This window comes from Myxine glutinosa, chromosome 7 (assembly GCF_964187855.1).
Source record: "Myxine glutinosa chromosome 7, kmMyxGlut1.1, whole genome shotgun sequence".
Taxonomy (NCBI): domain Eukaryota; kingdom Metazoa; phylum Chordata; class Myxini; order Myxiniformes; family Myxinidae; genus Myxine; species Myxine glutinosa.
Genome location: NC_136267.1, coordinates 104,350,307 through 104,409,624, shown reverse-complemented (window position 1 = coordinate 104,409,624; position 59,318 = coordinate 104,350,307). Strand labels below are relative to the sequence as shown.

General features: G+C 48.8%; 1 protein-coding gene and 1 long non-coding RNA gene across 2 annotated transcripts; both read right to left on the bottom strand.

Annotated features, from left to right (window-relative positions):
* Positions 1 to 9,359: 9,359 nt before the first annotated feature.
* On the bottom strand, positions 9,360 to 12,128 carry LOC137431609 (uncharacterized). The gene is made up of 2 exons (XR_010985314.2): positions 10,960 to 12,128; positions 9,360 to 10,789 (listed from the first exon to the last, which is right to left on the bottom strand). It is a non-coding gene; the product is annotated as an uncharacterized LOC137431609 (long non-coding RNA).
* A 7,461-nt stretch (positions 12,129 to 19,589) lies between these two features.
* ARL6IP6 (ARF like GTPase 6 interacting protein 6) lies at positions 19,590 to 39,026 on the bottom strand. Its single transcript, XM_068123127.2, has 4 exons — positions 38,731 to 39,026; positions 30,483 to 30,533; positions 23,998 to 24,130; positions 19,590 to 21,537 (listed from the first exon to the last, which is right to left on the bottom strand). Exons 1-4 carry the CDS (start codon positions 38,930 to 38,932, stop codon positions 21,441 to 21,443), a joined length of 483 nt encoding a protein of 160 aa, XP_067979228.2. The 5' UTR covers positions 38,933 to 39,026; the 3' UTR covers positions 19,590 to 21,440.
* Positions 39,027 to 59,318: the final 20,292 nt, after the last annotated feature.

Below are 59,318 nucleotides of genomic sequence, written 5' to 3'. Positions count from 1 at the left end.
TTACGAATTTCGTCACATACTACTGGCCACTTATATCAACATGTCTTACAACTATTTTGACAATCTTCCAAGCGAAGCTAAAGAGAGATACGAGACCAAATTATCGGCAATTGGCTTTGCGATTTGTCCATACCGGTTACCGGCAAGAGCGTGGATCAACGACCCGACGGCCTGGCCGGATGTTCAGTTCGCGGATGTGTACATGTACCTCACGAGCACACCAGGTATGGAATGTGTTATATTGTCGCGGACACGATGGCTCGCTGGCACAGTGACATAATTCCGCGCACCAGTGGGTGTCGGCCACGCCCCAGGTGAGGCGTGGCTTCCGGATATACATGCGGGCTCGCAGGCCCGAGCACGGCAGTGTGGACGAGTGAGCAATGAATAAATAGCTCGACTTAACCCAAAGCGTTGTGGCCTACCTTTGGTTAACATGTGTGCCCCGCACCACACTGGTGATCTCCGACTGGTTCAGCCGTTGCTGTTCCCCGAATGCGCAATGGCCATCAACGCTGTCGCGATCAAGCTCCCGGAGTTCTGGGAAGCGCAGGCCGACACCTGGTTTCTGCAGGCCGAGGCCCAATTCCAGCTCCGGGGCATCACGGCGGACGACACGAAGTACTTTTACGTGGTCGCTGCCCTTGGATCCGGCACAGCCGCCCGAGTCGTGTCCTTCCTCCGGCACCCGCTGGACAAGGGCAAGTACGCGGCGCTCAAGCAACTTCTCCTCGACACATTTGGCCTCACAGAGGCCGACCGCGCTGACTGTCTTTTGGACCTTCCCATCCTCGACGACACACGACCGTCCACCCGCATGGATTACATGCTGTCCCTGCTCGGCGACGGCCACGCGGATTTCCTCTTTCGTGCTCTCTTCCTCCGCCAACTACCTGTACAGGTACGGCTCGCGCTGGCCGGTTCGACCATTACGGAACCGCGCGCCCTAGCCAGGGAGGCGGACAAGTTTTTCGCAGCCCACGACGCACGGCCGGCATATAGCATGGCCGTCGTGGATCCCGGCGCCACGCACGGCGCATGTGGTTCGGATCGCCACGTGGCATGGCGTTCGGATCCTCCCGAATACGGCGGAGGTTTGGCGGATCGCCACGCGGCATGGCGTTCGGATCCTTCCGAGCACGGCGTAGGTTTGGCGGATCCGTGCGTGGCCGCCGCCACGCCCCGCACACCACCGTCATCACAACCAGCGCGACAACCACCACCGGGCCAGACCTGGTGCCACCTCCATGCCAGGTTCGGCCGCAAGGCCAGGTCCTGTCGCCCGCCTTGTACCTTTGGCAGGTCGGGAAATGGCCAGGCCGGCGCTCGCTTCCTGCCATGAGCGTCGGCCATACTGGCAGCCTTCTGTTCATAACAGACACCTCCTCGGGTCGTCGCTTCCTGTGCGACACGGGAGCGCAGGTGAGCGTCCTTCCTGCCTCCGCGTCCGACAAGCGAGCTGAGGGCCGGGGCCCCGCTTTGCTTGCCGCCAACGGCACGCCCATCCGCACGTTCGGAAAGCGTTGTCTCTCGCTGTGGTTCGGGGGGCAGCGCTTTCAGTGGTCGTTCGTTACCGCTAGTGTCCCCATGGGCCTACTCGGAGCGGACTTCCTCTGTGCGCATGGGCTGTTGGTGGACGTGAGGCACAGACGCCTTGTCCAAGCCGAAACCTTCAGCTCGCTTGCTTGCGCGCTGAGCAGTTCGTTGAGCAGCTCCCTGGGCGGCTCACCGAGCGGCTCGCCAAGCGGCTTGCTGAGCGGTTCGGTCCCGGCAAGGTTGGTCTGCACGCTTCCGGCAGCGGACGAGTTCACCCGCCTCCTCGCCAGTTTCCCGGCCCTCACACGGCCCACTTTCTTGGCGGTGGCCATCAAGCACGGGGTGGAGCATCACATCCCCACCGTCAGGCCACCGGTCTACGCCCGGGCGTGCCACCTCGACCCGGCGAAGCTCGCCGTGGCGCAGGGGGAGTTCGCCACGCTGGAGCGACTGGGCATCGTCCGGCGCTCCAACAGCGCGTGGGCATTGCCGCTGCACATTGTGCCCAAGCCCGGCGGCGGGTGGCGGGCGTGCGGAGACAACTGCCGCCTCAACAATGCTACCACCCCCGACCGCTACCTGGTCCCTCACATCCAGGACTTTTCCGCCCGGTTGGCGAAAATGTCCCTCTTCTCCAAGGTGGACAATTATCCGTGGATACCACCAGGTCCCCGTCAGGCCGGAGGACATACCGAAGACGGCCGTCATTACACCATTCGGCCTCTTCGAGTTTCTGCGGATGCCCTTCGGGTTGAAGAATGCGGCCCAGGCATTCCCGCCGCTTATGGACAGTGTCTGCGCAACGTGGACTTTGCGTACGTCTATCTGGACGACATGCTCGGCGCAAGCGCGTCCCGTGAGGAGCACCTCCGCCATGTCCGCACGCTCTTCGAATGCCTGGGCCGGCATGGCCTGATCGTCAACCCCGCCAAGTGCCGGTTCGGCGTCACCGAAATCGACTTTTTGGGGCACCGCGTCACCAGGCACGGGGCCATCCCCTTACCGGCCAAGGTGGAGGCGGTCAGGGGTTTTCCGCGCCCCCGCACGATCAAGGGACTCCAGGAGTTCCTGGGCATGGTGAACTTTTATCACCGTTTCCTGCCCCGCATCGCCCAGCTCCTGCACCCCCTGCACGAGGCCCTCCGGGGGAAGCCGGGCAAAGGCGACGTTGCCTGGACCGAGCCGATGGACTCGTCGTTCGCGGGCATGAAGCTCGCCTTGGCTAACGCCACCATGCTCGCGCACCCGGCGCCCGATGCACCAATCGCCCTCACCACCGACGCGTCGGACTACGCGGTGGGCGCGGTGCACGAGCAATGGGTGAAGGGAGCTTGGCAGCCGCTGGCGTTTTTAGCCGGCAGCTCCGCCCGCATGAACGGCGGTACAGTACCTTCGACCGCGAGCTGCTCGGGCTCCACCTGGCGGTCCGGCACTTCCGCCATCTGCTCGAGGGCCGCCCGTTCGCGGCCTTCGTCGACCACAAGCCCCTGGTTTTCGCGATGGCCAAGGTCGCCGAGCCGTGGTCGGCCCGGCAGCAGCGTCACCTCTCGGCCGTGTCTGAGTACACGACGGACATCCGGCACGTCGCGGGGAAGGACAACCCAGTGGCGGATTGCCTTTCCCGGTCCGTCGCCCAAGCGGTCCACCTCAGGATCGACTATGCCCGGATGGTGGCGGACCAGTCCACCGACCCCGCCGTCCAGGCTTTTCGGACCGCCGTCACCGAGGTACCGTTCGACGGCGCAGGCGCGGCCCTCTTGTTCGACATCTCCCTCGGCCGGCCTCGCCCCATCGTGCCCGCTGGCTGGCAGCGCCGGGTTTTTGACGCCATCCACGGCCTGTCCCACCCGGGCACGAAGGCCTCCCAAAAGCTGGTCACCGACAAGTTCGTCTGGCATGGCCTCCGGAAGGCCGTCCGCGATTGGGCCAGGACGTGCCTCGCGTGCCAGCGCGCGAAGGTTCACCGCCACACCCAGGCCCCCCTGGCCCCGTTTACGGTGCCTGAACGTCGGTTTGACCACGTTCACGTGGACTTGGTGGGACCTCTGCCCCCCTCGCGGGGTTTCACCCACATCCTCACCATGGTGGACAGCACCACCCAGTGGCCGGAGGCCGTGCCTTTGGCAGCAACGACGGCAGCGGACGTCGCGCAGGCGTTCATCGCCACGTGGGTTTCCCGGTTCGGCGCCCCCTCGGACATCTCGTCCGACCGAGGCCCCCAGTTCACCTCGGAGCTCTGGGGGGCAGTAGCGCAGGGGCTCGGCGTCCAGCTGCACCGCACCACGGCCTACCACCCACAGGCCAACGGCCTGTGTGAACGCTTCCATCGCGCCATGAAGGCCGCGCTCCGGGCCAGCCTCCGCGATGGCGGCTGGGTCGACAGGCTCCCCTGGGTCCTGCTTGGCCTCAGGACGGCGCCCAAGGACGACCTGCACGCATCCGTGGCGGAGTTGGTCTTCGGACAACTGCTGCGGGTGCCGGGCGAGTTCCTCCCCGACTCCACAGCACCATGGTCCGCGGCGCAGCAGCGCTCCGCCCTGCAGGAGACCGCCCGGAGGTTCGCCCCGGTGCCGACGGCGCACCATGGTTGCCCGCCAATGCACGTCGGCCCGGAGCTTCGCACGGCGGAGTACGTGTTCATCCGCCATTACGCCCACCGGACACCGCTGCGGCCCCCGTACGACGGGCCCTTCCACGTGCTGGAGACCGGGGTGAAGCATTTCACCCTGGACATCGGCGGTACTCCTGACCACGTCTCTGTGGACCTCCTCAAGCCGGCCCACCTCGACTTGGACCACCCCCCGCCAGCGGCTCTGCCCCCGCGTCGGGGCCGCCCCCCGGCGGGCGGACCCCCGGCACCGCCCAACCCTGCTGTCACGCCACCCCCCTGCCCTGCACCCATCCCAGATGCCGCCAGAGGCATCCCAGATGGCATACTGGCATCCCAGCCGCCGCCAGCCGCCAGAGGGCGCTTCGGCCGGGTCATCCGGTTTCCCCGCAAACTGACCCTTCACGTGCGCGGGAATTCTAGGGGGGCGCATGTGGTGGACACGATGGCTCGCTGGCGCAGTGACATAATTCCGCGCACCAGTGGGTGTCGGCCACACCCCAGGTGAGGCGTGGCCTCCGGATATACACGCGGGCTCGCAGCCCCGAGCACGGCAGTGCGGACGAGTGAGCAATGAATAAAGAGCTCGACTTAACCCAAAGCGTTGTGGCCTACCTTTGATTAACGTGTGTGCCCCGCACCACAATATGCTAATAATATTTCAATTTATTGCAACAAAGACCTTTACATTCTTTGTAAAGAGTTAAAGTAGTTCAGCTCATACTTGGCAAAAGAAAATCATGATCTAAAAATGAAATTAATTTGTTAATTTTGTGTAACTTTCTGTCATGTTATGTGTGCAGTTTGTTCCTGTGACATGTAATCTATTCGAGACTGAGTCTGTGCAGATCTGTGTGCGAGTATGATTAGGTCTAGTAATGTTGAGAAGATTGTCAAACCGGTACTTGGGGGAGGGGGTGGTTGAGGGGATATAGCTGTCCTACCAAAGGCTAGACTTCATACTCTTTTCCTGAAAGACTTGCCCAAATGCTACTTTAATGTTCTCTCCAATCCAGGCGTGTACACACATCAAGCGATGAAGGCTTATAAGTCACTGGAGGCCCATTGGTACTTCACTGCTGGCTTCGTGCAGACAGTACATCATGTCAAGTCTGCAACAGGGTTGATTATCTTGAAAGCTGATGTACGTCCATCACAGCGGGCTAATGACCCTTCTCATCGCCCATGGCTAGCCACAAACAGTGACGGAGTAGTGCAAGCTGCCCACTGCACTTGCATGGCTGGGTAAGTTTAAATATAAAACTATTACTTTTAACTTCAGTTAGTATTTTCATTACATCACAGCTACTGAAAATATCACTTTCTATCAAGACTATAGTGTTTCATATTCATATAATTTACAATAAATTGGGCCGTGTAAGTACTTAATATAATTTTATTTTGTCTCTCCCCTCCAGGCTTGGCGAGTCCTGTTCACACGTTGCTGCCTCGCTCTTCAAGGTGGAGGCAGCAGTTCGTTTCGGGCTGACATCAGTGGCCTGTACAAGTAAGCCGTGTGAGTGGAATAATTACCACACGGATAAGGTTCAGCCAGCTCCAATCCATAACATTGGTTTCTACAACCAGGATGCTATCAAAAAAGTGGATTTGAAAAAAAGAAAGAGACGGCCCACATCACATATGACTCAGCCTTCTGTAGATGAACAGCAGTGTTTCCTTAAACTACTCAGCACCAATGAATGCCCTCCTGTTGCCCTTTCACTATTCTTGCTAACTTCAGCTGCGTTCGAGTCTCAACGGATTCTACCACCAACACCACATCTGCCGTTGACATTGCGGTCACATTACAAAGAGACTAACAAACAACTACATTCTGCAGAACTGAAAAGAAAATGTGAGAAACTAGCGACATCTTTGGCAGTGAACAGAAGCGAATCTGAATTTTTGGAACAGAAAACTCGACTCCAGGCAAAGACCACCATCTGGCATGAACACCGAGCTGGTCGTATCACTGCCTCTTCTGCTCATACCATCATACACACTAACCAGGACAGCCCAGCTCCATCCACCATCCTCAGATTGACAAAACCGAATCCTTCAGAGATACATTCAGCCCCACTCATTTATGGCCGCAAAAAGGAACCCGAGGTATTCCAGTTAGCGGGTCAACTCCTCGGACAATATCATGAAAACTGTGAACTCACGCACTGCAGGATGGTGATATGCGAGGACAAGCCATGGTTGTCAGCATCGGTTGATGGCATTGTTAAGTGCTCCTGCCATGGGACAAGGATTTTAGAAATCAAGTGCCCGTATTCAGCAAGGGACAAAGAAGCAGAGGAATTTGTTTATGACAAGGCATCCTACATGTATGGTGGACACTTGAAAGAGGAACACCAGTACTACACACAAGTTCAGCTAGAAATAAATTGTTGCGGATTCGGGGGTCGGCGCTCCCCTTATCAAGGGGGGGTTAATCCCCTTGTCTTTTAAGCTGGCCGTCCCACAATCCTGGAAATTATGACACTCCTCCCGGTCGGAATCAGCGAGGGTCATTGGTCAATGGAGTCCCAAATACCTACTTACTAACCCCGACCGCGAGCAGGGAAATAACTCCCGCTCGAACCACGGATAAGATGGAAATTGCCGAGCGGTTTAGCAACCCGCGATTCGAGCTATTAACAAGGACTAACCCAATTATAGCGGTTCCGAAATCGTGCCACAGGTACTCAATTGAGAGAAAGGACGGATGCGATCGGATGGAGAGGAAACCAGAGTAAAGAAAGAACAAGTGAATTTATTAATTATGTACAACCAAACCCGAAGAGGAAACGAAAGGGAAGAATGTACAGGGAGAAGAAGAAGAAGCAGGACACAGGGCAGGCTTAACTACACAGGCTTAACTTAACAAACCCCGGACAAACAAACAGACTCACACGGGATGGTAGCTGGTAGGGGGAGAAGGTCCAGGTAGATGGTTCAGGCATTGAGGTCCGGCTCCAGGTGTCGACTCGTCCCGTGGCGAAATCCTGGGCAGGCAGCTAGCGCGTATCGTTGGCTCGCGACCGGACCTTACATATGGCGGGGGGGGGGGTGGGGGGGGGGAGTCCTTCGCAAGTCCGTATGCGCAGTTCCTATGAATTCTTATGAATTAGGAGTTCCCCAGCGCAGCTCGTTCCAACGCAGCTCTGTCCGTGCCCTCTCTGTTAGTGCGGCTCTCCCACTCACTCTGCTCGTGAACTCCTTACTCTGCTTCTCTCCCTCCTCTCTCTCCTCTGGTGTTCTCTCAACAGCAACGTTCCCCTGCGCAGTCGTTTTTAACAGTCCTCGCGCTTGCGCTTATATAACGCGCTTAGAAATCAATGCGCGCTTCATCGAGCCACGCCTATCAGTGAGCTCACCTCAGCCCTGATTGGGTAGCGAGGGCTCACCGGCTCCGCCCTTGACAGAACGTTGACAGGGCCATGCCTCGTTCTTGGCACTCCGCCCCCTTCTTCTCCAGCTTGACCGCGTGCGTAATGGCAGCCGGGGCGAGCGCTTAAGGCAGCGATGACGGCTCAATGCAGCGAACGCTGCCGGCAAGCGAAGGCGCGTTATAGAATTGGGAGGGACAAGCCCCGACTGTAGGTGGGCATGATGGAGTATCTTGGAGAGAGATAGAGGTTCGAATAGGATGAATGGGGCCTACCTTATTTGATTAATGCAACGCAGATTCGACTATTGGGAACATGGCCTTATTTAAACACATACTAAGGAGATAACTAAAGTCCTATGGTGACCTACGTGTTGCTTATGGACTAGCTATGGGTGCGACCTTATTAAATGCTGGGATATTTACAAGAGTTATTATTTACAAGTATTTACAAGTGAGGGGTTCTCAAAACCGCAACAATATGTTCACAATGTGCACGCCTGTGAGTTTGTTGTGTCTGTGAAAGACTCTCTTCTGCATCAGACAATTGTTCGCAATGATATGTTCCTCAGCAAAATTCTGCCAACGCTTGAAGGATTCTGGAAACGTCACATCACACATGAACTCCTCACTAGATGTGTAGAACATGCAAATGCACAAGTTAAGCGTGATGAACGGATATATTGCTATTGCAGGAAGAAGTGGGATGGAGTTTCTGTTCTAGTTGGATGCGATGGGTGGTCTTGCCCGTTTGAGTGGGTACACTTGAATTGCATACTTCCAGCTAGGAAGACAGCACCGAAAGGCACATGCTACTGTAAGAAATGCTGCCATGAAAAGGAAATTCAAACATGAAATACTTGATATCATGTATTGTACTTTCAATATAATTTACATGTAATACCTATAATGCCTACATTACCTCGTTCATTTCATAAGTTAGAAATGAAGTACAAGTATAATCAAGGTTCTGTGAAGACAAAGTACAAGAAATAATAAATGAAATAAAGTTGACACCATGAAATTCATTGTGTAGAAGTCATTATATTTGTAATTGTTTTCGCATGTGTAAATGTTATGAGACAGTGCAGTATTTTTTTTGAGAAGAAAATGGGAGTGAAGGGGTGGGATGTGAATGAAAATTTTTTTTTCATTGAAAGAGAAACATTGCATGTAGTTGAAATAAATTTATAGAAGAAAATGTATATTCACTGCTCGAACCAAAATAACACCATTGTATTTTTTTATATCACTGCCATTTGAAGTGTTTCATTTACATCACTGATTCAGATAGAAGTTGGTTGTATTTTGTGTGTGGGTGTATTTTATTGCATGTGATTGGAGCAACAGAAATTCAATGCGTTAATTTTAAGTAAGGTTAATTCCAGCTTATTTTCATTATTTTATATGATCCTCCCCCCAAATCATTGATTCATATAAACGGGTTATTGAAATGTTTTCCAACACTTTTAGAAGACACTTTTGTTATAAATGCTTATTTTTAAATTTGTTTGTATTTACCAACATAAAGGTACATTAAGGGTAACTTATAATTTCCAATAGTAAGTGGATAGGTTTGTTGATTGCACTTTAAAAAATGAAAGAAAGAAAAAAACACGTCTTGCCAAACTCGCATACTCGCACAGATATTGCTCATACACAATTTCAAATTACAAACAGAATATGCACGCATTGCATTACTTACAGGTAAAAATAAGCATAAATCACATCTCAACAAAATCAATGACTAAAAATGAAACACTTAAAAGGCAACTCTCATCACATTGTAGTCAGTCGACAACTCCAATAAATTTAAAGAATAATTGCAGCAAACAATGCAAATTACAGTTGCAAATGTTGTTTATTAAGGGGCTGTCCCAAATGTGTACATTGAACAAAATACGAAGCTTAAATGGAGTGAGCTGGAAAGAACCTGAACCAAATAAAGAAAGAACAAATAACATATACATGTGACAGTATCACATCAATCTGTACACAATTTAATATTAGCAAATGAAGCCATCATCCTTTATATACAATGCTTCCACCAAGATTGACTAACACTGCACATACTCAGCAGTCTATCGATGCTTGCCTCCCCCACTTGGTCCGTTTCATCTTTCAGAGTTTTTATCATTTGGATAGGCAAAGTCCCTTGGAGAATTGTGTAGCGTTTCTTTAAAAGTCCTATTACCCTCTCAACATGGATGCGGATGGAGGACATCTGCCTTGATACTTCAACCTCAGATGCCGACAGTTGTTTCTTTCCTTTGGTGAAGGCAGGTATCACTAGTTCCACCCCACATCTTACAGCAAAGTCTTCCTGCAGAGTGAACCCCCTATCTGCCAAAATCTGGTCATGCGGCCAATGAAGTTCAGGAGACATAAACTGAGAACGGCGCACAAGTTCAACATCAGACACTCGACCTCCCCATGAATGAATGATCGTTTTAAGGCCATTTTCCCCGCTAGAGCGGGGGTTAGCCTTGCGGGCCTCATGACAATCATGGTTCCCTGTTTGAGGCAATGTTTTTTTTATGGCCGGATGCCCTTCCTGGCGCCACCCCTTAGCCGCCTCCTACGATGCGCAGGGATACGGTGTACCTATTCTAAACCGGGGTACACACCGGGATCATTCATCCCAGCAAGCTGGTACTCAATTTGCCGACCTCGGAAGGATGACAGGCTGAGTCAACCCCCCTGGTGTTAATTTAGCGATCGACCGGGATTCGAACCCAGGATCCTAGGATCCCAAGCTGGCACCTTAACCGCTAAGCCAACACCAGGCACATGGCTGGCCAAAAAATTGAAAGTCTGAAGAAACACAGCCCATGTCAAACCTGTGTAAAAACGGGACTTCGCATCATTGTCCTTAATGACACAACTCGATAGCTGAACTCCTTTGTATATAACTTTAAGTTCATCTAGATGTTGAATGGCCTCCTTCTTCTCCTGTGTCAAATTTTGAATTTCTTCATGAAGATTTGTGATTAGTGTTTGCTCTCGAGTTTCATGTGTCTGGGTTGATATGTCATTGTCAGTTGCCTGTGCTGTCTGCTCATCAAGAAGGGCAACACCTAAAGCAGTAGCAGTGTTTCTCTCACTTAAAGTCTCCTCAAAGTCCAATCGCTGTTTACATTTTCGCTTGGAAGATGTGTCTTCATGGCGTTGGTATCGCTTCAGGCTGCGCTCTGCTTTCTGTAGGCTGTGAGGAGGACGAGGGAAGATCGACGGCACATAATCAGGATGAAGTGCATCCTTCGAAGGTCGACCTGCAAAAATTAAACAAACAAACACAAAATGAGAAATAGTGACATCTTGACATCTTTAACAATAACAGTAAAATATCACTCATTCAGCCAAGCATTACCCTTAAATTTGCAATAATTTATTTAACTTCACTGTAGCCCAAACATGCAACGGTAATAATCATAAACCTTACCTGAGACAAAATGATCAGAGCAGATCGTCCTTGAATTGACTGGACTCCAGTGGGATCTATCTTCATTCTCACGGCTGATCGCGGCCAACCACCGGTCTCTTCTCTCTGGACTGCGTAGTCGTTTTGGGATTTCAAAGAAAGATCGTTTCTTATCTCTCGACAGACTGTGATTATGGCAGCCAAACGCTATACAGTTTCGAGGCATTTTAACTCTGTAGCAACTGATGAAGACGCATAGGATATGTACAACAAACTGAAATATTCTCCGGAAAAAGAACATGCGAAAAAATAGCAAACCGTTCATAAATTCAGTGAAAGCTGCAACGCAACATAAGTAACTGTTGTGTGTATCGCGCATGTATACACATGTACGCACGCATTGCTACGCGTGTTTGCTTTCATCGGCCCTTCGGTTGTCAGGTGTCAGAGGGTGAATGTACCCGGGTGTACTTTCATACCTGGTGTGCTCGTGAGGTACATGTACACATCCGCGAACTGAACATCCGGCCAGGCCGTCGGGTCGTTGATCCACGCACATGCCGGTAACCGGTACGGACAAATCGCAAGGCCAATTGCCGATAATTTGGTCTCGTATCTCTCTTTAGCTTCGCTTGGAAGATTGTCAAAATAGTTGTCAGACATGTTGATATAAGTGGCCAGTAGTATGTGACGAAATTCGTAAGTTAAACCGTTGAACAACACAAAATCTAGCACTTTCCTGCGCAAGTCTGCAAACACAAAGCACACACACTGCAAGCGCGCGGCGTGATTGTTTTCATCGCTCTAGGGCACGTGACGCCGTTACTAAGCGGAAGTGATCTCATCTCCGCCCCCACCCATAAACCACAAACACATACCATTAGCTTTTTTTTAACAGTCGTTGATGCTGCTTATAACATTAAACAAAGAAATTTGGAGGAATCCTGACATCCGTGAGGTAAGTTTTACGAACAGAACCGAGCGAAGATCGACTGTAATCTATATACCCCACAAGGGTTGGAGGTGTGCTCATTTACCAAGCAGCTAACTAGCGCTTGCCAAGCCAGCCGTTCCTTAAGGGTTTTGAATGGAGTTCTTGCTTGAATGCTTTAACCACTTGGCGATCTCTCCACAAGAAACTTGGTAGGCCTAAAACGAAATGAACACACATCCAATGTTCTTGAGACCCAACCTTAATCTATATACCAAAGATCGAAAAGCGGAGCAAGATAGGCCACTCGTGCGCAAACGCGTTCAATTCGGTGAAGTACGCAATGGAGCAGAACGGCGGCCATTTTAGCAAGCAAGCGGAATTCGGGCTGCTTCACTGGAAGATTTACTTCACGAGAAAAAAAGAAAAGTTATATATCATTGGCAAATGTACTTTTAAACGCTTGCCTGCAATGATTTTTTCACACGTTTTACAGGTGGAAATTAAACTTACAGTACCCATGCTGACCATTGCATCTCATGACAATTTACGAAAATATATGAATAAATTATTTTCAATTATTTGCACTACATTAAGTCGGTATTAGATGCACAGATGTCCATGTATTGAAACATTTCAGTGTTCATAGACATTTCAATGTCTTGCACAATTTTAAATCCTATCCCAACAATGCACTTGTATGTAATGCATCATGACCTTCTTTGTCCTTCTCTCCTGACAAGGTGGGGAAGTTTCTGTCAAACCTCGACTCTGATTTTGCAACTGGACCAGACGGCATCAGCCCACAGGTCCTAAAATCCTGCTCTGCCGCTCTACCTCACCCTCTCTCTGTTCTTTTCACCCTCTCTTTTGCTCAAGGTCATCTGCCAGCATCTTGGAAATCAGCAAACATTACCACGTTACACAAAAAGGTGCAAAAACAGATCCTTGCAACTACAGACCAATCAGCCTGCTCCCAATTATCAGCAAAGTCATGGAATCCATCATTGCTTCGGATATCAAATCCTTCCTCTTCTCCAACGGCTTGATCTCTGATCATCAATTTGGATTCAGACCAGGTCATTCTACTCTGGACATGTTGCTTCTGCTGTCTCAACAACGGATGGAGGTCCTCAATGCCAAACAGGAAATCAGAGCTGTCTCCCTCGATATATCACGTGCTTTCGATACGGTCTGGCACCCAACTCTGCTCACCAAACTCTCCTCCTATGGTATCCATGGAAACCTCCACTCATGGCTTGCGGACTTCCTCTCTGGTCGTAGTCAACGTGTGGCCCTGAATGGGTTTCTCTCATCTCCTCTTCCTGTTCAGGCTGGAGTTCCCCAAGGTAGTGTTCTGGGCCCTGTGCTTTTTCTGGTCTTCATCAATGATCTCTCCGACTCTCTTGAAAATCCTCTCTATCTCTTTGCTGATGACTCCACTATCTGCCGCTGCATTCTTCATCCCTCAGATCGGCAGTCTGCAGCCTCCTCACTCTCTGCAGACCTGGACAAAATCACAGACTGGGCAAACAAGTGGAACATGTCTTTCAATCCTGACAAATCTCACACTCTTACGGTCTCTCCGAAAAGACCGACTGGACAACCCTCCCATCCATGTATATGTACCTCAAAGGGCTAAAGGGATGCTGGTAGATTGAAATCCATGTTTATGGATTGATGGGCTGTACTATACAAAATGATGATGGTCATAACTCACTGGGAGATGGATAAAACTGCGATGGATGGCGACATGATGGATAAGATATGATATGATAAGATGGCGATGGATAAGATAAACTGCGAGATGATGGATGGCGAGCACAAGCTCACTCTGCCTGCCTGCTAAAATGGCCGCCGAGCGCGTCCATTGGATACTTCACTGTTTCGCACGAGTGGGCTATCTTGCTCCGCTCTACGATCTTTGCTATATACCACAAAGAGGAATGACCCTTCCTGCAGCTCCCGTAGTGAGTGGGTGTCTGGGTGAACGAGTAAATTTAAATGTTGGTGCTGGTGGGTGGATTCAGCCGTCGTAATGACATCATGGACGTAATGACGTAACGGACACAAACTGATATTTTTAACTTCCAGTAAGTTTGCAGTCACTACGAAGAGATTAGTGTTACGATTAGATTTACTATAATATTTACGTTACGTTATCATTATTTTAAAAATGATATTACCATTAAAAACCGAGGCTTTTCCCGACTTCCTCGCTTATTAATATTAGTACCGAACAACGCTCATCATTGATCATGATCCATACACCGCTTCAATCCATTAACTTTCCATTCACGACATTGGGATTAGTGTTATGGTTATATTTACGATAATATTATTATTATTATTATTATTACGAAAACGATACTACTGAAATGATACACTACTGTATTAAGAAACCTGGGCTTCATTTGTCCGAAGATGTCATAACGCCTAAGGTGTCAAATTTGATGGGTTCCGCGAGTGTTCGGTGGGTTTCATTAGGGTTCGGCGCCTTTAAAAAGGTTAAGAACCACTGGCCTAAGACCTATACGTACCGTATTGTTGGAAGAGACGTAACGCCGATGCTTTCGATATTTCATGATCATTTCAACAATCGGTTTGTTTGTGTTTCACACTGAATGAAATACGTAAAGGTAGAGCATGGCGATTGTGATACACGACAGGTTCGACGATATGTTTGGCCCGAACGACTTATAAATCAAATGGTGGAGTGGAGAGTCAGCCAAAAGAGTCAGCCAGACGTACCGCCGCAATGACATCAGAAGTAATCACATCACCCTGTCCTGTGACCAGATCCTCAGCTCTGATTGGTATACGTTTGTGTATACGGACAAACACTGTTCTAGACGGATTCGCCCTTTGGGCTACAGCGTAAAAGAAAATATGGGACACTCAGGGTGACCAGATCCAAGGAAAAGTTCATTTTGGAAGCGATCCGAAGTCCGAAGAAACTGGAGGTTTCTTTTCAAAATAATATGTTACAAAATTTCACAGTAATGTGTCTATAACAATCATAACCCATATTGCAATACATAACTCGTCCGTCTTACTCATATCTCTTGTCCGCCAGTCATTTGGGGTGAAAAAAATAATAGTAGAGAGTGGATCATAGTACAGGTACATAGTACAGGGTAGTACTGGGGGTACAGGGTGGAGTGAGGAATGAATGAATGAATGATCGTTGTTAGGCCATTTGGTTAGCCTTGTGGGCCCCATGACAATCATGGTTCCCTTTTTGAGGCAATGTTTTTATGGCCGGATGCCCTTCCTGACGCCAACCCTGTCGCCTCTTTCCATGCGCAGGGATACGGTGTACCTATTCTAAATCGGGTACACACCGGGATCATTCAGCCCAGCAAGCTGGTACTCAGTTTGCCGACCTCGGAGGGATGACAGGCTGAGTGAACCCTCCTGGTGTTAATTCAGCGATCGACCGGGATTCGAACCCAGGATCCTAGGATCCCAAGCCAGCACAAGGGTGGAGTGAGAAGACATCATAAAAGGGGTGGGAATTATCCCGGCCAATCGGGTTATTTTCTAGTTCAATCAAACTGATGAGCAACACCCGATTTATATGTTAAGGCAAAAAATTTCAGCAATTCGATCTTTACTCTTAAATAACTGTGTTCTGCTCAATTTCGTGAAAACAACGTGTTTCCAAATGGAAACGTACACTAAAAGTTGGAAAAACGCTGGAAATTTATCTTACAAAGTCTGGTGAGAAAATGAGAATAATAACATTTCGGTGAAAAGGTAAACAAGAAGACGTCGTGCAGAGCATGATACTTGCAAAATTTACCCCTCCCCCCAAAAAAGGTTACCATCGTTCCATCAAATTGTCTATTTCAGTAAGATTAAAATTGACGATCTTAATCAAAGCTCGGGTCAATCGGATTAAAATTGATGATTTTTCAGATGAAAATTGATATTAGAAGTTTGACCTCGAGTTGACCTTTAACCTTTTGACATCAAAAATAGGTGGTTTCCCAATTCAGTGAGGCGCTATGCAATTGCTGTTAAATTTTCAAGTCAATCGGATGAAAAATGGCAATTTTAGAAATCTGACCTCAAGATGATCTTTGACCTCAAAATCAATAGGCTTCTTCCTTATGAACAACTCTACCATCTGGTGGTTTCGTGAATATCGGTTTTAAATTGTGACATGTAGGCAATTGACAGACAGACAAATAGACAGAATAATGCACAAGACCAACCAACATTCTTGAATGAAAAATCTTCGATTTTGCAAGTAAAAAATTACAAGCTTTCTTTAGAATGTTTACTATTCTTACCTTTTCTGTTTCTGAAGTCTTTTACTGTTAAGAAAGTTTTGATCCCTTGGCTTGTTATGGCGGTGACCAGCAGAGTTTAGCCTTGTGCGGCTTCCTTCCGTCCTTCGGCAAGCTTCCGTCCTTCGTCAAGCTTGCAGACGATCTCTACTACGGTGGTAACAGTCCTGAGGAACGTCTTCTCAACTGACAACGTGTGCTACATGCCCTGTCATGATGTGATCTGCATCTATTTACCCCAAAGACTGTCATCTGGCCCAATATGACAACTATTCTGGGATGGATTTGGTTTTTGGCTTTGCAAGCCAGCCCACAATGTTTCCAGTGAAAGGATCAAGTGGACAGAAGACCTCCACACAAACTTCAAAATAGCGCAGTCTGCTCTTGCATCCACCTAAATAATTACCCTCCCCTGACCAGAAGATCAACTCTGGATTGTTACAGATGGTGCTGTTAAGAAGTATGGCATCGCATCCACCCTGTATGTGACCCGTGGCAATAAACTTGAACTTGCTGGGTTTTTCCATGCCAAACTGCGTGGTCGCCAAATCACGTTTACCCTGTGAAATTGAAGCTCTGTCCATTGCGGCTTCCATCAAGCACTTCAGCCCGTACATTGTGCAGTACAAACACCGTCCCTGTGTTCTCACAGACAGAAAACTGTGTGTACAGGCCTCTGAGAAATTATGTAGGGTGAAATTTTCTGCCAGTCCACGTGTCACTACCTTCCTTTCCACATTCAGTCACCACCACGCCTCTGTCAGACACCTAGCTGGATCTGTGAACATTCCATCGGACTTTGCAAGCCGCAATGCACCTGAATGCGAAGACCCCACATGCTAGGTCTGTTCTGTCTACCCCTTTCAATGCTGGCAACTGTGGCACCAATTACACAAACTCCACCAGTTCTCTCTCAATCACTCACTCTGGAACAAACCCCAGAGTTTCCTCCTGATATAGAGATGCTGATACCTGATCCAGAGCCATGGTCTTCCTCGCCTAGTCATATGCTGCAGTCCCCAACCCAGTTTCCCCGACACCCTATAAACCAGCTCTTACAACACCCACCCAGCCATTTGTTTGTTCCATCAACCGGGTTTCCTCGGCACCCAATCTGAGGTACTCAAGTCGACAGACGCCTTCCAAAACATCTAACAGATTTCATACTTCCTGAATGGCTGAGATAATCGCATGGACAAACAAACAAACGGAGTGAAAACTGAGCACTCCCTTTCAGCGCACATGGCGTCATGTAGCGCCTGGAGATGGATTAGGAAAAGAGCGGTGTACAATAAATAATATCACCAATATTATAAATTTGTATAAAATAGATGTTTGAATTATGATTGGTGTAAATCATGACAACACAGCAACTCAAGTTGTTCGGTCATTATCCTCAGTTAAAACAAGCCCATGCCTCTGCAGTGATGTGTTGTGAGGTGAGCGGAGTGAGCCGATCCATGCTAGTATAGAAAAACACCATTGTCTCTCTGCGATTGTGTCTGCTTTGGTCCTTATGCACGGCCCGTCTTTTAAGTTACAAACTCCAAACTTCGGGTACAAATACAACTTTGCATGGGGGTTGGGAGAGTGAGGCAGGGGGCGGGGATACATTCTCAATGTAACTGTGTACCATGCCTGTACCTGTTAGTGGTGGAAGAGGATACTACAATTTCCTTTACCTGGGCAACGCTGAGGTTAAAGCACTCTTTGCATGGGTAAATTTGTCCTCCTTCCCTTTGTCTCCCCCCCCCCCCCCCAAATGGAGGGGCCTGACAACCTCCGCTCCACCCGCCCCCCCCCCCCCAAATATATGTATATGCAGTATATCTCTCCCTCTCCTTCCCCTCCGCCTTCTATCAGCAAGAGACGTGACGACTAATTTATCCATCAGCCAAGCGATGGATAGGCTCTTCTGGTTTCTTATAACTTTAATCCCCATCGAGACTGTTGATAAATATGTTGGGGTTTGGTTCTTGGGCTAAATGCTTGTCGAGTTAAGATAAAATGATAAACCTCCCTCAGCATTTTGCTCTGAGCTCCTCCTTAACCACATATTTTAAAATTGTAGTAAATTATTTTTCCATTGTTTTATTGACATCCATTATATCTTTTTAAACCTCAGTCTGTGTGCTTTATTAACGCACAGGTTGTAAACCTGGTGCGTTATAGCGTTTGCCTGGGAATTTCTGTCGCTCCAAAAGTGAAGCTCCAACAGTGTAGACGTTTCTGTCGCTCAGATGTGTAGACAGTTTCTGTCGCTCAGATGTGTAAACATGACGTCATCAAATCTATATTTAGGCTAACCATGGGCTACCCCTTTGGCTGGTACGCGGCCGCTCGCTAGTACATAATATAGGATATATTTGTTATATGTTATGTTATAGGATATATAGGATATATGTTATATGATATAGGATATATATAGGATAGGTTATAGGATATATATGTTATAGGATAGGAATATAGGACCCAAATGACCCAGAGGACCCAAATGACCCAGAGGACCCAAATGACCCAGAGGACCCAAATGACCCAGAGGACCCAAATGACCCAGAGGACCCAAATGACCCAAATGACCCAGAGGACCCAAATGACCCAAATGACCCAAATGACCCAAATGACCCAGAGGACCCAAATGACCCAGAGGACCCAAATGACCCAGAGGACCCAAATGACCCAGAGGACCCAAATGACCCAGAGGACCCAAATGACCCAGAGGACCCAAATGACCCAGAGGACCCAAATGACCCTCTGGGTCAATAAAAGTTGAAACTGGGCAAATGTCAATGAAAATTTGCCAGACCCAGACCAGAAAATGACCCAGAGGACCCAAATGCCCAGAGGACCCAGAGGACCCTGTGAATGTGAATGAATGTGAACATAATGTGAATACTAGTAGCAATTTTACAAAAACCATGGCATAATTTCAAATCTTGACCCGAGATGATAATTATGCTACATCATAATTTCCATGTGCCAACCTGGGCGGAATCCAAGTGGATTCACTTGTTTATGCTTGTCGTGGTTATTTATTTGATTAGATTTTTTTTACATTGTCCACATTCATTATATTTTCCACTTAAATACCAACGTTGTGATTTTCTGCACTCCTTGGTTTGGTTTTTGCTTGGATCTATAGTCTTCCAGACTATCATCCTTCCAAGATCAGCAAAATGAGTACCAGCTTGCTGGGATGAATGGCGACCCGTCAAGGCTTGTGCCCAATAGCCTAGGAAACTGCTTTGGCAGGCCTATGTATCATCACAATGCAAAAATGAGTGGTCATTGTATTTGAGTGATTGCAAAAAAAGTTTTCAACCATGTGACCTCATTTACCTGCAAGTTTGGAAAGAATTTACACACTTGAGAACAGCTATTAAGGTTTTTTGCAATCATAATAAAAATCTCACCCCCAGCCTGAAAAGATTTAGAAAAATTTAATGCAGAGAAATATTCAGAGAAAGAAGGACTAATGGAGCTCCATAGTACAAGCTCCAAAATATTTCCAGGTGTGCATAAAATGTACAAAAAGGTGGGTAAAAACAGCCATACTATCAGTAAAGGTACTTCCTGTCCACTCATATTGGGACTTTTTCTCACTCGATAACTTTCTATAAAGCTGTAATGTAATATGACATTACATTATCAGTAAAAAATTATTTCCTTGATCATTCATCATAACAACAGTGAATCACCCATCAGAGATTAGAACACGATTACCTTTTCATTGATGATGTACAATGAAACACAATGGTAGGCTCATTGCCTTTTTCCTCATAATGGAGCCAAAAGGCTTTCCTAAATACCATTCACCTCAACTTATTAGTTAATACTTTGGTATCTTGTTTCAAAAACTAATGCATTGCAACCACTATCACAACTTTATACAATGTTACAAAAGCAGGTAGTTGTTATAAGTTAACATAAACAAATATGACCACACAATCTGCATTCGTTGGTAAATGTCAACCTGGGTGGATGAGTAAAGGGATGGGTTATGCAGACTAGAAAAAGTACAAGGAGTAGACTAGTGGGGGGGGGGGGGGGGGGATAAAACCAGGAAGAGGGGACATATAGAGTCCTGAGTTACACGATTGGATTTTGACCTGCTTGGAAAAAGTAAACTTTTTAAACTGCCAAAAGCTAAACTGCCAAAGCAAAAGTAATTTTATTATCAAAAGCAAAATACAAATTCCTGCATCTTTGCAAATAAAGTGGCATTTTCTCCTGGAGGACAATATTTCAGTGTGTTACGTGGTCCTCCCGGTGACTACCTGGTCTCGGTGACCCCCGGACCGGGAGAGGAACTCCGCCAGAAAGATCTATGATTTATACGCTTTCGTAACGCAATCAATATGAAAGACACAACAATTCAAGTCAATAAGAAACCCCACACCAAGGATCCGGATTCATCAATAATATATTCCCCAATCAATCAACAACCATCAATAATCAATCACCAATATTACTAAGATGGCCATCTCATGTATGTCCCCCCTTTCCCCACTCACGACCCCTCAATGGTCACTGTCCCTCACAATGTCTCTGGGCCCCTCCTGGCCAAGGTGAAGGTCGACTTCTCCACACACGGGCGGTTGAACGGACCCCTGGCTGACGTGCTCCAAACGTGCACGTCACGTACCGGGAACAACTGCTGCAGCGCCCTCCTCCTTGCACAGCCAAGCAGGCAAAAGCAAAGCGCGGCTGGCAAAGCGCGCGAGGCCCAAGGTGCGACCCGTACGCGTCCTTGTAGACGTCGAGGCGAACTGTGCCGGACGCTTGGTTCCGTGCACGAACCCACGGCACTTGACGTGTAATCAGTAATTACCCCGCGCAGGTAACTCCTTTCGCCAGACGGGCTTTCAAACGCAGCGTCCCCCTACACTGCTAAATATCGACACCGCTCGCGTCGGAGCTGGGCGAGGAAGAGGAAGATCGCCGCTTCTCCCGGACCTCGTGTCTTTTTTCTTCTTCCGGTTCACTATCCTGTTTCCGGTCTCCTGTTATCCGGAGCCTCTCTAACCCTTTAACCACAACAACCTTTAATAGAATAAACATTAATAAGCAATGACATGAATAGTAACTCCTCTAAATCCGGGATCCGTAACAAGTGCCATTGAAGACAACATGGAATAATTGGGAGTGCACACAAAATTATGGCAAGGATTCTTCAAAATAACTTGCAGATTAAAAAAATAATAATAAAGTGTCCCTGGTTTAACCGATAGTTAAAAGTGCTGTTGAGAAGGCGATCATACGCTGGTGTTGCCAAGTTATTGGTAGATCCACCAAAAGGTGATTATAGTCATAATGAGGCCATTCAGTATTGCCATAGTGTACACCATGTGGAATGAGTGGCCAGTCATCTTCCTGCAAGACAGAAGATCGTGAACAGGTTGGGTTACATCCACACCATAATCAATTGCAACAAAATGACACCTTTATAGTAGACATTACAAAATATATCAACCTTCCACATGAACTATGACAAAGTACAACAGCACTCGCAAGAGCGCATACATCCACCAGGCTGAATAGTTTACATTTTGTATACCACCGATAGGCCGGATCTGCATCCTAACATGGTGAAACCTCACCCCAGCTTCTAAAGCATTGTGAGGAGGTGGCTGGGATCAGGATCCCACTGATAGGCCGGATCTGAATCGAACCTTAACCAAAATCTTGTCACCTACCCAAGTAATCCATCAAGTTTTGTCACAACTCGTCAGCAACTTTGAGACGCCGTGCTTATACATCATTTTGGCCTCATCTCTTAATGGTGAAGAGTCACTTATAAAATTTAAAATGTCTCGTATCCAGAACCAGATTTTTTTTTTAACCAAAATCGAATGATTTCATCCTCGTCACACACCCAACCTGTCCAACAGGTTTAATCGGAATCTGTCCAAAATGTTTCAAGATATCCTGCCCACAGTCAGATAGACAGTCAGTCAGACAGACAAACAAACAAACAAACAGGGGTGAAAACATAAACTTCGTCCACCTTAGGTGGCGGAGGTAACAAACAATGTACAAGGGGGAGAACAATGAAATGTACAAATGTACAAACAGTGTACAAATGTACAAACAATGAAAGTACAAAAAGAGAAAATAAAAATAAGAAAAGAGAAAACACAATGAAACAAAAACATTTCGCAAATATTTAATGCAAACTTTCTTCTCCACATTTTCCCAGAAGATGGTGGAAGTAAGAAGTTCCCTTTTCAAAATAGCTTGCAGATTAAAAAAAAAAAAAAAAAATGCCCCTGGTTTAACCGATCGTTAAAAGTGCTGTTCAGAAGGCGAAGTAAGAAGTAGTGTAACTTGGCCAGGTAAGAGAAAGGGGGGAATTCTCTTGCCTGGCCAAGTTACACTACTCTGCAAAAAATTTTCCCATGCCCACCACCACTCTTACTAACAAGTAATATGTAGATAACCCTGTCAAAACATATAGTGTATTCAAAAGCTTCTTCACCATTTATATACTTTTCCAAAATATGTCCAAAAATGTTTCCATTGGGCAAATTAACTTTCTGATGACAAGAAGATAAGATGGCATTTCTGTAGTTCATTCCAAAATCTCAGCATCCTGTAAGTTAATGCAAGCTTGCTATATATAGAATACATTTCTAGCTTTGCATCAACTAATGGAATAATATATTTGGGAGAAAGGCATTAGCAATTTGAGCAAGTCTTCCAGAAAATCTAAATTTGGATTTCTTATGGGTTTTTTTTTTGTCGGATAATAGCATGATATAATGCTGGATCTTTGGAATGGATGGGAATTGGTGGGAAGGCAGGTACATCATCATGACATTTTCTCGGCCTAGAATAAACGCTCTCCCACTCAAGCACTGTGTAAAGCCAATACGACTACGACACTCTCTATCCCATCAGTAATAACTTGGTGCAAAAAAAATAAATGCAAGTGTACTCGAGCACATTGTGGAAGAATCATTCACATCTAACAATTTTTGATACAAAGTCAAGACGCCTGTATAAGAGGTAGAACACAGAACAGAATGGAGTATAATACAGAATGGAACAGAACAGAACATTGTATAGATAAAATAGAGAATACTACAATATAATAGATCAGAGCAGTCCCGCACAGCTAAAACAGAGTAAAGTGGGGAAACACCAAAATCAGGGCAGAGGGGCATAACAGGGGGGCACTTGGAGGAAGGAAGAATGGGCAAGAGGAATCCTGAGAGAATATTAGGGAGGGTTGGGAGTAGATTGGAGAAAGACACAGGTGTGAACAAAAACTCGATAGAAGCTCGAGCACAACTAAAGAAAGAACATGAAGTGAAAAACAAGGGATGAAAGAGCAATGAAACGAGCACAGTATAGACGGAAAGAAGGATGGAGGGAGAGGGAATAAAAAATGAAACCTCGGAAAGGAACGGGTTGGCTTGTGGAGTAGTAATGAGGGAAGAAAATCTTATAAGTATGGATGGAGGGTGAACTAAGGAGGAGGCCGTCTTGTTTTTCCAGCAGTGCTCAAGTCAAAGAACCCATGCCAATTAACACAACCCACTATCATTGGCCGATCAAGAGTATCTTTTCAGTATACGCTCAATATACGAGCCAGAGATTTAAAAAATAATATTTTTGTCTGCAACAGCCCTCATGTTTCATCACAAAAATCGTCATTTTTCTCTGATTCAATTTATCTTGACATTTAACATTTATCTCTGATCTCTGATAACTGACATTTATCTTGCTTACTCTCATGTCCCCTACCCACCTCTGGTTTCACCCCACCAGCAAACCCCTTCTTTTTCAACACGTTTGCATCAATTTCTGAGAATCGAAGGTTCTTGTTACCTGATTCTAACAGAAGAAAGTGGTGTAGGAGGAAACATTCCAGGTTCAAATGAATCAAAGTAGGCAAGGCTCCAGGAGAACGTGCAGCAAGATAGGCCAGCACACAAGGATAAAAATGCAGCCAGTCCAATCCCTGAGGAATAATAATAATAATAATAATAATAGAGATTTCACAATTTCATTAAAAAGCAATTACAGGATGGGAAAAACAAACCAAAAAAAAAAAAACACCTCTATACCACAATGGCAATTGTGAGGTGATCTGAGAGATGTTTAGAATAATGAAGAGCGAGAATTGCTGTGAAATACACGTCCCTTAGCCACGTTCAAGTTCAATATCAATAAACACTTCACTTTATTTGGGCGGTGTATCATGCCGCGCTCGGTTCGCGAACTGCATCAATATTCCCCACCACCAAATCCAACTCCATCTTACTCTATAATCGTGGTCAAGGTACACCGAACCTCAATCTGCCACCCATGTATATGTTTGCTAATAAGAAACTAATTAAGCCTCCCCATTTAGGATTGGGGAAGAATACCTGTGGTAGGGTTTGTTTCCACGATTAGTGTCCCCCAATTTTAATGGTACGTCAGTTTCTTTGATCCTCATGAGTACATTTAGGTTTTTATTTTTTTATTTTTTCTGCCAATGTCTGAACTGCATCTCGGTGCCGGCTGGGACTTTTGGAATTAAACTTTGCATGAATAATGGAAAATATGAAAAATGCAGGGATGACAATTTATTTTGACCTTGCCAGGGGATTTGACTTGGCCAGTCTAAAATCTTCCACTTTTACCTTGATTAATTCCTTGGTCATGTTGGCAGCGTGTTTTGTGTCATTGGTTTCTGCATGGTGAAGACATTTCATTATAGACATTTTAACATTTTTCACAATAACTCGAGTAGAGTTTGTCCGATAAGAACTAAATTGCCATCTCTATATAACCTAGAGAAAGGCGCATTTACACTTAATTTACATCACACCGCTCCGAGTGAAAGGTCAATGTCAAATGACGGTATGGAAAAAAAATAAAGTTAATTTTCTCTCATCGCTCAATTTTGCCAATGCGGAATCTTTATGACTGCTAGGCCTTCCTAGATGTTCTTACTTCATAATAGTGTACCTGCACTGAAGGTGTGCACCTGATATTTGATTAGTGTCCTTGACATACTTTTTTCGGATTGTGACCTTATTAACAAAAACACCTTTTTGATCACAACTTGAATAAATTTCCTCTGATTTTCATGATCTCGAGTTCTATAGATAGATTGTAGATAGGAACACGTTTTCTTTATTTACAGTACTAGGGCATTGCCCGTACTATATCTATATCTAAAATTATATCCCCCCCCTCTATTTACATGAAATGGTTTGGTCCAAAGCGAACGGCTTGCGAGTACGGTGACAATCCCCCCCCTCTATTTACATGCAATGGTTTGGTCCAAAGCGAACGGCTTCCGGAGTTTGGTAAAGAAATCGCCATCGCGTGCACAAACGCGCAGGAAAGCGAATGAATCGCAAATTCGGTTTTATTAGTTTTAAAACATAGTTTAACGGCAACATAGTTTGCAAACGTGAAATAAATGAATACGCTCTCAAATGTGCCATCCGAGGCAGAGTGTGTCCTCCACGTTCGGCACACGCGATCGTTCGCTGCTCTCTGATTGGTTGAATCGTTTTTTGGACATAGCTCGGTAAGTAATTGTCCGATTAATATGAAACCTTGAAAAGGCACATCCTCGGGTCCCCAGCAATATACCTGGCAAGTTAAAAGTATATCGGACCCGTGGTTGTCGAGAAACAGCGGTCACAGACAAACAGACGTACAGACGTACAAACGTACAGAGATTACTGGAATTATAGATAGACTAGGGCATTGCCCGTACGTGGGTGCCCGTTCCTTGCCAAAAAAAAAAAAAACGCTACCCGTACGCTCTACCCCGCCCGTACGCCCGTAAACAAAAAAAACAACGCTCTTCGCTTCCGCCCTTCGCTCTGACTGAATTGGGAGAAATAATGCGCATAAGAAATCGAATTACGTACCGTAATGGCGGTCAGCTCGTAACGCGCTCAGCTCCGCTCGTCTCACATCGGCCACGCCTACGCAACAAAGCGTTCTGTGATTGGCTGCCGGAAGTGAAGTCTTCACTGTCCGGAAGTTCGCAAATCGCAGTTACGATGAATCGTTTTAATTTAATCGCAGTTTGAATTCGTTTTAAAACATAGTTTAACGGCAACATAGTTTTCCAACGTGAAATAAATGAATACGCTGTCAAATGTGCCGTCCGAGGCAGAGTCTGATCGCCACGTTCGGCACACGTGATAGCTCGCTGCTCTCTGATTGGTTGAAGCGTTTTTTGGACATAGCTCGGTAAGTACTTCTCCGATTAATTTAAAACCTTGAAAAGGCACATCCTCGGGTCCCCAGCAATATACCTGGCAAGTTTCAAGTATATCGGACCCGTGGTTGTCGAGAAACAGCGGTCACAGACACACAGACACACAGACACACAGACACACAGACACACAGAGATTGCTGGAATTATAGATAGATATCCCTAAATGTTGAAGGTCAACGTCATATGGTGGTCCGACAAAATTATGGCCAATGGATTGTAGGCACTGGGGGAGGGCTTACCATTGATGATCGCAGATATCTATTTTTTTTTGTACTTCCCAAAGGGTTAATCTATATCTCCAAAAATATTACAGAAAAAAAAACAACTAGAACGCCACTCAGTAGAGCGCATACTCCCGCCGTGGGTGGCCGCCGCTGAGCCCTATCTTTCAATGGTAAAAAATCCTTCAAAAAATTCCTGGATCCGGAATAATATCCTGAGCTTCACCATAAACTAATCAATTCTTCCTTATCCCAAGGGCAATCATCCCACCAACTTTCATCCAAATCCGTTCAAAACATTTCCAGATATCTTGTTCACAAACACACGAACACACACACACACACACACACGATCGAATGCATTACTCCCTGGCGGGAGTAACTAGAACGTCACTCGGCAGAGTGCAGGCATCTGCCAGGCTGAGCAGTTTACGTTTTGTATTCCACCGATAGGCCAGATCTATATCCAAACATTAACCAGAATCCAATAGGCTTAATATGTCCACTTCGACATATCGTGCTATATACAGTTTTTGGCCCAATATCTCAATGGTGAACAATGACTTAAAAAAACAGATCTCGTATCCAGCTCCGGATCTTCACCAAAATCTAATCTATTCGTCCTTGCCACACACCCAACCTGTCAATCAAGTTTTGTCCGAATCCATTCATAACTTTTTGAGACATTGTGGTATGTATCGATTTTGGCACTATCTCTCGGTGATGAAGAATCACTTTTTAAAATTATAGTATACAGATCTTCACCAAAATCTTATCAATTCGACCATGTCACACATCCAACCTGTCTGCCAAGTTTCATCCGAATCCTTCCACAACAGTTTGAGATATCCTTTCCACAGACAGACAGACAGACAGACAAACAGAGGGGTGAAAACATAACCTACATCCTCATTTGGTGGCAGAAGTAAGAAGAGGACATATGCCTCGCAGAACATGATGATGCAGGTTACTGCTAGCTTATGCTGTACTGCTATTGGCACAGCTACACCAAAGGAAATCCAATTGTTTTAGTGTTGTGTCTAAAAATCTCAAAGAAGCAAGCGTACCCAATATCCCGATTCTATACCAAGAACACGCATCACAATCAGCAATGGTCACTGCCTCAACCCAGACAGCGCATTTTCCCTCAAAGTAAATGCCAAACTGAAGCACTTCAGGACAGCACCATCTGCTGACTGTGGATTGGCTGAGGCATTCAGTACAAAGAAATTCAAGTTTGCCTTGGAAAGCCTGAAATTTAGGAAAGCACCTGGACCTAATAATATTCATGCAGAGTAGTTGAAGAATGCCAGTACTCATCTACTCCACTGGCTTAATTACTTCATGTCCTACTGCTTTCCCTCACTCAAGATTCCAAAGCTCTGAAAGAGGGCCAATGTTGTGGCCTTCCTAAAACCCACCAAGCCCAGAAACATCCCAAAGAGTTAGAGGCCGATATCGCTGCTAACTGCCCCATTCATGATCCTTGAGAGGCTCGTCCTTAACAGGATCGCACTCCCACCAGAATAAGCAGGCTTCAGGAAGAATCATAGCTCTGAATACCAGGTTCTAGCTGACATTATTGAGCTAAAACCTGGTCTTCATGATCTAAATAGGGAGAGAAACGAGAAATGAATCAAATGAGAAATGCGGGGCTGTCTTCTTTGACTCGTCTTCAGCATATGACAGTTTGGCACCGTGACCTGCTGTTGAAGATGCAGAACAACCACCTAGTCCACTTTATCAAAGTCTTGATCTGCAATCGCTGCTTCAGAATCAACCTTGATAGACAAACCAGTAGAACCCACAGCCTTATGAATGGATTTCCACAAGGTGCAGTTTTAGAACCCTTGCTGTTCAACATGTACACATCAGACCTCCCTAAGACAACAGGTACCAAACTTGCCTACGCCGATGACCAAGCGATTCTGCATCCAAGCAAGTCTTTTGAGGAAGTTAAGGCCACTCTCAGTAGAGGAGTTGCTTCCATGGACCGCTACTACCACCAATGGTGCTTATGTCTCAACGTACAGAAGTCAGTCTGCTTTTCCACCTTCAGATGAGTAACGCAGACAGGCAGCTAGAAAGTCCAGCGAAATAACATCCGGCTTCCCTTCACGCATGCTTATACCTACCTTTGTGTGCAAATAGACTGGTCCCTGTCCTTCAGGCAGCATGCAGAGAAGGTAACAGGGAAAACAGCTGCAAGAGTTGACCGTATCCACAGACAATCTGGCCACGACTGAGGAGCTGATTTTACTACCTGACAGACCTCAACATTTGTCCTGGTTCACACCCCTGCAGAATACTGCATGTCCGCATGAGAAAGGAGCTACCACACCAAGAAGGTAGATGTGCACCTCAAGTCTTCCTTCAGGGTCATCAGTGGATGCCTTCACCATACATGATACTTCCACCTACCACCTCCCAGTCTTTGCAGGCATCCATCCATCATCACAATAGGAGAACTGCCATCACTAGACAAGCAGTCCTCAATGCATCTCAGAACCACAACCACCACCTGAATGACAAGCTAAGAGAATATCTACCGCTGCCATCTCTCCCCCTGCCCCCATCCTCCTCTCTCTCCATCCCCCAATGATTGAAGAGCTGCAAGCCCTTCACTAGAGTGGCTCAAACCTATATTACAGAAGACGATGCCTGAGCAAACACACATGGCAGATGACGCATTAGCGTACCTACCAACCCAGCAGCTGTCTACAACACCTTCCCTATTCCACAAAGCCCCTTGATTTTGATCTGCCTAGGAAGGAATGGTGTCCCCTTAACCGGCTCCAGACAGGTGTTTCCAGATTACATCACATGTTCTCCTGGGACTTTGTTGACTCACACGAATGCGAGTGTGGCCTCCACCAGACGGCAGATCATTTTGTGTAAGATTTCCACAAGGTGCAGTTTTAGAACCCTTGCTGTTCAACATGTACACATCAGACCTCCCTAGGACAACAGGTACCAAACTTGCCTACGCCGATGACCAAGCGATTCTGCATCCAAGCAAGTACATTACATTGACTGGACTCTTGAGTCTAGAGGGAGGATGGCAAGAACTACAGCACCTGACCACAAGGACCTGAGGTTGACTGAAAACAGCAAACCGAGCTAACAGCTCGGTGTCATAAACCAACATTTCAGACATGCCACTCGAAATAAGAAGTGTTGTATTTGTCAAACATTCTTTTATTGAAGGTGTATTGTTTACTGGTACTTTCACATGGGCAACATGGCTGCTTCTTTGATAATGATGTGAACGGTCTGTCATACTATACAGGACTCCACTAATTTCATTTTTTTCAACCATTTTGGGGTATATTCTGAAGTTTGTAATATGGTATTAACATGTCAAAAGACATTCAGTGTGCCTTATAACGTTTTCAAATAAAAAATAAAAAAGGGATACAACTTACATTTATATTAATAACTGGGAGAATTGCTTTGCAATACATGTCCCCGACTGATGTGATATTTTCTAAGTCCAAAAAGGGCATTACTCAAATTGATGAAACACCCTGAAACTCGAACTTGTTCTGTAACTTATAATCATAAAGCCATGTACCAAGTTTCAGTCAAATATGTTAAAGGGTAAGGGGGAAAAGTGCAAAAACCACAGGTGGGACGGACAGACAGATGGAGAGCAAACCCATCAGGTCACATTTGCCAATTTGAATTGTCCAAGGAATGAATGTATATGATGACAGCTTATAGGAGTGCCGGGGTTCAAACCCAGGCTAGACATCTCAGAGATTAGTGCACGTATCTCAGCCCAGAATGTCAGTGTGCAAATAGGAGTGAAGGGGAAAATCTGAAGAAAAAAAAAACTCATCTGATAAAGTTTGACTTACCAAAAACAAAACGCAGTGTTGGAATTTCATCACTGCTGGGCACCTTCTCATCTGTAAGATACACACAACAATAACAAAATAATTCCAAAATCAATTTAAAACCAACATTACATTGAACAGATTACCTTGATTTGATGTCCTCATCTGAGTACTGCATTTTACATCATGTTGATCAATCAAATATACTGCTCGCAGACCCAGTCCATCCACCCCACCCAACTAACCCTCCCTCCCTCCCCCAAGCCCAAGTCTTGATCCCCAGCAAACTGTTCACCCTCAATGGACTATTCTCGAGGCAAAACCTCGGTGTGCCAGTCCTTTGTCAGGTGTCGCTAATGGCTGCGTACCAATAATTTCCATTTTTTGGGCATAGCCTTCTTTTCCGGCAATACTCCATGGACAGGTAGCTTTACTTCCACCAGGAACCGATGGTGAAGAACATATAGTCTCTCCAAACACTGTCCACTACCTCAGCCATGGGACCGCATTAGTCAGCAGTGTCCACAACCTCAGCTGTGTCCAAACAGTCAGTCCAAACCGGCAATGCAACCTCATGCTTCAAACGTTCTATTCATAACATATAGGTTTACCTGCAGATGCCAACCTTCTTTGTTAGAGGGTCTTACATATAATTATATATTCATATTCCATTAAATAGCAACTAGCAGAGTAGCCACCCTATGGGCGACCTTGTTCTAAGCATGCAACACGTTCTTCTGGAACATACATATTCTTAGTAGTGAAATTCCTAGTAGTGTTCTTTTGCTTTATACCGTGTACGCCTCCCTCCTCCAGCCGTCCCCCTTCCACAGATCTACAGATATCCCTGTTCTCTACTAGTCCAGTCATTCTAGCAAACTTTTACCCCTAACCCACCACTAATTGCAAGAGAAAAAAAATGATATTTTTCTGAAACCTGTCGATCCTCTGAACAAATACATAAAATTATACTCAATTATAATGAGTGGATCATACTTTATTTTCAGATTGAACGAGAGCCGTGAACGAGAGGTGGAGTGACGCTTGCAGTGAGAGATTTGATCAGTGTGCTGAGGACAGTTAAACGCTATGGTCATTGTGAATGTGTCGTATTATATTTAATTTATATACCCAGAAATTCTGATACCCAGAAAATGCTTGAGTTTCTTCATGAGAGGGATCCCTTTCAAGACGACGATACTCTTCACAACATTTTCACTGGTATAGTTTCCCAGACAACGGTGAATGTTGATGAGGCGCAAACTGTGGGAGAAAGGCTCTTGGGCCAGATGAGTGGTAAACGTGTGCTTGAATACAGCTTCAAGAAGAAGGCTCAAGCCATAACTATGGACTCAGAGTCTGCAATGAAGACACCAGACGGAGACATCAATATCGACCCTCAGTTACTCTTCCAGAGACTTGTGATCGCTGGCACTGAAGTAGGAGACTTATCCAAAGCACTCCTTTGTGAGTTATGCACATATCCTCCATCTTTGTTCGAGACCAAATATGCCTTGCTGTCCGCCAATAAGCCAGTGTTAGCCTCAGCAATCAAATCCTTGGCACCTGCCGATACTGCACAACCGTCCGATATACAATATGTACTCGATGGCGGTGCCTTATTGCAGCGCATACCGTGGCAGTCAGGTGAACAGTACAAGGATATTCTTGACCGCTACCTGAAATATGTTAGAAGGCATTACGGGCATGCTATCGTCGTGTTTGATGGCTATCGTGAAGGTCCCTCAACGAAAGACTGTGCCCATCAGAAAAGGGGTGAGCGACCATCAGTGAAGGTATCTTTTTCTCAAACCATGACGCTTTCTGTCAAGAAGGAAGAGTTTCTTCGGAACAAGGAGAACAAGCAACAATTCATCGACATTCTTGGTAAGAAACTGGAAGAATCTCATTGTGAAGTGCTTCATGTGAGTGGGGATGCGGACCTACTCATAGCAACAACTGCAGTTTGTAGCTCTTCAAAATCCAACACTGTTCTTGTTGGCAAAGACACTGACTTGTTGATACTACTGTGCTACTATTTTCGCAAGACTACTGCGCACACTCTCTACTTGATGTCGGAGCCGAAAAAGGGTTCATTGAATCCAAGACAATACTTGGACATTGGCAAAGTCAGAGAGGCTCTGGGTGATACTGTCTGTGAAAACATTCTCTTCATCCATGCGTACCTGGGATGCGACACGACATCAAGGGTCTTTGGGATCGGCAAAGGCACTGGACTCACTGTTCAAGGACAATGAAATGTTCCAGCAAGAGGCCATAATTTTCGGCAATAAAGAGTCAACACAGGATGAGGTCATTGCTGCAGGAGACAGAGCAATGGTTTGTGTGTACGGAGGCAAACCATCAGACAATTTGAACGAATTGAGGGTAGCAAAATTTCATGCTAAGGTGACAATAAACAAAACATCGTTTCACCCACGGGTACTTCCGCCCACGAGCTCAGCTTCCAAATATCACAGCCTACGGGTATTCCAACAGGTTCAGGAGTGGAAAGGACACAAACTCAACCCGCTTGACTGGGGATGGAGGATCATGGACACCAGGATGATCCCTATGCATTCTGACCTCGCTGCAGCACCAGACTATCTCCTAAAGCTGGTTAGGTGTTCTTGCAAGGGTGGTTGCAGTGATAAACGTTGTGGTTATCGGAAACTTGGGCTGCCTTGCACATTTGCATGTAGGGAGTGCAGAGGTATTTGTGCAAATGCAGACGAATCAGTGGACGTTTTCGAGGATGCTGATGATAGTGACCATGGAAGAGACGAAGTGACGTGTTAAATATTGTGAACGGACAGAAGGACATTGGGTACAAATAGTTGTGGTAGTGTATTCAAACATGGTTAAATAAATAATTTAGAGTTGATTTGGTGTATTATTAAGAGTGATATTGTCATATATTTAATTTCCAAACATTGCGGTAGTCCGAAAAGTTCCCAAATCGGAAAGAACCTGAAAAACCATGTTCCACTCAATATATTTAAGTATAATTTTGGGCAGATATTTAGTAGACATCAAGGTCTCAGAAAAGTATTACTTCGTTTCTCTTGCAATTAGTGGCGGGTCCATTCACATTTTGACTGGACTATACTGTTGTTGTGCTCGTGTGCTTCCCTCTCTCTTCCCCTCTTGTCTCCCACTCCCTTCATTGCATGTTTTATGTGTCTGTGCACGTTTTCATGTTCAATGTGTTAGCTCTTACACGAGCCTCGATTCTGGATAAAAAATATTTATCTATATACATATATATATGCATATTTATTTGGGCAGAATATAGGCAACTGAGAGCTCAATCGCTCCTGAAAAAGAAAATAACCGTGGTTATTTGCATGAAGCAAAAACATGCTACATCTTATAATTCAAAACACCTGGCAAACGTGGGGACAGGAATACTGTACTGAGTGGGGCCTTGCGATACCCTCTCCCACCTGAAGGTGGCGCTACATGATACATATTTACATAGACAATTGGCATCTCACCTCTCTCCAGGTCCCCTCCAACTCTCCCAAGACAATTGGCAAAGATAACTAGATGGTATTCATAGATTACTTATGCTGCACAGTCAACTTGGTGCGATTCAACTCTTGTTTTTGAAGGTTTTTTGTTTTTCTTTTCTTTGATCCAATATGGCTGCCAGACCACGTGAGCGATACATCATAAATTTATATTCTGTTATATAATTGTTGCAGAGATCACACTCAATAAATTTCAAACTGATCAGACTAAGCGTTATCCCTGCCGAATTATAACGTTATAATTAAGGCACCAATAACGTCATCGCTAACAACACTTATTACCCAAATGGAGTTCTTTATCATGAGCCTCATTTCAATTTTTTCCATGGAGCGGTTTTGGAGACAGAGGTGCACCGTTTTTTTGACTTTTCCAAGATGGCACCTGTACCACATGACCTATGACATCATAATTATCATTGAAAATTATAAAGGAGGTGCTCCTATGGTCAAAAGTTTTGTATCCATTGGACTAACAGTTGCAGAGAATTTTTTTTTTTTCATACTGATCAGATCAAGCGTTGAACTTGTCAAATTATGACGTCATAATGAAGGCACCGATGACATCATCATTAACATATCTTATTCCCCATGTGGAGTACTTCAGAATGAGCCTTGTTTCAATTTTTTTGCATCGAGCTGTTTCGGAGCTATAGTGGTGTAACGTTTTTCCAAGATGGCGTCCACACCACGTGACCCATGACGTTAAAAAGAATGAAAAAAATCTACAGGCGGAGGTGCTCCTAGAGTAAAATTTTGTCAATTGGACCAACGGTTGCTGAGAAAATAGATTTTTTTTTAAATGCAGAGACACACGTACGCCACACGTACACACGTACTTAACCAAATGCCTAACCCTGATTTTCGCTTTGCGAGCGCAGGGTAAAAACACCCTCACCTCTACTGCTGACCCTATGTAGCAAGTCTGGATGCAATTGGCCCAGAACTGCTGGAGAAGTAGCGCAACAAACAAACAAACACAAACACTAGTCCATGAATTATTGTAACCAAGGATACATTAAATCATGCACACCTTACCTTGCAGATAAATGCATAATGTGCGATTTGCACATTATACAGCATGTCCATTTTGCTTATCACCGAATCAGGATGTCATTCCCACGTGATCGAACTGTGTCTCCTAGCAACCACTGACAATGTTTTAAAATGAATTAATTTAAATGCGTCTTTATCAACGTTTTTACGACGAAGCCCATAGGGCAATGCCGTCTAGAACAGTATTTGATCCACCACGCGGTAACCCGGGTTGCCCCGTGATTTTTAATCATTTTACAGAATTAATTATTCTATTTTAGGGGGAGTGTAACCCGGGTTCGTGTGATAGGAAAATCCTTTGTGTCACACCCTTCGGATTACCACATCGTTGGGCCACTTAAAGAGGCGTTTGGTGGAACCACTTTCCGATCCGACGAAGAGGTCCAAGAGACGGTGCACGAAGAGCTACACATGCAGCCAAAATATTATATTTTTCTAGAGGAATCCAGGCCTTAGGAATCCAGGCAATTTTAGGCAATTAGGAATCCAAGCAATTTCTCGAAGAATCCAGGCCTTTCTAGAGGAATCCATGGACTGGGAAAAATGCATTGAATGCAATGGAGATGATGTTGAAAAATAACAGTAATACAACAGAAAAATAACAGAAAAATAACAGAAAAATAACACAAATAACACAGCGATGCAATAAACAATGTGTGAAAATTATTTTAAGGTTACTTATGGGGACAGGAATATTATGCGGCAACCATAGTATTAATTTGTGATCGGGATGATGTTGTTTGGATTGAAAATACTAGGGCATGCCCGTACTATATCTATATCTAAAATTATATCCCCCCCTCTATTTACATGAAATGGTTTGGTCCATGAAATGTTTTGGTCCATTCGCAACGCCAAAGCGAACGGCGAACGCTTTACATGAAATGGTTTGGTGCATGAAATGTTTTGGTCCATTCGCAACGCCAAAGCGAACGGCGAACGGCTTGCGAGTACAGTGACAATCCCCCCGGGGTTTTTATTAGTTTTAAAACATAGTTTAACGCCAACATAGCGCCAACATAGTTTGCAAACGTGAAATAAATGAATACGCTCTCAAATGTGCCATCCGAGGCAGAGTGTGTTCGCCACGTTCGGCACACGCGATAGCTCGCTGCTCTCTGATTGGTTGAATCGTTTTTTGGACATAGCTCGGTAAGTAATTGTCCGATTAATATGAAACCTTGAAAAGGCACATCCTCGGGTCCCCAGCAATATACCTGGCAAGTTTAAAGTATATCGGACCCGTGGTTGTCGAGAAACAGCGGTCACAGACAAACAAACGTACAAACAAACAAACGTACAAACAAACAAACACACAGAGATTACTGGAATTATAGATAGACTAGGGCATGCCCGTACTATATCTATATCTAAAATTATATCCCCCCCTCTATTTACATGAAATGGTTTGGTCCATGAAATGTTTTGGTCCATTCGCAACGCCAAAGCGAACGGCGAACGCTTTACATGAAATGGTTTGGTGCATGAAATGTTTTGGTCCATTCGCAACGCCAAAGCGAACGGCGAACGGCTTGCGAGTACAGTGACAATCCCCCCGGGGTTTTTATTAGTTTTAAAACATAGTTTAACGCCAACATAGCACCAACATAGTTTGCAAACGTGAAATAAATGAATACGCTCTCAAATGTGCCATCCGAGGCAGAGTGTGTTCGCCACGTTCGGCACACGCGATAGCTCGCTGCTCTCTGATTGGTTGAATCGTTTTTTGGACATAGCTCGGTAAGTAATTGTCCGATTAATATGAAACCTTGAAAAGGCACATCCTCGGGTCCCCAGCAATATACCTGGCAAGTTTAAAGTATATCGGACCCGTGGTTGTCGAGAAACAGCGGTCACAGTCAAACAAACGTACAAACAAACAAACGTACAAACAAACAAACACACAGAGATTACTGGAATTATAGATAGATAGAGATGTTGAGTTTAAAGCAGAATGAGGAAATGGCGTAAGGGTTTCCATCCGTGACATTCACAGATTCACCATTTGCAATTTCGCCATTGACTGGACAATTTCGCCAATTTCGCCAGTTCTTAACCTATAGCAACATTCAGACTGGGTATGTTTTTTTTGTTCAAGTCATTCACGAACCTGCTGCCAATGGCTAGCGTTCGACTGAAGGTGGCACAGGAATGTGGAATTTATTGGTTCATCGTTTCCCATTTCCCCAGTTTTTTACCCAAGTCATTCACGAACCGGCTGTCTTTGCCTGAAGTCTAAATAATTTAATACTTACATTATTTGCTAACTGCTAACTGGTATCCCCACCCAGGTCATACTATCCTCTTCAACTAAGGTATCAAACAAGCTCGACCACGCCGATGTTAGACGTTCGGTGTTCGCGTTTTTTACCTTCGCAAAAGCGGAAGGTTATGTTTTGATCGCTGTGTATTTATTTGTATGTCTGTGTGTGTGTGTGTGTGTGTGTATGTTATTCGCATAACTCAAAAAGTATTCAACCGAATTGCATGAAATTTGGTGGGATGATTGGTTATTATACGGGACACATTTGATTAGATTTTGGGAGCAATCGGGTCAAAGGTCAAGGTCAAGGTCACGAAAAGGTCAAAATCGTATTTTTACCATAGCGCGGTCAATTTTTATCCAATTGGCATGCAACTAATGCCAAAATGTTCAGAATTCAATGCCCGATCTTGTGATATACGACATGACCCAGTGAAGACATTACCCTTGTTAGCGGTTGGGGGTCAAAGGTCAGGGGGGTCACGACCTTGCAAAATGTGCGTTTTTTGTCATAACTCGGTCAATTCTTATCCGATTTGCATGAAATCAGCACCAAACTGTTCACTGTTCTGTTCCCTACACTCCCATGCCAAGTACAGAACAGTAGCTGCGGCGAAGGTATGCGCTCTACCGAGTGCCCGTTCTAGTTAACGTTTGACGTCGTTTTGTGACCTTAAACACCAATTTGAATCTGCTGTGTTAACAATAACATCCGTGTGCTGTGTTAACAATAACATACGTGTGCTGTGTTAACAATAACATACGTGTGCTGTGTTAACAATAACATATGTGTGCTGTGTTAACAATAACATACGTGTGCTGTGTTAACAATAACATACGTGTGCTGTGTTAACAATAACATACGTGTGCTGTGTTAACAATAACATACGTGTGCTGTGTTAACAATAACATACGTGTGCTGTGTTAACAATAACATACGTGTGCTGTGTTAACAATAACATACGTGTGCTGTGTTAACAATAACAATACATACGTGTGTTGTGTTAACAATAACAATACATACGTGTGCTGTGTTAACAATAACAATACATACGTGTGCTGTGTTAACAATAACAATACATACGTGTGCTGTGTTAACAATAACAATACATACGTGTGCTGTGTTAACAATAACAATACATACGTGTGCTGTGTTAACAATAACATACGTGTGCTGTGTTAACAATAACAATACATACGTGTGCTGTGTTAACAATAACAATACATACGTGTGCTGTGTTAACAGCTGCTTTAATTTATTTCTCTGTGCTCACTCTCAATGTCCTGATTATTTCACCTGCAAAGTAACACAGAAGTGCTATCCAGGAATGTTGTCCAACAAAGACATTCGTACAATGTGGAATGGAAAGGCCAGTCACCAGGTGCAAGGTATTCAGGAAGCTCACATGACGTCACGCACCTGTAACGGGGGAGTAGGTGCACCAGATGACGAAGGCGACAACAAGAACCCCCAAGAGAGAGGCGACAGACGGACCGGGCCGCACTGCGAGCCGCCGGCCCGGTAATCGCCGCTCGTCCCCAACAACGCGCTCCGACTCAGAATCAGAATCAGAATCGCCCAGCTCGGCCTGCGATCTACGATTGAGGCTCGAAGACGCCATAGTCAGTGCAGCACCGAGAAGCACCCTCGGAAACCGCCACGAATCGCAAACGAACTTCTCCCGCCAACCCTGACCCGGAACAAACTCCAGGTGCTTCCGAACAACCGGCAGCCTCGTATACTCCATGATTATCTGATCCTTCATAACCACGTAAAAAAAAATATATTCATGTTCGTGCAACCGAATCTGTCCGACGAATCTGTCGTGACTTGGCGTCCGAGGAAAATCGCACGGAAATCGCAGTCGAATTCCAAAGCAAAAGATTTCAGGAATGAAACTTGAATCTGCCGCGTCAGAATTAGAAATATCGGCATGCCAAGATGGCCGCCGTAGCACTCAAATCGGCTTCCGCGCTAACAGATAGCGTCCAGGCGCATGCGTGTGCTCGCCACACGATTTGGAGGCGCGTCCATGTTTATGACAAGCCACCGTGCTGTGTTAACCACCTCCAAAGGTGGCTACCTCCAAAGCGGGACAAGCGGGAACACCTCCAAAGTACCATTGTTTTTGAGATTTTCTCATTACATTTTACATATTACATATCATATGAATTAAAAATGAAAAATTTTAATGTGGAATTAAAAATCTCGGTCTGTGGTGGTTAACACAGGTGTGTTGAAAGCAGGAAAGCAGGAAGATAGATTAATAATTTTTTTTTTAAAGGCAAAAAAAAGGTTGGGTGCCGCCGTATCGGCCGGGCTGCTCTGTAACGTCTATTCACAGGCGCGATCCCACCACTGATCGGCACGGGGACTTTAACCTGCTCCGTTACCGGCCTGGGCCGTTTCGTCCCTCCTTAGGCGACCTGGAGAGCGCAGGGCTCCCCCTGGCTCCCCATGTCGATGCCGGACTTGGTGCGGACGCCCGATCGGCATAGCGCGGCACAGCGCAGAGCTCCCGTCCTCAAGCGATCCCTCAACCTAAGCCTCCGAGTAGCCGGATTACAGGCGCACGCCACCACGCCCGGCGAGAGTGAACTTCACTATATAGCTATTTATACTTGATACCAATCTATAATAATAATAACAAGGACAGATACATTCAAGTACACCGCCCCCATCCAAAATAATAATTAAATATCCTACAGGGCGGCATTGCCGGGGCGCCTCCGGCGCCCGGCAATACCGCAGTGCAGCTCATTGAGGCTGCATTGGGAGGGAGAGGTGGACAATAATTGATTGATTCATTGTATAATCAAAATCAATAAAAGATTATCACAAAATATTTCCTTAATCAATTGGCTAATAGCATAACTAAACCTAACATAGCATAAACATCGTATTAACTAAACCTAACATAGTTAACATAGCATTAACATTAACATAGCATTAATAACATCATAACATAACATAAACAAGTGCTTCATTCGAAGATGTGTCTTTTAGAAATTTAATTAAATAAGTCATTAATAAAAAATTAAATAATTAATTGATTAATCAATCAATAATTAATCGATTAAATGATTAATCAATAAATCAAAAATATCCTTGATAGCCACATCACTTGGTCACTGTCATGTCCAAATAGCTTCTGAGCTCAAAAGGTGCCTGAATACCAAAGCTGTATGAGGCAGCAGCCATGGCTGATGACTATGCCTTAACCCACAGGATGGGGTTCCACAAACCTAACTTCTCACCTCGACCGAGCCAGGGGAGGTATGGTATATCAGGGACGGAGAACGAAAATTCATGGGGGCGGCCTCGAGATGAATATGAGGACCACTCTGATACCACGACTTCTAGAAATCCGAAGACAGCAGTTCCAAGGCAGACTTATCCTCCGGGGGGCTCGAGACAAACCACGAGGTTCTCCTCCGGGCCTACTTGCGCTTTTTGCCATAAACCTGGACACTTGGTGTCCCCCTGTTATGCTCTGGGAAAGGAAAATCAGGAGCGAAGTTCGACTAGTACCACTCCGAATGCAATGGCAAATGTGAGTAATCGCCCCCAAAAGGGTTACCAACCATTTATTTCAGAGGGGTTGTTGTCACTGGATGGAGACCCGACTACCCGGAGACCTGTTAGGGTATTGAGGGACAGAGGAGCACATCAATCTTTAATGCTTGAAGGCATCTTGCCATTGTCAGAGGAGACGGAAACTGGTGATAGTGTTCGTTTACAGGGGATTGGTGGCTGTGTTAGAGCTCCACTTCATGTCATCCATTTGGAGTACGATTTGGTGTCAGGACCGGTCACTGTAGGTTTACAAGCCACTCTTCCTGTAGAGGGAGTATCTGTTGTGATCGGGAATGATTTGGCCGGTGGTCAAGTTTCTGGTAACCCGATGGTTGGTAAAAAGCCCAGCAGCGAAAATAACACCACACCAGTTGGGGATGGCGGCAAATTTGGCAAGCTATTTGTAGGTGGACTGAACTTCAAAACAAAGGAAGAAGTTCTGACCTCTGTTTTCAGCAAATATGGACCGCTTTTGGAAGTGCGGCTGGTAAAAGACAGGGAAACGCACAAGTCAAGACGGTTTGGCTTTGTCATGTTTGAAAACACAGAGGACGCCAAAGAGGCAGAGACGGATTGGAATGGTAAGGATTTGGAGGGTCGGACCATAGCCGTAGAGAAGGCAGGCCGTAGGTGTCGAGGGGGCTACAGAAGAGGAAAAAGTGGTGGTAGTTTTGGTGGTGGCCACAGTCGATATTACTACGGAGGCTCCCAGGGTTACGGCAGCTCCCGCAGGAATGATAATCAGGGTAGTGGCCGAGAGGGAGACTGCTATTTACGTGACTACAGTGACAAGCGGTCTACCCGTGGTTATTACGAAAGTTAGAAAGAGTTGAAGCACTGAATGCTGCGGAGCAGCCGAGCAAAAAATTCCTACACGGATTAACCGTGAACGCCACGTTCCTAAAGGCATCCCTGTAGTGAATACTTCCAGGCCTCACCACCCCAACCACCATGGAACCTGGCTTTCAGCTCGGCCTCCCGGGAAAAGTGTTGTCGTTTTGCTTGACTTTGGATTTTGATTACGACCCCTTAACCTTCATTCAAAAGAAACGAAAGGTAAAATAAGAGGGGGATGAGATGGAGTTTGGCTTTGCAGGAGTCCAACTGGGAAATTGAACATGTAAAGGGCAGGGACAATGTCGTGGCTGACGCTTTGTCCAGTCAATTAATTTTGGAAATCTCTGTGGGTTGTTCGAAGTTTGTTGCTTTATTTTTGGGAAATCTTGATTATTGTTGTTCACGGGAATTGATGATTTGGGTTGTGAGTTTACGTTTGTTGGTTTCAAGAGTTTGCCTGCAAAGAAAGTTTTCGCGGTGTTCAAACTTTCTTTCTTGAGGGGGTGGGGAGTTGGGGGGGGGGGGGGGAGGAGTGTTAGGATCGCTTATTTGGGATTCCCTTTCCACGGCCAGTTTGGTGTTGGATTAGACCACGTGACGGTCCATGCCTGGCCTACACCTCCTTACCCGCCTCATCGTGTCTTCGCCTCATCTCCGTTGAGTTATGGAGACATTGAGGAGTTGGGTTCCATTCACTGGGAGCGCGGATCACTGCTGAGCTGCTGCTGAGCTGGGACTGGGATCATTGAGTTTATGTTACTTATTAAGATGGTATAGTACCATCTTAAGAGATTGATTGTATGGTTGATTGCTATCATTGTTGTATGGTTATCCTGTGTGCTTTTTAATATATTCTTTGTTTGTGGATAACTCTTGGTGTGGTTTTCCTATTGGTTTCGACACGGAATAACATATTTTTTCTGCCGTGGCTCCTCCCGGGGTTCGGAGGGATACCGAGACCAGGAGGTCGGGGAGGAACACGTAACAAAACACACTTGTTTCCGGGCTTTGTGAAAGGAACTGAGATTGCCTTCAGTTGGATTAGCCTTCCAAGAGGCAAAGGCAAGTTGTTTCACGGTAACTGCCTCACCACAAGATTCAGTGTACCACGGACGGGAGGAAGGGTATGACAACTGAAGACGAGATGGGATAAATCTGTGCATGAGAGAGAGCAGTTTGCTTTGGAAGAATTCCCAGGATGAGTTGATGTCAGAGGCAGTAGAGATGGGAGACCAGTCCAGATGATTGATGGCTGCTTGAAGACCGTGCCAGTCGGCCTGAGTGAAATGCCAGACTTGTCGACGCTGAGGACGCTCTCTGAGAATGGCCAGAGAGACTCCATTTACATCTCGCTGTCCGACAATATGGACCAACTTCTATCCACTCATCCCAACTCTCTCTTCCTCATACATACATGTATCATACATGTATACAGTCCTACATGTATCATACATGTATACAGCTTTGACAAGCACATGATCAGAAGAACCGATTGGAGCAGAAGAAGAGCAGCAGACATTTTCAGGGAAGTTTGTCATAACCAAGTCTTGAAGAGAAGATACTCCATTGACTGAGAACCGGGTCGGGAAATTGAGAGATTGTGTCAGTCCCAATGAGTCACAGAAGTCCTTTGCTGAGATGCCATTGCTGGTGCAAGAGGTACCCACACCCACATGCCAGCCAGCTTGCATGATGACAGTTGAAGTCGCCACAAATGAGGAAGAGAGAGTTGGTATGAATGGATAGAAGTTGGTCCATGTTGTCAGACAGCGAGATGTAAATGGAGTCATCACTGTTTGGAGGACGGTACAAAACACATGTGAACAAAAGGTGGGAGCAGAGGGGAAGCCGTAGCCAGAGGTACTCCTGGGGGTGGGGTGGAGAGAGGGCAGTGCAGGGCGAGTGAGGAAGAGAGTTTTTGATAAAGATAGCAACCCCACCACCAGGACGAGGCTCAGGTCTATCATACCGGAGGAGGGAGTAACCAGGAAGAGATACTAAGGAATCAGAGACATCTTGAAGGAGGAAAGTTTCTGTCAAGTCTGGATGTTTGAGATGCATACCGTTCGGGGGGGGGTGGGAGGACAAAGTACAAGATTGGAGGAGGTGGAGGTATGAGATGGAAGGGAGAGGAAGTGGGGAGGAGGCAGCTGTGAGGAGGAGGGGGAGGGGGGGAAATTTGAGAAAGATGGTAAGGGGAGGAGATTTTAAGGGGAGGGGTAGGTGGAGGGGAGATTTGAAAGGGAGGGGTGGGGGGAGTTTTGAAGGGGAGGAGTGAGGTGGGAGTTTAGAAGGGTAGGTGTGAGGGGGGAGTTTTTAAAGGGAGGAGGGAGGAGGGAGATTAGGAGTGGAGGAGCGAGGAGGAAAATTGAAAGGGAGGGGTGAGGAGAGCTTTGTAAGTGAGGGGGGGAGTGTAGGAGGGAAGGGGTGAGGGGTGATTTTTGAAAGTGGATGATTAATGACAGACAAACATTTATTACAAACTGGGTGGGTTTATTGTGATTTTCAAGTCAGAGATCCATTTGAAAACGATAGAGGAGGGGTGGAATGAAGGTGAGTTTAGACTTAGAGAATGTAGAAAGGACTGTAAGAGATTTCAAAAAAATTGAAATGGAATGAATTGAAGAGGAAATTGAAAAAACCCTTTTCAATAAGAAGAAAAACAGCGTGTTGTAATAAACCACTGAATAAAACAATGCAGGGGAAAGTTTAAGCATATTTAAACAAAACCGTGAAAAACAATCTGGGAAAAGTCCCCGAAGTGAGGGTGCAGATCTGAGAAAGAAGGAGAAAGGGTTGAATGAGCATGGTGGAAACCAGGATTGGAAAGGTGAGTATCGGCTTGAGATGGAAGAGGTGGAAGAAAAGGAGATAAAGAGGGTGGGGCGAGACAACAGCACACGTGGGCGGGGCCCGCGAGGAGAGAACGAAATAATAATAAAAAAAGTTATATATATATTTTTGGTATTTAATACGTTAGACAAAGGGTAATATAAGATGTTCAGGGGAGGCAGGGGGAGTAAAGGAAATTAAAGAAACAGGGGTCTCACTATCTGCCATGATCTTTCTTGGGAAAACCACATTTCCAAGCTGGCCTCCAAAACCAGTCGCCGACTGGGCATCCTCCGTCGTGCGAAGTCCTTCCTTGGCACACCTGAGCTCCTCACCACATGCAAGGCTTTCACCCGCAGCTCAATGGAATACTGTTCCCCCCTGTGGGCCGGTGCTCCTGCCTCACACCTAGCTCGGCTTCACGCTGTTGAAACCAAAGCTTTCAGAATCATTGGGATCTCCTGCGATGAAGTTAACTCCGAGGGCCTTTCACTCACTCACCGCAGGCAGGTTGGTGGTCTTTCTGTCTTCTACCGACTCCTCTCAGGCCTTGACCCCCCCAGCTCTCTCTGGGCTCTGTCCCCCCCAATATTCCTTCAGGTCGCACAAGATCTGCCTGCAACCCTCTTATGGTTAAACTGCCAAAATCTAGGCTCTCTGCTCACCTTCACTCTTTCATTCCCCTTTTCTACCACCTCTGGAACAAACTCCACCACTCCATTCAATCCCACTCCTCCCTCCAGGTCTTTAAAACAGCTGTTCACCACCATCTCTTATCTTCCCCAATCCAAAACCTTGATCTTTTCTACCCCCGCTAATTCACCCCAGATACACTTTTTTTGAAATTCCAACTTCTTTCCTGAAAGTCCTTGCAGTATTCATATGTTTTATACCTCTCCCACCTCCCCCAAAGCCCTTCCCCTCCCACATTTCTCCCGATGTCCTTGCTCTCAAATGTTGTGTTTGTGTCCTTCCCCCTCTCTCCCCATCTTGTCTACCGCTCCCCTTATTTTTTGTGTTGTATGTGTCAGTTTGACTTTTTGTGTCATTAATGTTAGCTCTTTCACGAGCCTCGATCTTGTATACAAAATACAGCGAAGGAAAGAACTTGTATTCACAAAACACAGATGTAGGGAGGGAAGCCTCAGGATACCAGGCCGCGCACGCGGTGTGAACAGAAAACGATTAATTACACACAAGTTTGCATGCAAAATGTAATCGATGTTTCTGTGTCCATCACATATCGCTAGATTTTGTGGACTCACTAGCTAGTACATTCAATAAAAACAATGTTTGTCGTTGTTTAATTTAAACCTCTCAATATAATCTCTTAATGTTATTTGATCTTAATAATCATTTAATTAATCCTCGTAATTAAATTTTAACCTCTTAATGCCATTAATGCTCTCTTGTTTGAAGAATGGGAAAGAAAGGGAGAGGGCAGGTGAGGGTCGGGGTGGGGGAGCGGGGAGTCCTTTTTGTCGTTTTATTCCCTTTTTAGTCCTTTTAAGACCCTTTCGACACTTTAAACCCATCAAGATCTTGTGGACCTTTAGACCTTATTTGAATGTACACTTTGGGCCTTGAGACCCCATATACCCTTTGGACTGTTGGACCACGTAACACCATGAATACCACTTTGGACACCTTCAACAGTTAGACCCTCGAGGCCCGTTAAACTGCTTAGACCCCTTAAACCTTCAGACCAGTGGTTCTTAACCTATTTTTGAACCTCGGGAACCCCAGATCCTCAACTATAAGCCATGGACCCCACATTATATATTTTAAGGCATAAAAAATACATATTTTATTTAATTGAGGGTATAATTTATTCTAATGATCCCTATCTTTGCTGCTGAGATGAATTGGAGCTGTGTTTTGTAGCTCATGGAGATGACACAAGTGATATATATGCCCTTGAAGTGCGGGGCTACGCGCGCTTACTTGTATAACAAGGAGGAAGTGGACAACGCGGTAAGTTCAAGAGTCTTTATTATAAGAGCTCAACTGTAGCACTGGCACGCTCCGGGCTGCGCGCCCGGTGTATATCCCGCGGCCACGCCTACCCCCTGGGCGTGGCCGCTGCCCACTTGGTGCGCGGAATGATGCCCTCACGCCAGTGAGCTTTCGTGTCCGCCACACGTGCCCCCCCAGAATTCCCGCGCACCTGGAGGGCCAGTTTGCGGGGCAAACGGATGACCCGGCCGAAGCGCCCTCTGGCGACCGGCGGCGTCCGGGGTGCAGGGATGCCAGCTGGGATGCCTCCGGCTGCACCCGGGATGGGTGCAGGACCGGGAGGTGGCGGGCCGGCGGGCCTGGGCAGTGCCGGGGGTCCGCCCGCAGGGGGGCGGCCCTGACGCGGGGGCCGAGCCACCGGCGGTGGGTGGTCCACGTCGAGGTGGGCCGGCTTGAGGCGATCCACCGAGACGTGGTCGGGAGTACCGCCGATGTCCAAGGTGAAATGTTTCACCCCGGTCTCCAGCACGCGGAAAGGCCCGTCGTACGGGGGCCGCAGTGGGGTCCGGTGGGCGTCGTGCCGGATGAAGACGTACTCCGCGGTGCGAGGCTCCGGGGCGACGTGCGTAGGCGGGTGCCCGTGGTGCGCCGTCGGCACCAGGGCGAACCTCCGGGCTGTCTCCTGCAGCGCGGAGCGCTCCTGCGCCGTGGACCATGGTGCCGTGGGGTCGGGGAGGAACTCGCCCGGCACCCGCAGCGGTTGTCCGAAGACCAACTCCGCCGCGGATGTGCGCAGGTCGTCCTTGGGTGCCGTCCGGAGGCCCAGCAGGACCCAGGGGAGCCTGTCGACCCAGCCGCCGTCGCGGAGGGTGGCCCGGAGCGCGGCCTTCAACGAGTGGTGGAACCGCTCGCACAGGCCGTTGGCCTGGGGGTGGTAGGCCGTGGTTCGGTGCAGCTGGACCTCAAGCCCCCACGCGACCGCCCCCCAGAGCTCCGAGGTGAACTGGGGGCCGCGGTCGGACGAGATATCCAAGGGGGCGCCGAACCGGGTGACCCAGGTGGCGATGAATGCCTGTGCGACGTCCGCCGCCATCGTCGCCGCCAAAGGCACGGCCTCCGGCCACCAGGTGGTGCGGTCCACCATTGTCAGGACATGGGTGAAACATCCGCGAGGGGGGCAGAGGTCCCACCAGGTCCACGTGCACGTGGTCGAACCTACGTTTCGGCACCGTGAATGGGGCCAATGGGGCCTGGGTGTGTCGGTGCACCTTCGCGCGTTGGCACGCGAGGCACATCCTGGTCCAGCCGCGGACGGCCTTCCGGAGGCCATGCCAGACAAACTTGTCGGCGACCAACCTCTGGGAGGCCTTCGTGCCCGGGTGGGACAGGCCGTGGATGGCGTCAAAAACCTGGCGCTGCCAGCCCGCTGGCACGATGGGGCGAGGCCGCCCGAGGGAGACGTCGCACAAGAGGGCCACGCCGTCGAACGGCACCTCGGTGACGCGGAGGCCCATGATGGCGGTCCGCAAGGCCTGGACGCCGGGGTCGGCGGCCTGGTCTGCCGCCATCCGGGCATAGTCAATGCCAAGGTGGACTGCGTGGGCGACAGACCGGGAAAGGCAATCCGCCACCGGGTTGTCCTTCCCCGCGACGTGCCGGATGTCCGTTGTATATTCAGACACGGCCGAGAGGTGACGCTGCTGCCGGGCCGACCACGGCTCGGCGACCTTGCCCATCGCGAAGACCAGTGGCTTGTGGTCGACGAAGGCCGTGAACGCACAGCCCTCGAGCAGATGGCGGAAGTGCCTGACCGCCAGGTGAAGCCCGAGCAACTCGCGGTCGAAGGTACTATAGCGGCGTTCGGGCGAGCGAAGCTGCCGGCTGAAGAACGCCAGCGGTTGCCAAGCACCACGCACCCATTGCTCGTGTACCGCGCCCACTGCGTAGTCCGAGGCGTCGGTGGTGAGGGCGATCGGTGCATCGGGCGCCGGGTGCGCGAGCATGGTGGCGTTAGCCAAGGTGAGCTTCGCGCCCGCGAACGCCGCGTCCATCTGCTCGGTCCAGGTAACGTCACCTTTGCCCGGCTTGCCCCGGAGGGCCTCATGCAAGGGGCGCAGGAGCTGGGCGATGCGGGGCAGGAACCGATGGTAAAAGTTTACCATGCCCAGGTACTCCTGGAGCCCCTTGATCGTGCGGGGGCACGGAAACCCCTTCACCGCCTCCACCTTGGCCGGTAGGGGGACGGCCTTGTGCCTGGTGACGCGGTGCCCCAAAAAGTCGATGTCGGCGACGCCGAACCGGCACTTGGCGGGGTTCACGATGAGGCCATGCTGGCCCAGACGTTCGAAGAGCGTGCAGAGATGGTGAAGGTGCTCTTCGCGGGACGCGCTGGCGACGAGGATGTTGTCCAGGTAGACGTAGATGAAATCCAAATCGCACAAGATGCTGTCCATTAGTCACTGGAACGCTTGAGCCGCATTCTTCAAACCGAAGGGCATCTGAAGAAATTCGAAAAGTCCGAATGGCGTGATGACCGCCGTCTTCGGGATGTCCTCCGGCCTGACGGGGACCTGATGGTAGCCGCGTATGAGGTCCACCTTCGAAAAGAAGGACATGCCCACCAACCGGGCGGAGAAGTCCTGAATGTGGGGGACGGGGTAGCGGTCGGGGGTGGTGGCGTCGTTGAGGCGCTGGTAGTCCCCGCACGGTCGCCATCCCCCGCTGTGCTTTGGCACGATGTGAAGCGGCGACGCCCAAGCACTCTCGGAGCGCCGCACGATGCCGAGCCGCTCCAGGGTAGCGAACTCCGCTTTAGCGACCGCGAGCTTCGTCGGCTCGAGGCGGCATGCCTGGGCGTAGACAGGTGGCCCGCCGGTGGGGATGTGAGGTTCCACCCCGTGCTTGATGGCCCCCGCTGAGAAGGTGGGCCGCGTGAGGGCCGGGAAACCGGCGAGGAGGCGGGTGAATTCGTTCGCTGCCGGAAGCGTACAGATGAACCTGGCCGGAACCGAACCGCTCAGCAAGCCGCTCGGCGAGCCGCTTGATGAGCCGCTCCGGGAGCTGCTCAACGAGGCGGGCAGCGTGCACGCGAGCGAGCTGAACGTCTCAGCCTGGACAAGCCTTCTGTGCTTTACGTCCACCAGCAGACCATTGGCACAGAGGAAGTCCGCGCCGAGCAGTGCCATAGGCACGTCGGCAGTGACGAACGACCACCGGAAAACCTGCCCTCCGAACCGCAGAGAAAGGCATCGTTTTCCGTACGTGCGAATGGACGTACCGCTGGCAGCAAAGCGCGCGGGGCCCCGGCCCGCGGACTGCTTGTCGGACGTACCGGCGCGAACGACACTCACCTGCGCTCCCGTGTCGCACAGGTAATGGCGCCCGGATAAGGTGTCCGTGTGAACAGTAGGCTGTTTGAACGGCCGGCGCTCAGTGCCACTACCGAGGGCCGGCCCGGGCGTTTCCCGACCTGCCGAATGAGCACGGCGGGCGACATTGCCGAGCCTTGTGGCCGAAATGGGCGTGGAAAAAACACCAGGATTGCGGCGAAGGCGGCGGAGGCCGCGGTTTTCTCTGCGGCGGCGGTGGTGGGCGGGGCGTGGCGGCGGCCGCGAGGTGTGCTTCAGCATCAGCCACGAGGTGTGGTGCATCAGCATCAGGGTCAGCCTCGGGATTCGCGACGGCCGCGCCGAAACTCGCCTGTGTGTCCAAAGCCGCGAAGAACCTGTCGGCCTCGGCAGCGAGAGCTCGGGGTTCCGTTGTCGCAGAACCGGCCAAGGCGAGGCGTACGCGTGCCAGCAGCTGGCGTCGAAATAACGCCCGGAATAGAGCGTTTGGGGTTTCGTCGCCCATCAATGACAGCATATGGTCCATGCGGACCAACGGTCGTGTGTCACCGAGCTCGGGGAGGTCCAGGAGGCGGTCGGCCCGGGCGTCCACCGTGAGGCCGAACGTGGCAAGGAGGAGACGCTTGATCGCCTCGTACCTGCCGTCGGCCGGTGGGTTCCTCAGGACCGACACGACGCGGGCGGCCGTGCCGGGCCCGAGGGAGGCGACCACATGGCAGTACATGGTCTCGTCCACCATGATGCCTCGAAGTCGGAACTGGGCTTCTGCCTGCAGGAACCATACTTCAGCTTGCGCCTCCCAGAACTCGGGGAGTTTGATCGTAACCGCGTTGTTTGCCATTGCGATGGCGTATTCGGTCGGTCAGCGACGGCTGATCCAACGTCGGAGGGTCACCAATGAAGTGCGGTGCTACGCGCGCTTACTTGTATAACAAGGAGGAAGCAGGCAACGCGGTAAGTTCAAGAGTCTTTATTATAAGAGCTCAACTGTAGCACTGGCGCGCTCCGGGCTTTGCGCCCGGTGTATATCCCGCGGCCACGCCTACCCCTTGGGCGTGGCCGCCACCCACTTGGTGCGCGGAATGATGCCCTCATGCCAGTGAGCTTTTGTGTCCGCCACACCCTAATAGTCCAGTCAAGTTAGTCAATTTAGAAGCCTAACCCACCACTAATTGGAAAAGATTGTTTCTCTGTTGGATTCTCCTCTGACATACCCCAGGAATACCATATAAAAAATAGAGATGAATGGGAGGGGTGGAAGGGGTCTAAATATGCTAATTTATGTTAATTAGGTCCGAACATCAAAGGAACAAGCTAAACAAGAAGAAATCTTGCGTTTGTCTCATGAATAATCAATTTAATGCGACCCAACTTCATCAATAGTGTTGTTAGTTAGGTACCTACTTGGATCATTACCTGATTATGTAATCATAATTATGCTAATTAAGTGTTGCCATTAATGAAAAACCTCTTTTTCTATTATAGTCGGTGCATGTTTTAGGTATGCCTGTTTTGTCCTGTTTGGCATCCCATTGATTTCTCCTCCAAACAGCAGTGCCATCTATACTGAAATCCAGGTAATTAAAAGATTAAAACAAACGGAGCTTCCTCCATACTGTTTTGATTGGAATCATGATTCTTGATTGCTTCTTCCTTGTCATTCTGATTTGATGAAGAAATTACGAGTAAAAATGAATGTTGGTACTTTACAGCATGTACAGGTGAGTTTTTAGGAACTTTAAAAAAGTCACCTTGGTAAACTCTAATGCATACCTGCATGTGTTGACATTCCTTCCTATGTGATGCCATTTGGGCATTTATGGCAATAATTGGTGAGGTTTCTGTCAAGTATGCTGATCTTTTACTTTCATTACTGGTACTAGGGCATGCCCGTACGTGGGTGCAATGCCCGTACGTGGGTACGTGGGTACGTGGGTACGTGGGTGCGAGTACGGTGACAATCCCCCCCCCCCTCTATTTACATGAAATGGTTTGGTCCATGAAATGTTTTGGTTCATTCGCAACGCCAAAGCGAACGGCGAACGCTTTACATGAAATGGTTTGGTCCATGAAATGTTTTGGTCCATTCGCAACGCCAAAGCGAACGGCGAACGGCTTGCGAGTACAGTGACAACCCCCCCCCTCTATTTACATGAAATGGTTTTTATTAGTTTTAAAACATAGTTTAACGCCAACATAGCGCCAACATAGTTTGCAAACGTGAAATAAATGAATACGCTCTCAAATGTGCCATCCGAGGCAGAGTGTGTTCGCCACGTTCGGCACACGCGATAGCTCGCTGCTCTCTGATTGGTTGAATCGTTTTTTGGACATAGCTCGGTAACTACTTGTCCGATTAATTTCAAACCTTGAAAAGGCACATCCTCGGGTCCCCAGCAATATACCTGGCAAGTTTCAAGTATATCGGACCGGTAGTTGTCGAGAAACAGCGGTCACAGACAAACATACACACATACAAACACACATACACACATACAAACACACATACACACAGAGATTAATGGAATTATAGATAGACTAGGGCATGCCCGTACTATATATAAGCTAGGACGTGCCCGTACGTGGGTGCCCGTTCCTTGCCAAAAAAAAAAAAAAAAAAAATTTGTGTAGGGGTGTGTGTGTGTAAACATCCTAGGGCGTGCCCGTACGTGGGTGCAAAAAAACATGCGTGCAAACAACAACAACAAAAAAAAACTTTGAAACCACGTGGCAGTAACGACCACAGAACCCCCCCCCCCTCTATTTACATGAATGGTTTGGTCCATTCGCAACGACCACAGAACCCCCCCCTCTATTTACATGCAATGGTTTGGTCCAAAGCGAACGGCTTGCAGTGTTTGGTAAAGAAATCGCCATAGCTCGGTAACTACTTCTCCGATTAATATGAAACCTTGAAAAGGCACATCCTCGGGTCCCCAGCAATATACCTGGCAAGTTTAAAGTATATCGGACCGGTAGTTGTCGAGAAACAGCGGTCACAGACAAACATACACACATACAAACACACATACACACATACAAACACACATACACACAGAGATTAATGGAATTATAGATAGACTAGGGCATGCCCGTACTATATATAAGCTAGGACGTGCCCGTACGTGGGTGCCCGTTCCTTGCCAAAAAAAAAAAAAAAAAAAAATTTGTGTAGGGGTGTGTGTGTGTAAACATCCTAGGGCGTGCCCGTACGTGGGTGCAAAAAAACATGCGTGCAAACAACAACAACAAAAAAAAACTTTGAAACCACGTGGCAGTAACGACCACAGAACCCCCCCCCCCCCTCTATTTACATGAATGGTTTGGTCCATTCGCAACGACCACAGAACCCCCCCCCCTCTATTTACATGCAATGGTTTGGTCCAAAGCGAACGGCTTGCAGTGTTTGGTAAAGAAATCGCCATAGCTCGGTAACTACTTCTCCGATTAATATGAAACCTTGAAAAGGCACATCCTCGGGTCCCCAGCAATATACCTGGCAAGTTTAAAGTATATCGGACCGGTAGTTGTCGAGAAACAGCGGTCACAGACAAACATACACACATACAAACACACATACACACATACAAACACACATACACACAGAGATTAATGGAATTATAGATAGATTGTGTATCCTCAGCCATCAATTTCGACGTCTGAAATGTATTCATCAGATGTAACTCATTGCATTGTGACACCAGAACTTAATTATTTATCATACTTAATCTATTTTTCAGGAATTTGCTGCATAACAGAAATGGAGGAGTGTGTCATATGCCGTAAAAGCCTTGCTGCAGGTGGGGAGACCGTCACTCTTCGACCAAAAGGAAGTGAAGGCATCAATGGTGCGAGTGAAAAGCGGAGCAGTGACATTAGAACTAAAGAGGGACAACGTGTTCACAATGCGTGCCGTTTAGATTTCACTAATGATGATGCTGTAGCGGTTACCGCTGGGTATACACAATCGCCTTGCACCTACCGAGGACGCGGCCAGGGAGCGATCACCATGCCGGGCTCGCCCAGGCCGCCCGGACAGGCCCAGACGCGCCTCCCCCGGGCATGCCCGGACTCGCCGTTCCCGGGCTCGCCCGAGCCGCCCGGGCACGCCCGGTCTCGTCTTTCCCGGGCATGCCCAGACTCGTCTTTCCAGGGCTCGCCCAGGACGCCCGGGCATGCCCGCTCTCGCCTTTCCAGGGCTCGCCCAGGACGCCCGGGCATGTCCAGACTCGCCTTTCCAGGACTCGCCCAGGATGCCCGGGCACGCCCAGCCTCGCCTTTCCAGGGCTCGCCTAGGATGCCCGGGCATGCCCGGTCTCAGCTTTCCCGGGGCAAACGCTCCGGCATGATGTGTATATATATTGCTGCCCGATAAACGGGCTTTTCAGAGTACCCGAGTTTGATACGTGCAATAAAGCAACCCGGACGAATTTCCATCTTTGGTCGCGTCAATCCTTTCGACTCGCGTTGGAGCACAGCTCCTTCATTGGTGACCCACGACATGGACACGGCAGTTGCCCTTAAACTGCCTACCTTCTGGGAGGCTCACGCGGCGGTTTGGTTCGCCCAGGCGGACCCCCAGTTTGCCCTGCGAGGCGTCACCGCCGACGACACCCGCTTCCACCATGTGGTAGCAGCGCTCGGTTCCGCCACCGCGGCCCGCGCCCTGAGCCTCCTCCAGCGCCCGCCAGCTACTGACAAGTATGGCGCGATCAAGACGCTCCTCCTCGACACGTTCGCCCTCTCACCGGCAGAACGCGCACGACGCCTGCTCGACCTGCCCGAGCTCGGCGACACGCGCCTGTCCGAGCGAATGGACTACATGCTCTCGCTGCTCGGTGAGCACTCTCTGGATTTTCTGTTCAGCTGCCTAACCTCCGCCAGCTGCCTAACCAGGTACGCCTCGCCCTGGCAGGCACGCAGATCACGGATCCCCGCGCCCTCGCCAGGGAAGCCGACAAGATCCCCTCGGCAGGCCAGCACATCGGGGTGGCTACCTGGAGCCCGCCGCCGTCCGAGGCGACGCCCATGGCGCCCGAGCACCCTGCGCGGTTGGAGGCCGAACTGCCGGTGCAACTGGCAGCCGCCACGCCGCGCCGACCGCTTCCAACACGACGGCCGGGGCCTCCACCTGACCAGGCGTGGTGTTATTACCACGGCAGGTTCGGACGGAAGGCTCGGACATGCCAACCCCGTGCACTTTCGGCAAGTTGGGAAACGGCCGGGCCGGCGTTCATTACCAGCCATGAGCGCCGGCCACTTGCTTTTTATTCATGACAAAGCGTCCGGGCGGCGTTTCCTGTGTGACACCAGCGCCCAACTGAGCGTCATACCCGCCTCCGAGCAGGACAAGCAGACCGCCGTTTGCGGCCCCTCCTTGGTCGCTGCCAACGGATCGGCCATCCGCACCTTCTGCCCACGCAACGTCACCCTCTGCTTCGGCAGCCAGCGCTTTAATTGGACCTTTGTGACCGCAAGCGTGCCCATGGCTTTGCTGGGCGCCGATTTCCTCTGCGCGCACGGGCTGCTGGTCGACGTCAAACCTCGCCTTGTCAACGCCGAGACCTTTAGCTCCCTGGTATGTACGATGAGCAGCTCCGTGCCGACCGAACTAGCATGCGCCCTCCCGGCGGCGAACGAGTTCACTCGCCTGCTCATGGAATTTCCGGCCCTCACGCGGCCGACGTTTTCGGCCGTCGCAGTGCGACATGGTATCGAGCACCACATACCCACTATGGGCCCGCCGGTCTACGCCAGAGCCCGCCGCCTCGACCCGGCCAAGCTCGCCGTGGCCAAAGCCGAGTTCGACGGGTTGGAGCACCTCGGCATCGTGCGGAGCTCCGATAGCGCGTGGGCCTCACCACTGCACATCGTGCCAAAGCAGGGGGGCGGATGGCGCCCATGTGGCAACTACCGCCGCCTCAACGACGCTACCACCCCCGACAGGTATCCGATCCCGCACATCCAAGACTTTTCCGCCCGTTTGGCGGGACGGGTCATTTTTTCAAAAATTGACCTGATACGGGGATACCACCAGGTACCTGTCAGGCCGGCCGACGTCCCAAAAACGGCCGTCATCACGCCGTTCGGCCTGTTCGAATTTTTGAGGATGCCATTTGGCCTCAAGAATGCGGCCCAGGCGTTCCAGCGCTTGATGGACGGCGTGCTGCGCGACCTGCCATTTCTCTTCGTCTACCTGGACGACATCCTCATCGCCAGCACGTCCCGGGCCGAGCACCTCCTCCACCTCCGAACACTGTTCGGACGCCTCAGCGAGCACGGCTTAATCGTCAACCCGGCCAAATGCCACTTCGGCACGACGGCCGTTGACTTTTTGGGCCACCGCATCACCAGGACCGGGGCCATGCCGCTGTCGACTAAGGTCGAGGCCATCACCAAGTTCCCGCCTCCCCGCTCCATCAAGGCCCTGCAAGAGTTCCTCAGCATGGTGAATTTTTATCACCGATTCGTGCCCTGCGCTGCTCAGCTCATGCGGCCCCTTTACGAAGCCCTCTGGGGCAAGCCGGCCAAGCATGACATCGTCTGGTCCGCGCCCATGGGCACGGCATTCACGAGCGCGAAGCGGGCCCTCGCCGATGCAATGCTGCTGGCTCACCCGGTGCTCGACGCTCCCATCGCCCTCACTACGGACGCCTCCGACTACACGGTGGGCGCTGTACATGAACAATGGGTGAACGGGGTTTGGCAGCCACTCGCCTTTTTTCAGCCGGCAACTCCGGCCGAACGAGTTAAAATACAGCACGTTTGACCGCGAGCTCCTCGGTCTATTCCTGGCCATTCGCCATTTCCGGCACCTCCTGGAGGGCCGCCCGTTCACGGCTTTCGTCGACCACAAGCCGTTGGTTTACGCAATGGCCAAAGTCATGGAGCCGTGGTCAGCCCGCCAGCAGCGCCACCTCTCCGCCGTGTCGGAATTTACCACGGACATCCGGCACGTCGCCGGCAAAGACAACGCCGTGGCCGACTGTCTTTCTCGGGCCAGCGCGAACGCGGTCCACCTCGGCATGGACTTCGCACTCATGGCGGCCGACCAGACCACTGACACCACGGTGCAGGCCCTCCGGGCGGCGGACACGGGCCTACGCCTGGCCGACATCCCCTTGGCTGACACTGTCCTGCTCTGCGCCGTCTCCCAAGGCCAGCCTCGCCCCATCGTGCCCGTTACCTGGCAGCGCCGCATCTTCGCCTCCATCCACCGCCTTTCTCACCCAGGCCGGAAAGCTTCCCAGAAGCTGGTGTCGGCGCGTTTCGTCTGGCACGGCCTTCGACGGGACGTCCGCGATTGGGCCAACGCCTGCACGGCCTGCCAGCGGGCCAAGGTCCACCGCCACACCCAGGCTCCGCTGGCACCTCTCACCGTGCCCGAACGGCGTTTCGACCACGTCAACGTGGACCTGGTGGGCCCCCTTCCCCCATCGCGGGGTTTCACACACCTGCTCACCATGGTGCACAGGACCAGCAGGTGGCCGGAGGCCGTTCCCCTCATTTCCACCACCACCGCCGACGTGGCACAGGCTTTCATTGCCACCTGGGTCGCCCGTTTCGGCGCACCAGCGGACATCTCTTCGGACCGCGGTCCGCAGTTCACCTCCGAGCTGTGGGGCGCGGTCGCCCGCAACCTTGGAGTCCAGCTCCACCGTACCACGGCCTACCACCCCCAAGCCAATGGGTTGTGCGAGCGTTTTCACCGCTCCATGAAGGCCGCGCTCATGGCCGGCCTTCAGGACGACGGTTGGTCCGACCGGCTGCCGTGGATCCTTTTGGGCCTCCGCACGGCCCCCAAGGAGGACCTCCAGGCGTCCACCGCCGAGCTCGTCTACGGCCAGCCGCTCCGCATCCCGGGCGAGTTCGTGCTCGACGCTACCAGTCCCTGGTCCACAGCTCGCCAGCGCTCAGACCTCCAGGAGGCCGCCCGACGGTTTGCCCCCATGCCAACGTGCCGCCACGGTGGCCCCCAGTCCTACGTCCCCCCAGCACTTCGCACAGCGGAGTACGTTTTTGTGCATCATGATGCACACCAGGGGCCACTCCGGCCGCCGTACGACGGGCCCTTCCGGGTCCTGCGACGGGATGACAAGTCGTTCGTCATCGACATCGGCGGCAGGTCAGATTGGATTTCGGTGGACCGCCTCATGCCGGCGCACGTGGACGTCGACCAACCACCACGGTTGACCCTTCCTCCGCGGCGAGGCCGCCCCCCGTCCACAGTTCCCCCCGCTCGACCACCCACCACCACACCAGACCCCCCCCACCCCCCACGACCCTCCAGGGGTCGCTTTGGCCGGGTCATCAGGACCCCCCTTAAATTGACCCTGCCAGTGCAAGTCGATTCTGGAGGGGCGTGTGTAGCGGTTACCGCTGGGTATACACAATCGCCTTGCACCTACCGAGGACGCGGCCAGGGAGGGATCACCATGCCGGGCTCGCCCAGGCCGCCCGGACAGGCCCAGACGCGCCTCTCCCGGGCATGCCCGGACTCGCCGTTCCCGGGCCCGCCCGAGCCGCCCGGTCTCGTCTTTCCCGGGCATGCCCAGACTCGTCTTTCCAGGGCTCGCCCAGGACGCCCGGGCATGCCCGCTCTCGCCTTTCCAGGGCTCGCCCAGGACGCCCGGGCATGTCCAGACTCGCCTTTCCAGGACTCGCCCAGGACTCCCGGGCACGCCCAGCCTCGCTTTTCCAGGGCTCGCCTAGGACGCCCGGGCATGCCCGCTCTCGCCTTTCCAGGGCTCGCCCAGGACGCCCGGGCATGTCCAGACTCGCCTTTTCAGGACTCGCCCAGGACGCCCGGGCACGCCCAGCCTCGCCTTTCCAGGGTTCGCCTAGGACGCCCGGGCATGCCCGGTCTCGCCTTTCCCAGGCAAACGTTCCGGCATGATGTGTATATATATTGCTGCCCGATAAACGGGCTTTTCAGAGTACCCGAGTTTGATACGTGCAATAAAGCAACTCGGACGAATTTCCGTCTTTGGTCGCGTCAATCCTTTCGACTCGCGTTGGAGCACAGCTCCTTCAATGCGATAGCAATGATCTTGAAAAAGTCATGTGCACCAGCAGAAGGAACCGTTTCGTCGGCTTTACGTTCTTCAACACCAAAGTTCAATTTTAAAGAACATTGTCTTTTTTGTGGCAAGCCTGCAAAATATGGCGGGCGCGTAAGCAGACGTTTGATGTGATACCTGTAAAAACTACAGCTATGCAAAATACAATCGCAACAATTTGCAAACAAAGGGGAGATGCTTGGGCTGAAACTGTAGCAGGTAGACGGAGTATGCCCGAGATTTACATGCTGCAGATGCCGTTTATCACCAGCAATGCAACTTGAACTTTAGGAAGGAGGAAGGAAAAGTCCCAAGAAACTTTAGTGAACCTGATGAATCTCAATCCACAAAGCGTGGAAGACGAGCTAAATCAGAGACACAAGAAGCGTTTCTACAGGTT

Coding starts and splice junctions, on each gene's coding strand:
- ARL6IP6 (XM_068123127.2), bottom strand. CDS start 38,932: ATGGCGTCTTCGAGCCTCAATCGTAGATCGCAGGCCGAGCTGGGCGAT. Junction 30,534..38,730: donor CACCTACTCCCCCGTTACAG/GTGCGTGACGTC, acceptor TGTATCTTACAG/ATGAGAAGGTGCCCAGCAGT. Junction 24,131..30,482: donor AACACTGCGTTTTGTTTTTG/GTAAGTCAAACT, acceptor ATTATTCCTCAG/GGATTGGACTGGCTGCATTT.